Genomic DNA, 69690 nt, shown 5'->3' on the forward strand with positions numbered 1-69690 from the left:
GCGAGAACCCCACCGTGGACCTGTTCTGCTGCCCGGAGTGTGACCCACGCCTCAGCTCCCAGTGCTTGCACCAAAACGGTCTGCTCACCTACGCCAGCGGAGATAGCTGGACTGAAAACTGCCAACAGTGCCAGTGTCTGGTGAGAAGCGCATGCATGCATTCACACACACACACACACACACACACACACACACACACACACACACACACACACACACACACACACACACACACACACACACACACACACACACACACACACAGAGCACAGAATACTTCATGGTGTTATTTTATTAAATGAGAGGGAAAATCCGTGAAAAATGCATAACCAGCCATCTGTGAGAAGCGACACACACACATATAGAAATTTATTTGGGTCTAATGGTCTAAAGGTCAATTATCTGAACACAGATTTTAGTTAAGCGCTGGACTAAGTACACGGTAGTGGGCACTCTTCATTTCAAGTCAGATTTAGCTCAGGACCTAGATGCCTCAGTTCCATAAAGTCTTTCCTACTCTTCAATCTGCTAACACAGAGAGTGGCTGCTTTGTTTAACAATCGGTTGATCTCTGTTATCTTCACTGTGGCACTGATAACCACCACTTTGATCAATTACATAGGACACAGCACAAACTCATGGGACTGTAGTGATTCATTACACCATTTGTAAGCAGCAGTATTTAATGGCTTTGATACAGCTAAAATCATTTTGCTTAAAGCCAGTAGTTAGCATTTTGGCCACTATCCAACCGAAGATAGGAAAGTTATATTAAGTAATCAAACACTTTCTTGCCATTAGTGGTGTGTGATGTTAATCTCTGCAGAGCAGGGAAAGCGATCATCAGCGGTGCCTTCATTCATTTTTCATTGCATCACTCTCCCGCTTTCTCGCTCTGCTGGCTCCATGCCCCTCCTGCGGAGTAAGGAAACAGGAACACGTTCCTACACGTTCCTCTTTTTGTGATGAGACACCGCACTCCTGCCTCCCTCATATCACAGCTGTTCCCCCAACCCATCCATATGTTCATCAGATGCAAATGACTTACTTGTCATTCATGAGGGCGAGTTTCTGCTCTTCAAGAAAAAAAAAAAAGTCTGCTCCTATTGTGGCTCCCTCTTGGGTAGCGCCTTACAACAGATCACCAGTGCTGTTCTCTGGGGCTACCATAACCCTCTGGGTGGAGGTGTGTCTGATGGTTTGTGCTTCCAAACAGATCAAACACAGCTGAAAACCCTCAGACCCCTCTGCTCCCACCCTCTTCTCCCAATCACACACACACACACACACACACACACGCACACACACACACACACACACACACACATTAGGATTTGAACACAGAGGTGCAGTGGGAGTGGTGCTTCACATAGAGGAAGTTTTTATTCATCTAGTGCTGTTCCTGCTGGACAGAGGCATGAGTTTTCACAGGCAGTAAAGGCAGTGTGTGTGTGTGCGTGTGTGTGTGTGTGTGTGCGTGCGTGCGTGCGTGCGTGCGTGCGTGCGTGCGTGCGAGTGTGTGTGTGTGCGTGCGTGCGTGCGTGCGCGCGCGCGTGCGTGCGTGCGTGCGTGCGTGCGTGCGTGCGTGCGTGCGTGTGCGTGTGTGCGTGTGAGATAGAGAGAGAGAGAGAGAGAGAGAGAGAGAGATTTATTTTAATTGTCACCTCAGTGGCAGGACAGCAGAGTACAAGGAGTGGGATGAAATGAATGGAGGATGAAAGGCAAAAGAAGACAGCAGAGTGGAAGACAGAAAGGAAGCAGGAGCACGGCTGAGGCTGAATAAAAGAACCTGAAGTGTGCAAGGGAGAGAGCGCGAGAGGGTGAGACAGGAGAGTCTGCAGAAAAGAGAAAGAGGAGAAAATGAATCAGAAAGGAGGGGCAAGCAGGTGAGAATGAAAAGGGAATGAGACACAGAAGCCAAGAGCAGCTGGCTGTGGGCCATGCTGGCCAAGCGAGAGGAGAACGCCCAGCAGGAGAGCAGCTCCCAGCCGCTGCGCACTGCCTGCTCCAGGACGCTACACCATGCACGGGCCCCACAGCGGGTGGTGCTCCTCCTGTACATGGGTGCAGGTGTGTGAACGCCCGCGCCCTGCACACACCCCTTCTCCTGCTTTCCACTGGGGGAAGCAGTACCTCGGCCTTTGTCCTGCCACAATTCAAACGGCGCAAGTTCTGGAAAGATTTTACCAGTGAAAATGATTGAGTCCACGGGCAAATGAGCTTAACCAGTGGGGCACACGATTGTTTGAATGACTGGAAAATAATAAGCACAGTGCGTAAAAAAATATGTTGTATAATATCCACTGAGCTGGCAGTTTCTTAGGTACACTTTGTAGCTGTTCCTAGAAGCTACCAATCCTTTTTCAGCCAGTTTTGTGTAGTCAAAAGTTAGTTGAGTGACAGAAACGTGTTCTCAGCACAGCTGTGCCATGTTTAAGGTGCATTTTTTTTCCACGAATGACCTGTTTTTAAAAAGTGCAAGGCATATCTTCCTATTACGTGTATGTAAGTTATAAACCCGGTCACTCAAACAGAGGTCAATAACGGCGGACACAGTGAAGCTCCAATACGGTGTGGGTGGGGGCAGACCACAGCTGACACACACACACAGACATCCAGCACCTCCACAGGCTAACACGACCACACAAACGTATTTTCTCTCTTCTACTCTCTCTCTGTCTCTGTCTTCCTTTGTGCTGCAAAGGTAAAATGAAAGCCACCCAGAGCTAAATCATTGCTTATTCTGATCTATAAGGTTGGCTGAAAGGTAAGACCTGTATTTGAGGGACGTATTGAGACTAGCACTCAGTTCATATGAGTTGTGAGGAACGAGGACTGGTGTGTTTTGTTCCAGAGAGTCTGAGGTTCTTCATAAATCTCTGCACTCTAGATATATTTTTTATTTTGTTGCTCGAGACTTGTTGTGTGAAATATCATGTGGACTTTAATTAACAGACAGCAAGTGAGCTAATCTGCAGTGCTATTAGTGATAGAGCAGTGCTATTGTCTGTGGAAAAGTGTCAAACAGCTGGGGCAGGCAAAGGGTCATTTTCATTACAGAGGCAGTAACTATTAAACTGCATGTTATTCATTGCAGTGCACTCAAAGACTTCGGAGGAATGAACCCCCTCACTCTTAACAAGTGTTGGAAGAAGTGTAACATTCTCTTCTCCTCTCCTGAAAGACTATATAGGTGATTGTGGAAGCTATTGAGACTGCAGAAAAGGATGATCTAGTTTAGTTTAGCTCTGCAGAGTATGTAAGAGGGCACACAGGGTGGGAAAGGGATGTTAATCAGCAACGCACAGACACCGTCGTTTCCTTCGTAAAGCTGCGGGCTCTTGCTCGCGCGTTTGTGTTGTGCGGCCTCTAGCAGGGCGAGGTGGACTGCTGGCCCGTGTCGTGCCCACCGGCAGATTGCGACTTCATGCTGGTGCCCGAAGGCGAGTGCTGCACCCGCTGCGTCTCGGACCCATGCCAGGCACAGAGGGTCCGCAACGACATCACCAAGACGTGTGAGGATGAGCATGGCATCACGCGCTTCAGCGGATCTTCCTGGGTCAAACACGGCACAGAGTGCACCCTCTGCCAGTGCAAGGTGTTGCCACGGCACCCGCCAACCACAACAACACACTCATATTCGGCTAGGCCTCGTGGTAGATAATAATCAACATTCTCTGCGTAAATGTCAGTGAAGTCCTATTATCAGCAAAGAAACAACATGAGCATTGGAGGGTTTTGGCTAGCAAGGTCATATCTATAACTGCTTGAGTGTCTTCTCTACCATGTTGCTGACAGTCTTCTTCTCTCTCTCTCTTCTGCAGAATGGACATATCTGTTGCTCAGTGGACCCCATGTGCCTTTAGCTATAACCCTGAATGCTAAAGGCATTTGTACAGTGTTTCTCCATTTAAAAGAAACTCACCCTTTTCACTTTGCCCCAAATCTACTTTATACCAAATGCAAAATGTGTATTATACCAAACTGATGACAGAGAACCTCACTGTTCATATCAGGAGGAAACCATTTCTTCACGTTGATGTGAAAAAGCTCATCTGAAGTACTGCTCTGTATACAATGCTATATACACTGGCATGGCCACACTGGATGTTAAAAAGCATATTCTTTCATTTCTAACACTTTGCCAAAACAGAAGTAGGGACCCTAGATATTAAGTAAACGTTAGTGCACTTCTGTCCGCCACATGGAAGTTGGCTATATTTTGTGATTCCATAGCACTTTTTTTTACACTTTACTGTCTTTTTCTTTTGTTTTATTTCACAGATTTAAATGATTCTTCCGCTTGCTCTTGTCTAATAGTGAAATAAAGTATTTCCATTTCCATTTACAAATGCGTTGCCCTTTTTGTTTGCTGTCTTCACAATTGGTAATGGATGGTATTGGGTAACATGGGACAATCACACACTGATTATGGCAGGATCAATGATAACATTCTTGAAGTCCAGCCTATGTCATATTGTGAAGCTTTATAAAGCATCTTGGCATAAATATTTGTGGCTGTGATGAACTTTAAATTTGGGTGTCATCATCCTAGCTTGGTTTAATTAATTTATCCAGTTTTACACACCCCCTTCCCCCTTATATGTTTCAAGGTGCAGATATTTGATCAGAGACAGGAAAGGTATTAGCAGTTGCAGTAAAAGCAGCATATTCAGAAGTACACTTTACACAGTACACACCATCCAAGGTCATTCAGGAGGCATGAGGTTGCTTTTCTCAGTCTTGCTCTCCTCAGAGTACATACTGACCTCCAGGAGTCCAAATGGTGATCCACTTGGTCAATTTTAGAAAGTACCATTGTCAGCAGCGCCTTTTCAGCCACAGAGAACTCAGGCAACAGTAACGTTGCGCCCATAAAACAATAAGTAATTAACTATCCAAATGACTGTATCAGTCCTTATTTCAACTATTAAAATGAGATCCTTGGACCTCTACTCATTTTTTTTCTTGTGTAAAGATCCAACACTAGTGCAGCATTTCCTACCCACAGGGAAATCTGCTGATCAAGCTCTGCCTGTACATGTTGCTCTCAGCATGCAGGATACAGGCCATACAGGCCACAAAAAACACACACACATCATCCCTGCTGCACCTGCATTTGATCAAGAATTCATTTATGGACTTCTCAACTCAACTTGCAGATACAGCCCTTTTTACCTCACCAATCTGGACATGTTCCAGGGCTGAATCTAACTGCACTTACATTACGTAATATTCTAGCTGAGGTAAAATTCAGTTACAGCAATTATAAAATGAAGGCTCTTAAAGGTTAATGTGGGGTGGTAGATGCAATTATTTTAGACGAAAGCTTCCTGAGGTTGTGGTGGGAGCTATGGGAGTAGCACAGTGGCAAAGCCATTCACATCCATAACCAAAAACCATCATGTTCAAGTCCTTGTATCAAAAACACATCAGAGAGCAACTGGAGGTTATAATATCCCAGGCTTTCCACCGTATTCTAGATATCTATAACCACTGAATTAGGGATTTCCTGAGGTGATAAAAAGATAATGTGACAAAAGTTTTTGGTTTAGGGTTTATAACTTCAATAAAATGTTCAATCTAGCCTACACAAAAGAAAACACCCCCAACCCACCCTCCAAAGCACTATCCCTATTCTCCCAAAGGGAAAAGATTTCTGAAGTGGTTAATAGTTTAGAATATTTTTGCAAAATTTTCTAAAAATGTTGAAGCTTTTCACCTTAATTGAAAAGGATGAACATTTTGGGCTAATGATCACAGGAAATATATATTCCCGAATAAGTGTTCTGGAAACCCAAGGATGGGATTATGCCGACACACATGAATGTGGCTCATTTGTCTTCCTCCTTTTTATTTTGCTTTTTTTTTGGAATAATAAGTCTTGTTGATTAAATAAGCTCTGTGGGAAAATGTAGTCATCTGTGAAGAGCACGCCTGAAAGGAGAATCAGCACTGAACAAAGAAGGGCAATGTGGACCTAAAATGTCACCATGGAAGATCATGAACTAATCTTACAGGAATACAATTAATCATTGTATCCGTATTATGAAAAGTGAAATACCACTGGGAGAATACCAAGCCAGAGCGCTCGGGGTGGATTCAGCAACAGTATCTCCTGGCATAGCTGGGTTCAGCAGTTCCTAGTGATTGGTGGCCTTCTGCCAGAGGCAGGAAAGTAGAGTCACAGCAGGCATGGGGCTTGTCCAACTGGCTCCTAAATGCCCAATTTTCTGTTGGAGAGATGAGACCACTGCAACAGATGCCTCGGCTCACAGGGAGCTAATACTACTGTCTGTGCCTCAGCAATCAACCAGTGATTAACTTTGGGAGCATTTTGCAATCGACCTGTAAGGAGGATCTCAAGCGTGGTTATGATGTGCCTTTACAGCATAACAGATGTACAAGAGAGTTGCGCAAGGACCAACATTTCATACGTCACTGTACAGTAAGTTTAGAACTACGATCACCTTCACTTATTTCATTCACTCATATTTGCAGATGTACCTATTACATGTTGCACTGCTGAATTGAATAACGATGGTTTAAATTAGTCAAAGCAATTAGTCAGCTAAGATAGGTTACAGCAGTCACATATTGCAAAGCATTTCAGAATATGTAAGAATGGGACTTTACATTATTTATATTGCTTAATGTGAAGATGACTTATTCATAACTGTTTGCAGACTGAACTTTCATTTGCAACTGAATTCTGAATTAACAGTGACAAATTGTAGAAAATAGTTGGTCCCATTTTAAACAAAACTGATTCCCTGAATTATCAGTCATCACAGTAAATTATTTTTTGTTGCAGAAGTAATTACAAGCAATTAGAACACATGCAACCATGATCATTTTTAAAAAATGGTCTGACTAGCTATTAAACTATGAGGGCTAAAATATGTAATTTCTTTCCTTTTTTTGTGGCAACATGACACCATGATATTGTCTTACCTTGCCCTGCTGCAAGGTTGATAAAAATGCAGTTTCATATCTGTGCAGAAAGCAATTGAAAGCAAAGAGAGAGCATGAGCACGAGAGAGAGAGAGAAAGAAAAAGAGCAAGGCTCTGTGCTTCTAGGCTTTCTCTTCAGAGCAAGTGACTGGCTTTGGCCTGGGATCTGGTCCATCGTGTGTCTACTGTGTGAGTGTCGAGGGCAATCTAGAACTCCCAAGTGTGTAGGCACACTAGCAGCTGACAAAGAACATCCTCATTGCAATCTCTCAGGAACAATCACAATGGAAGTCATACTCAAAGGACTCTCGCAGTTCATGCTGTGTGAGGGGGATGATGGGAGAAATGTCATCTGATACCGTGATCTAGGAGATGGGGGGAGAAAGAGGTGGCATGACAACTGATCTGAAATTTCGTGGATGTCCACACAGAAAAATTCAATTGGAACCCAGTTGCATTCTCAGAATACACAATGTCATGAATTTCTGCTTTCATAAAGAATTAACTATACCATTAAAATGTATTTTCAAAGGATCTGACATTCAACACATTTACCGTACAACAGCAACATAGCATGGTAAATGCTAACTGTGAGAAATCTATGAAAAAACCATAGTTGATGCTCAGGTTTTGATCTCATGCGCAGTACTATCCCCTCAACCTGTCTTCTGTTGCTCTGGGTTTCTGTGGTTCACACATTGGTCATTCCGAAGTTGAAATGAGCTGCTGTTCTTTTTCTCTTTGCCTCAAACACTACCTCATACAGAGTGTTGCTTTGATAGTTTTCCTTCACCAACTATATGCTCAGAAGAAATCAATACCTCATTTTTAAGCCTCCAGTAACACTTACTAAGAATCTTCTGCCAAGACATTCAGCAGTAGCTATATGAAAACCCAGCCAAAGACCAACAGCATATATAAATATCTACTGATGCCAACGAGATCCGATTTTAGCCATAAACACAATTCCAAATAAAATGATATACAATGCAAAGACACACAATTCCTTATACATACATTCCTTTTTAGGCAGTGCTGGTCATTAAGTGACTAAGGCTCACATCTTGGAAGGTTCTTCCAGTACAAGAAGTCCTGTGACAAATGGGTTTGTAAGCCTTATTTGCTAGCTGTAATCAGACCTGATAGTCATTTACCAAATTTTCATCTAAACGAGTCAGATTGCCTTGACTGCACAAAGTTATTTTCTCTTCCTAATGAACTAATTGGGTCAGCAGCTGGAAGAGGTTGGCCCTGAAGAGTTGCTTGGCAACAGGGTCACTGTGGACCAAGCCTGTTTGAAATGGAAACCTGCAGTTGCTGTTCTGAAAGCATTCTGAGATGAGCGACATCATTTCCCCCGATACATAAAAAACACAAACTCCATCAACTGAGCTTCGCTGATCTTTGTTATGAAATGTTATTTATTGATATCACTGCTCGACACAAATACATGTATTAATAATTTAACAAATATGTTATTTTTTTGGGTGAAACAAATTAATATATTTCATGATAAATGGCAATGTTAATTTGAAAAGAGGAAAAAATAAATTTTAAGGGCTACAAAATACATAACAAAAAAAATAACTTTGGCCATGTCCAATTTATTTAGTGCAATGGATTTCAGAGGGGTGCAAGCACTTTGCATTAAACTTCAAAATGAGGTGATGAGTGTCACAGGCTTGTGTAATGCAACTAAAGTTAAAATATTAATGGTGACCTTTATAAATATGAGAGAAAAATTACATAAACTTTCAGCAGGAACTACAATAAATTAGCCTTAATGTGCCTTAATATGCTAGCTGTGCCAAAAGGCATCCAGCTGAAGGTGATGCATGCATGAACTAAATTATATCTATTTAAATTATAAACAGTCAAGATAAAAGCATGTTTTTTTAATGATTTTTTTTTTTTATCATAAAGTGATAATTTGTTTTGATATTTTTTGGTGTTGAGCTTGAGGCAAAAATATTCTGATAAGAGGTTTCAAATCATTCACAAAAAACAACAAAATGTTAACACAAAAAACAATGTATAACGTCACAAAGACCTCTAAATTTCATTGTCCATTAATGGACATAACTACTGAAGGCACAGCTTTCTCAGGAGAATATTCATCATAACCACATTGAAATACATTTAGTATATAAATAGTCTTTAGATCTATGCACCAAAATAGCTCAATAAAAAATTTGTAGAAAAAAATAAAGTGATAAGCACCATTGGCTGATAAATAGTACTCATCTCTGGTAAAATTAATATAGAACATTTTGAAGTTCCAAAATTGTGATGCCACATATGGTGCTTTGAAAACATATTATTAAAATTTATTAAAAACATCACCATATTGTGTTATGTAACATCTTATGATCGCTACTATTATTAAAGTTTTAAAGAAAGCTCTCTGAACCACAGAGCCAGCTTACAAAGCCTCTCTGGAGGCCCAAACTTCCTGACATGTATTTTATTGTTTTGGTCCAACGAACCCATCAAGGCGAAGGCAGAGCTGAAGATCAGCAGAAAAATCCATCTGCTTTCTAGAGTCCATATTAACTTGGCTTAAGCTTACACTTTTATGGTGTCAATTTGTCGACATCTGCAGCTTGTCCACCCTCTGCTTTATCCACAGAAACACTTGGTTGTGTCTCCTGGGTCTCCACAGAACAGGGCGATATAGAATTAGTGGAAGACCCAATCTGGTGGGTGTCTACCAGCAACAACATGGGAGTACCGCTCCTTTTCAGACCCGCGCTCATGGAGACGTGCACCTCTTCTGGTGTGACGCCCAAATCCGATGGCGACTTGCGTTTGATGCGCTCGTATGTCTTGTCCTGGCTCTCTGGGAAAGTCTCGCTGTCCTGGAACCGTCCAAACAGCCAGATAAAGAAGCCAAAGAGAGCAAAAGCAGCCAGGCTTGGAATGAATGCCAAGCACTTCACGTCCAGGCTGGCACCGACGTAGCGGCTGTGGAGGAACATGTCTCTCTGGACGTAAGTCAGGTTTGTGTAGGGGTCTATGTTACTGGAGCGCCAATCCCAGGTTAGTGTACTACGGTTAAACTGACCAAGAGTGTCCGGCTCCTCCACTGTGAAGATCTTTTCTCCTGGGCCAACATATTGACCATACTCATAAGGCTTATAGAAGATCTGATTTTTCCACATGTTGAGGTCAAGAATGAGAACCAAGAAGATGATGCCATAGTTGAACCATTTACCTGCAATATATATGAAAGGAGTCATCATAAAGAAATGAAAAAGTGCAAACCACTAAAAGGAAATTCATCCCTTATTAGTGACATTACAGTCTGCTGAATTGACTCACTTTTATTTGGGGCAATCAATCATTACACAAATTACAAGACAACACCTACACATACATACATACACAATATGAAAAAGAAATAAATGATCAATTCTAGCAAATAAGTTAAATGCCCATTGCATAATTCATGTGAAATGGTCATTAAACAGTCTAATGGCCTCAGGCACACAACCTGCCTCGGACAGTCCAACTTTGGGAGCAGCGGTAATGGTGACCCAAGGGCAATAGCTCAAAAGCAGAACGGAGGCTGCGGGAGGGGTCATTAACAATGGAATGAAACTGACGTGTGTGTTTTAATAGGTTGCAACTTAGAAAAATCTACTGTCATCTCTCTAGCTTTTGAGAATCAAAAAGAGAAAAAAGAGTAGTTACCATGTTTGACAGACCAAAGTGGCAAAGAACTTAACCAAAGAACTTTATCTGCATAATCTTTATTAAAATATTCTAGTGGTCTGAAATAGAAAAAGAAACCCTGAAGCTTCTAATTATGAAACAGATGGGTTCTGTGGGATTTGAAATAAACATATTCTTCTCCAGGAGTCTCCTTTTTAATAGTCTTTTTTTTTTTTTAATTTAGTCACACAAGATTCATAAACGAGTCACACGAGGCTCATATTCTCATAAAGCTAAATTGCAGTGCAACACATTAGGATTAACAGTCAGATGTGAATTGCTGAGCATGCAACCCAAGAGGGAACTCTTGACTACAACAGCTGGCAGTGCAAAAACCAGAGTGAGCCTAAGATGGAGTAGTACATTTAAGAGTGGCGGATTAGAATCAGTTGGCTCTTGGGTAACAGTCTTTAAAACAAATGCCATGTTTAACTGAAACTAATAATGCGAATTGAATATGCAAGTACATAACATGCATTTCAAATGACATCTTCAAATGTAATTATAAAGTGAAATATCAAGTTTCTTAATATTCTTAATTGTTTACTGAGAACATCCATGATTCTTCACATAACGTTTAAATACACAGACTCCTGGGTAACAGACACACCTGTGATGTGTATATGATACTCCTCTTTGAAGATCCGTTTGCAGACTGGCAGTTTAATCTTCAGCTGGGTTGTGGACAGGCCAGGTAAGTTCATATCCAAATCACCCATGAAATGGGGAAACTCCCAGTCCTATAGCATGAAGAGCATTCATATGAACAGAGGTTGCTGCAGAGAGGTTTTATACTCTACACATAATTGAGAGTACATGTGATAGCTAAAGCATGAAACTAGTGTAAGAGCAATAAGCCCAGAGGACCTTGTAAAATAAAAGGAAATGATTAATAAAAGGAAACGATAAAAGGAAACGATTATTTCACTGATTAGAAAGTGAAGTTCTCGGAAGTCTTTTCTTTTATGTGAAGTAATAGTACTTAGAAAACCAACTTCTCATGAAAGGGTTGTGGTCTGTTCCTTGTTCATCGTTATTACATGAGATGATGTCAAATTTGCACATTCTCCTTCCCCTGTCAGCAAAAACCCAATCAAACCACACATGATCTGAAGATCCCATTAGTTGCTTATGAGCTCTGACGATGACTTTGATACATTACTGTGGATAATTTGTATTTGATTGTGGGGGAATTTGTGGGGGAATTTGGGAAAGAATAATGAAACAAAAATGATTACATATATATTTTGACTGTAGACACCTTAGAAACATTGGGATAGACCTAGAGTAATTAGAAACCTTGGGATAAACTCCCCATCCAGCTAACCCAATATAACTGCCTTGACTTCATTCTTTACATCCTACAAATTAAACATGTATTTTCAAAATTCTTTGTTTTGATATTTAAAATGATATGATGGCAGTCTCTCCCTCCTCCCTCCCTCCTCCCTCCCTCTCTCTCTCTCCCTCCTTCTCTCCCTCTCTCTCTCCCTCCTCTCTCCCTCTCTCTCTCCCTCCTCTCTCCCTCCTCTCTCCCTCTTTCTCTCCCTCTCTCTCTCCCTCTCTCTCTCCCTCCTCTCTCCCTCTTTCTCTCCCTCTCTCCCTCTCTCTCTCCCTCCTCTCTCCCTCTTCCCTCCCTCTCTCTCTCCTCCTCTCTCCCTCCTCTCTCCCTCTTTCTCTCCCTCTCTCTCTCCCTCTCTCTCTCCCTCCTCTCTCCCTCTTTCTCTCCCTCTCTCCCTCTCTCTCTCCCTCCTCTCTCCCTCTTCCCTCCCTCTCTCTCTCCCTCCTCTCTCCCTCCTCTCTCCCTCTCTCTCCCTCTCTCTCCCTCCCTCCCTCTCTCTCCCTCCTCTCTCCCTCCTCTCTCCCCCTCTCTCTCCCTCCTCTCCCTCTCCCTCTCTCCCCTCTCTCTCTCCCCCTCTCTCTCCCTCCTCTCTCTCTCCCTCTCTCCCCTCTCTCTCTCCCTCCTCTCTCTCTCCCTCTCTCTCTCTCCCTCTCTCTCCCTCACACTCTCTCTCTCTCTCTCTCTCTCTCTCTGTGTGTCTCTCTCTCACTCTCTCTCTCTCTCTCTCTCTCTCTCTCTCTCTCTCTCTCTCTCTCTCCCTCCTCTCTCCCTCCTCTCTCCCTGCCAGCTTCATCTCATTTAAGTTAATGATAACTATCATACTTAAAAAGACCACTAAAGCTAAGAAATAAAGAACACAGAACAGAATCAAATGAAAAGTCCTGTAAATTCAGCTTTGGCCAAAGGCTGCAGAGTTTCTGCAATGACCAGGGTCAACAGTGGGAATCTCTGAATAAAGTATCAGCTGCGTCACACAGCGAACACAGACAAAGGTGACGCGAGACATTTCGGTCTCTGAGGCCTTGCGTTTTATTGAATGGGCTTGCGTTAGAAGGAGCAGATCAGGGAGAGCTACGTTCCAGTGGTAAAGGGCTAATTGAAATCGTAAATAAGGCTAATAAACATGCTAGCGAATACACAAGGCAGCAATCCTGGATGGGTCTGTCCGAATAAGTGCAGCGTGCAGAAGAGAAATCAAGGACCTGTACACTCTAATGCAAAAGAAGGTGACATGGTGTAGATAGTACAGATACTCAAGGTCGATATATAGATGTATGAGAGTAATGAGACAGCGACAGAATGATAATCAGAATCTGTCAGATTTAAAACGTTAGATGAGTCAGAATAAATTCTTTGGTACATTGTTAGGCATGCAAGAATGCACTACTGGGCTTAAGTATATAGGAGTCAAAGACCAAATAATTATTTCAGTCACGGAAAAAACAAATCAAGTTCTCTATGGAGGATGTGTCAAAAAACTACCAAAAAGACTAAGGATTGGACAAAGGCTAACGTGTAGCATAGAAACAGATTAGAGAAAGTGTAGAGAAAAAAGAGAAAGGAGCTGCTCTAGGCCAGCCAGTCAGTCACCTGACCTGAACCCCACTGTGCATGAATGTCGTGAAGGTAAAGATCCCCTGAAAGGTGCCAAAAATGGTGGCTTTAGGCCTGGCAGAGTGCCAGTGACCAGTGATGGCCGTGGGTGACAGACTTCAGGCAGTCATTAACTGCAAAGGATTTACAGCCAAGTACTGATCCTGACAGTTTTATTTAAGGCCAGTGTTGTCTGTTTATCTATGACCCACACAAATGTGGAGACTATGTAAAAAACATGATATAGATTAAAATTCCCTCAAACTAAAGCTGACATTCTGCACTTTACCCAAGTTACTGTTTTAAAAATCAGGTTGCCACAGACATTTCCCTCTTGAAAAGAAACCACTGACTATACTTAAAATAGTCAAGAATAACAGCATATGCATGAAACTTCTGATACATGTGCAGATGCATAATGACTAACATGGAAAGAAACAGTTCATTTATAATACCTTGGTAAGACATGAAAACAGTTTCAATTACATCTCCAAGTATTCTTGTGTGTGTGTGTGTGTGTGTGTGTGTGTGTATGCGTGTGAGAGGGAGACACAGAGTGAGGAGAAGAGAAAAAGGGAGCAAGCAGACAAAGAGAGAAAAAAGTCATATTTTTAATAAGTCATCTGGGAGGGCAATGCTGCACCTGCATGACGATGAGGAGGTCAAACACGAGGATGAAGGAGGCGAGGAAGGCCCTAGAGACTTCGTCACTAGGTAGGAAACCACGGTTAAGATTATCCCAGCTAATCCAATCCGTACTAATGACCAGTACCACTACAGATGTCAGGGAGATCAACACTGTCCTAAGACAGATTGAGAGAGATAAGGGGAGAAACAGAGAGAGACACAAAGAGAGACAGAGACACAGAGAGAAAGTGAGTCAGAGAGACACAGAGAGAGACACAGAGAGAGAAAGTGAGTCAGAGAGACACAGAGAGAGACAGAGAAACAGAGAGAAAGTGAGTCAGAGAGACACAGAGAGAGACACAGCGAGAGAAAGTGAGTCAGAGAGACACAGAGAGAGACAGACAGAGAGAGAAAGGGAGTCAGAGAGACAGAGAGAGACAGAGACACAGAGAGAAAGTGAGTCAGAGAGACACAGAGAGAGATAGAGAGAGAGAGAGTGAGTCAGAGAGAGACACAGAGAGAGAGAGGGATTAAAATGTTTTTGTTTTCTATTTCTATACATTAAAAAATATAATGTGGTAAACATTTGGATTTGTTTCAACTTGTCTTTTATTGCAGTAGTTGAGGGAGCCACGGAGTGAGAGAAAGGCTTATATGTTCTGTGCACTCTCATTACATGCTGTTCATTAAGAATAAGAGACTTGAATTAACTTTGCATGGAGGAGTCAGTGGAAAATAAAAGAAACAACAAATAAAACTTAATCTCAAAATAAAATAAACAAATAAACAAACATAGTAGCCTACTTAATCTAGAATACTATGTACAAGTTTTAATATTGAATATGCTATCAAGCAGTCCTCATTTTATAATTTGTCTGGTTTTGCATTAGCATGCAATCTTAATGATTAAATCACAAAATATACATGAAGGTTTTGGTTAAGAGGAAAGCAATCTGTGCTGTCAGTCCTGGTAAACACATCTGTACAAAGTAAATACAAACTGAATAATAAAATTATGATTGTATGATCATTTATTCATCATCGCTATACAATTGAGAGCACTGAAGGCACTACTTGTAAAGCAACCCAGACTCCAGTTCCCACACTGTTGTCTACAGTCCTCCATGCCTAGCAGTGGGGAAATGGCAAAATCAGGTTTCACACACAAGCTCCCTTCTGAGGCAGGGCAACCAGAGCAGGACGACACCGGGCGATGCCTGGGAGACAAGCTAAAGCTTTGTTCAGGAGAAACCTGGCTGTGGTGAAGTCTCTGCCTACTTCAGTCAATCACAGCTTTAATGTTCCACTTGACCAGCGTTTCCTAGCCCACAGCCCTTTAGTGCTTTCTCTGCTACAACACATGTTAACTAATGAGCTAATTACCGAGAGCTGAGTCAGAGAAAAACAGCAGGACTGGAGCGCGCTGCAAGTCGGAACAGGAGGCACCGCACCAGACTACAGCTCGACGGCAACACAAAGCCGAAGTTCTGGACTCCAGCTGAGGACCATTTAAAGCTGGGTTAAAGCAGGACAGACCTGGACCTGCATGCCATGACCCTGCATCACTGATTTGCTTCATTAATTAAAGGTCTTCACGGACAGGCATGGACGGTGCAGACCAGCACAGACCCAAAACGGTTTGTGCGGTCCTTTTCAGTTAGATGTACCCCAGCTGACATGGAAGAACACCTGCAATATCTCAAGCGCTTTTCCCATGACATGGCTGTCAGGTTTCTTCACTTCCCTCCAAATCCCCCATCTGAGGGAGAGTGACACTGTGCAGCTCACCAGAACAGCATGATCCTGTTGGTGCCCTGCTTCCAGAAGTGTCGAGCAGCTCGTCCCCAGTCAGGGTACAGAGAGTCCTGGAGCATCATGTCCGTCACCTGACAGGGAAGACAGGCATGCATCAGGAAATCTCTACAACTGTTCACAGTAAAGACAACAGCAGTTTACTCGCCTATTTCATTGCAGGATACAGGATACTGCAGATACTGGATGTTACCTGCTTCATTATTAATAACTGTACTATAATGGCAACACCAGATAATGGCATTAAACTCCCATATTAGTAATATGGCATGGCATGTCATATTTTGGTACTGTACACAAGTACAAAAATAAGAAAAATATAAATAAGAATATCTGTTGAACAGTGTTTTTTTTTTATTTTTTACATTTTTTATATTAATCCTTAAATGTAACAAACCTCAAGCACTGGAATGAGACAGAAATACTGACATCGGATCAAGCGGTGTCATATTGGTGCATCCTTCACTGAAATGCTTGCAGTATATTATATGCATTTATTAAAATCCATTTTCACTTCTTTTGCCTTTTCTACAAAGATGATGTGCAGACAACGCAGGCAGATTTCACAGTCAGAGCACGCTTCTGCTGTCAAAGTTTACTGCTGTTTAGGAGAAAAATATCACCCTGGAGCAATCAGTAAAAGTAATTAAACCCAGGCGCATTCCCATCCCTTCTTGTCCCCTTCGCTCTGTCTCTATGCAAATCTGGCCTTTTCAGGATGACACGTTTAGTCCAAGGTTACTGTGGCGATAGATGAGAGTGGCCTGTGGTACCAGCTCACCCCCTCAGCTGGGCCACAATGGGTCAGCCCATCGCTCATGCTCCGGCCAGCAGTGCAGGGGCAGCCCTGGGGCCCCGGCTTGGACCATGACATGTCCCCGCCCTCCACAAGAAGAAGAACAAACAGCCTCGTGAAGATGGGCAGGTCGTTGGGAAAGAGCCTTGTTGAATTAATGGAATGTAAAAAAGCCTAAAGTAATGTCTCGATTCAGCACTTTCAGAGTGTGTATGCCCCCTCCCCAACATTCTCTTTCCTCTCTACATCAGGCATACTAATATAATGCAGGCAGCAGAGGGTTGTCAGAGCTGGACACACACACACACACACACACACACACACACACACACACACACACACACACACACAGTTCAAAGTAGCAGGGCTGCTCATGCTCTGTCCTCAGCACCCTCCCCTAGGATCGTTTGCCGACAGCAGGTGGGTGGAGGCACTGCAGCTGCGATGAGGATGGAGGAGCTGGGGGCAGCACGGCTGACAGTGCTCGGGAACTGGGGTCCACTGGTCAAATCACCCCCACTTGAGATCATGTATGAACTTTAAAAAGCATGCTAAGTTCATCCTGAGTTATTGTCTCCATCTCCCCAGCCATACTCAGCTCATCCCATAAACCCATTTTTCCCTAAATTAAGTAATATTTATAAAATCAAAATGTCTTAAAGCTTTTTTAAAACTAATGCGTCCTTTCATCTGAAAATAACCTTTCACTTCATCTTATTCTTTTTATACTATTGTATCAACTACACAGAATAGAGCGCATGTTAGAAGCATCAATGGTCCATATAAGTTCCCACAAGCAGACTCAAGAGAAGGCCCATCCAACTGTTCTTATAGTGTAAAGAACAGCTGGGCCCAGTTAAATGCTAATTCCTGATCATTCCCAACTGCTTTACTGCTGGGCTCCCAGTGGTGGGGTTCATTTTAGCTGATTAAGGGGGATGTTACATGACAGGTTCATGTGAGTAACATCAGCAGTGTACTACATTGCTCTTCCATTCTCTCTGTTGCTCTGCAGAACTCTTGCAAAAGCTTGCACTGGCTTGTGAGAGTGAATTCTAAGAGAGCAACTGTACTGTTTCATGTGCTCAAATGTGGAGAGTGCTCCAAATATGTTGGAATGTAAGAGTTTGTGTCAAGTGGTGCGGGAATGATAACAAAGACTACCAGATGCAAACTAGCAGATGCAAGTTTAATGCCACCTTACCATCCACGCTGTCACAAAGTCTCCCAACCATGTCCCGACGGCTGCCATTTTCATAAAGCTTTCATTCCGTATTCCCATGTACTCTGTGACCATGTGATGGCTGCAGAGAGAGAGAGAGAGGAAGAGAAAAGAAAGGAAGAGTGGCCACTGTGCTGTCATGATGTCACACTTGATCAATTTTTATCTACCTCTACAAGCACTGAGGCACAAACGCTTTACCTGCTGGTTCAGGCCGAGTCCCAGTCGGCCTTGCCTTGACTTCACAATCCCTCAGCAGGAAATCACTTCCCATTGCACAGTGCAGGTGTCACACTATCTCTTTGCGATGAGCACTGCGCAAGGTAACAAGTTGCTAATAGCCAGGAGACCAAGCTGTAGACTTTCCTGGACACATCCAGGAGGCTCGTCAAGCAATTTTAGGACCAGTGCAGATGCTTTTAGAAACTTTAGCCCAAAGTGAATGCAAACATTTAAAGCAACCCTGAAGTTTGAAAACTTGCCATACTCCACTGCAAATTAATCTTGTTTATGAGAAATCAAGGGCTAATGAGGCTAAACTAAAGAGAAGCGGAGCTGGAGGTTTTGGCTGGATGGCTTTCGGATTTGCAGAGGTCCAAATGTGTGCGGGTCACTCTGGAGCAGCGAAATTCTGCCACCTGCACCCTCCTCACTGCCATTGTAATCTCATTATCCTATTAATGAGCACAGCCAGATTTAACGGGCTCTCATCTTAATGAATGCCACGAATCCCTCCCTTCCTTCTGCCATTAGCTGAGAGGTCCTCCTGATAGCAGAGCATTACATGCACTCAGCCATCACTCCAAGATGTGTGAATTATTAGAGCCGAGAAAGGAAACTGGGATTATTTTTTCAAATAAGAAAATAATTGTACCCATTCTCCTTCTCTTCACTCATCCGTGTGTCGAGCTGTGCAAACATCATAATGCATCAAACTATTTGGAGCAAAGGAGTGATCTAACTGGCCCTACATTAGATTCCATTTCTTGAGTGCTTATTAGTGTGAACAGGAGGGGGCATGGTTCCAGGCACTGCCCATCACCATGATAAAGGCCGGTGAGATTAGAAGGTAGATTTGTCACAACGTTAATGTCACTCCAGAACACCTTTCCGGTTTTGGAGCAATGCCAGTCACCATAACGATCTCACAGGGAGTCCTTCAGCGAGAGCGGAATTCTGGTCGATAAATCTGGGGTGCTGTCAAGCCTGCATGTCATGCTTAAACAGCACAGGAGCCAGAAGCAAGAACAGGACCTCCCTTTTTATGCTGGGCATGTCATTTCTTCATTGTCGTGTTACAAGAAAAAACCAAAGCAGACAGTCAGGATCTGGGACGCTGGTCTTCACTGTCTCCCATGAACTGTCCTTTCCTATTTTCCTTTATCCTCATGGTCCCCTTCACCTTCTCTTTTTCTCTCCACTCCTTAGAATCCCCCCTCCCCCTGCCCCCACCCATGACTAAAGTCTGGGGCTTTGACTTATTCATGATGGCTGAAATTTTAATGCTGTACAAGGCGAGTGACCTAATGAGGGGGAATATGGGGTGCTGAAACATCAACACAAGGTTTCCATCACCTCCCCCAAATCCCATACACCCACACAAGCATGAAATGGTCTTATTTTGCACCTATACTTCCCAAAGACAAACACGGCATCCAAAAGTCAGTAGCACGTATCTCCTCCTATGGTGATGCTCCTCTATGTTCCCGTGAATAGACCAAAGTCCTGGCTGGCTGGGAAAAGCCCATTGTTGAACTGTACAGAAGCTTTCTGGGGGTGGGCCAGTCGCATATACAAAACTGCACTTTGCGTGAAGCTTCTGTTTGCCACTGAATTTCTGCAGTGGCCTTTCTGTTAATTATAATCTTCAGTGGACACGCTGGTGAAGACCAGCCCCTTATACTAGAGCCCTGCAGAAAAGAAGTCACAGACGTTCTGCTTGTTGCTCCGAATCAACAACATGAGAAAGAGAAAAATTGTGTCATCTTTCGAACCTGCACATTCTTTTTGGGGGAAGGAGGTTGGCAGCTTTGAGGAGCCACCTTTTCTCTGGGGTTGACCGCGGCAGTGACAAGATTATTAATGAATGTGAATGTGTGCATGTAAGGTGTGACCAGCTGTGCTGCAGCATGGCCTGAGCCCATGGGCCTGCAGCTCTCCAGCCATGCACATTAATATGCATGCACCACTAATTCAGTCTGCACTGTATAGGGACACGGGCTCTCACTCTCAAAGCCTGACCACTGACTCCATCCACCAGCCCAGTCATGGTGACCAATGGCACCCAGGTCTCCCAGGCTGCCCGAGACTCTGTCCCACCTCTCCCCTTGATCCTACTCCATGTTCAGTAGAGATGGCCTTCGCTGGATCTCCGGGGGAGCCAGACAGCTCATGGTGAGGGCAGCACATTGTAACAGACACAGCTATGCTGTGCCTTTAAGAGATAACTTGTTTATCTTTATGGTCACGTACATCTCTCGCGAGAGAGAGAGAGAAGGTCCATTTGAGAAGAGCAACGGATATCTGTGGGAAACTCTGTGGGGTCTCCCTTCTACTAGCCCTCTCAATATTCTTTTTTGGTAATGCTTTATACTGTTTCTTTTATGAACAAATGGAATGGTAGTCGCTGTGTGACCTGGCTTGGTATGGTTGGGATAGAGAGTAAATAAGCCCCTCAGAGTGCCCATACCAGCGTTTGTGTCACTCAATGCTTACGCCACGTGCCACGCTTACCCTGAAGCACCTGCTCCTCACTCCGGGTAAGAGGCGTCACAACATCCGGCACCATGGAGGTTGCTACGGTGACGCACCACTCAGCTTCCTCCCCTGCTTCACCAGGGCAACTGCTGCAACCACTGCACTCTCAACTGCATCTTCAATCAAAGTGACACTACCGTGGTCTCCAAACCTGATGAATCCTGCTAATCTCCTTCACAGTCTCTAGAGGAGCAGAGTCATAAACTGTGTAAACTGAATAATGTATACAGCAAAAACATAGAAGTCGTGAGTTCCACAAACCCAAATAAAGCTTGTGTGAATATCAATATCTCATTAACACAGGCATCCCTTAGATTTACACTTCCAATCAACTGCTGCACAGAGATGTGTTTAACACTGTTGATGATAAACAATTAGGCAGTAAATAATAACACTCTAGCAAAATATAAATTAACAGAGATTTTTTTTACTTTGCCTCAGTGGGAATTGGAAAAAGTGCAATATTTAGAAATGTCAAGTTGGGTTTATGGAAAATACTGAATGTAAAACTGACAGTTAACAAAGCAGAAAAGGTTTAATTTATGGTATCTCCAGCTTGTGAAAACATACTCAATATGATAGGAATATTGAGCTGTAATTCAGAATCATAGCCTGAGGTAAGCACTATTTCTCTCTCTCTCTCTCTCTCTCTCTCTCTCTCTCTCTCTCTCTCTCTCACACACACACACTGTTTCTCACTCGCTCACCCACACACAATATGTCATTCCTGATGTATAGCACCAGCTATATGTGCATCTGCTACTCCCAGGGGACTGCCCTAGTTGTCACGGTAACAATGGAACCAGCACTCCTTTCTTTGAGTTGACCTGTGATGGAGCCACACCTCTCTTAGAACAGGTGCCGCCCACTGGCCTAGTTAGCCCCAGTAGTAGTGTTTTTAAAAAAAATCTGGGTCCCAGTAAAATCAGTCTTCGAAAACACAAAAAAAACTATGAAAACGCACTGGAAGCATGCTGCCATACCACAAAGTAGCATAATTTCAATGATTGTTCAGAAGTATAAAAAATATACATTTGCATTATTTATTAAAATTGTTATTTAAAAGCACATAAGCACAACTGGTTCTGGAACACAACCAAGTTAAACATGAAGTTTCATCCACTGGGACTGTAATAGGTACAACACATCCATCATTAAAAGGGTCCTCAGTTTTGTAGGTTAAGGTCGACATGCTTCTAGATCAGAACCTGAAGGCGCAGCTGACCCTGCTGTGTCCGACCCGCTCCGACACCCCCAGCATGTGCATGGGTGAAGATAAACTGCAGACAAAACATGGTTTATTCACCCTCTCTCTCACTGTGTATTGATCCAGCGATGAGGTCTTGACACTGCAGCTTACAGATGCCACCTTCTGCAACCTTGCTGCAATCAGTTTGACATTTATCTAGAGTTCCAGATACTAAGTGTGTGTGTATTTGTACATGCAGTCTGTCTGGAAGATAGAAAGGCAAGGTATTACTTTAACCAGGTTTATAAGCAGAAATAAAACCAGAAAAGTGCTGCTGTGGTGGGGTTGTGCAGGTAGTCAAACTAGTGGCCACCCCATTCTCCCCCTACTCAGAGTGCTGCCACCTCTAGTACCTGCAATCGCACCTCCTGCTTAATAAAAACCCACAGGGCTGAAACCACACTGAGATCTCTGATAATGCAGCAGTGGGTTTTATAATGGATCACCTTGCTTCCCCCTCTTTTATCTGGCCTTGAAGAGGGGAAAAAATATGCCATTGCCCCTGTCTCCGTCCGCTCTGCCCCTCTGCCTCCACCCCTCTGCCTCTCTCCTCTCGCTATGCCTCTCTGCCTCCACCCTCTCTCTCCGCCCCTCTGCCTCCACCCCTCGGCCTCACTCCTCCTCCATGCCCCTCTGCCTCCACCCCTCTGCCTCACTCCTCTCTCTATGCCCCTCTGCCTCCACCCCTCTGCCTCCACCCCTCTCTCTATCCTGGTGGTTCCTTTGTTTCTCTTTGTTAATCACTCTCTCCCTCACCTGCTCTTCTCCTGCATTTTTAAAAATCCTCCTCCTCTTTATCGCCTCCTTATGCCCATCCCTCACACCCCTCTCAATCAACCTTTCTCTCCCACCTCCCTCCCCGTCTTCCCCGTTTTTATCCTCTCCAGTCAGTCTTCCTCTCTCTCTCTCTCTCTCTCTCTCTCTCTCTCCCTCTCTGCAGATGTGTCGCAGGCTCCCTACAGATCCCTCTCTCCACCAGGCGTAGATGCTCTGGGGCTCTAAATCGGGCGTGATTAATGAGATCGCCATGCACCGGGCGTTCTTAATTAAATAACACCGCTTAATTAGCAAATGATTTATGCCCATAATGGTCGCTTTAAGATGTCATGATAAGGAAAAGGAGATGGTCTGCACAGTGTTTTCTCCCTCCCTCTTTGTCTCACTAAAAAGTAGCCTGCGAGACGTGCCTCCTATTCTGAACCTCCTCTCTCCACCCACCTTCCCCCAATCTGACAGTCACAGAACAAACAAATGGGATGGAGACAGAACCAGCCAACAAGTGCGGGTTACTGTCCCGAGAGAATGCCCATGCAGGGCCTGACTCCAGACAGAATTACTGCTGTGTGACAGACCCAGCGGGCCTGGACACATTCTTATCAGTTATTCAGTTGTTAGTCAGGCTGGGCACTAAAGACCCTGGCATTATCTCTCATGTGCAGGGTGTCAGGCTTCACTCTTCAGTCAAATGGACATTATTTCTATCACAGTCATTCAACTTCCTGAATATCATTGCTGCCAGTCCAGTAGAATTACTGCATCTTCAGCATCTGTCAGGATTTGCCAGGATTATTTATCTCCACCTAAACCCTGAGGTTAGACTGAGCTTGGCCTGAACTGGGCTTTCTTTAGAGGCTTTTCTTTAGTGACTGAACGTGACTAGCTGCCGTTTAAGGAGAGCAACCAATTTATTATGTCTTTTTGTCAATAAAACATAAAAATTAACTTCATGCAAAGTCTGACACTAAAAAAGGGACGCATTCACACTTCTGTGGGTTAAATCAGATTTCCATGCTAGTGGCTGAGGGGTGTTTGGTGAATAGTCCCCCCCCCCCCACAAACTGGAAGGTCATGGAGAATAAAAGAATATCAATGAGATGAGATGAGAGGCAACAGATGCTGTTTGAGCAGAAAGACAGCAGGTGAGACAGACAGCCCTACACCTCATCCATGAGAGAATTCAGCAAGCATAGACATAGACAGACAGACACAGAGAGAGCTTAAAGGAGGGGCATCCAATCCCTCAGACAAACAAATGTATAGAGTGAAAATTAAACAATGACACACACGTGTGCAAACACAAATACAACACAGCACTGTGGTGAAAGACACTCAGGGAGAAAAAGAAGTTAACTTTAAAGAAACAGACATGATATAGGAATGATAAACAATATATAAAAGAACACGAATGCGCGGTGTGAAAATACGTGTCCTGCGACCCTCAGAGGGGTCATCAAGAGGTACTGCTATGTCATGGAAGAAATGGCAACTACACCGTAAATGTTCGGTTGGATTTTACTCAGTCACATCTACAGCAGCACATACTGCAGAGGGAAAAAACGCAAACATCTAAAACATTTTGCTACATCATTATAACTGGAACTGTTCCTCCTCTTTGCTCCTTATTACTCCCCATCTCCCTGTCTTCTTGTGTGTGCTGTTTTTTTGTTTTTTTTTACCACTAGCCCAGAACTGCCCGTTTTTTTTTTTTTTTCTCATCCTTTTCTTTCTAGCCAGCGCTTTCTCTCTCTATCGCTTTTTACTCTCTCTCACCATCTCTCACTCTCAAGGGGTTTGGGACTGTGTTGATAGACAGCCTTTTTGTCTTTGTGCCAAAATCAGATTTATTTTTTTTTTTTTGGTAGGACAAGCAACTTGCTAACTTTCTATTTGACTCATGAGAAGAAACAGATAGCAAGAGAGAGGGATCCTAAACAACCGTGGAAAGGGATAGTGGCAAATGGGCTCAGAACTGACCCGTTCTTAGACACTCCACAAAGAACAACATGTACGTACAAGAGGACATGTTAAGGACTCTTCATCATGAGAAGGTTACATTTATAGTGGGATTTAGTAGTAAAAGAGATGGAATTATGGTTATTAATGTTTTAAAGTGACCTTTTATTATAAATATGTATTTTTAAAATAAATCTTATTTAGAAGGCATGATGCCAATATTTTTTTTTTTTTAGCTGCCATCACTTTTTCTCTGCTTCTCTGTTCATTCATCTCCTGTGCTCTGTCTGGTCCCCTGCTGTAAGCACGCTGAGTTTCCCATGTGCCTGCTGTCCACACAGGTGTAAACACTAATTTCTCATGACAGAGCAAAAGTCCTCCCTGGGACCGTGACACAATAGGTAGAAACAGGGCTGGAAAGAGAAAGGGAGAAGGAACAAGACAACGAAGGAGCAGCCCAGAATAGAAACCAGTCTAAATAGGATATTCTCACTGTGAGGTGATCCAATCACCTGTTGGGCCACAGTGACACCTACTGGCAGAAAAGAGTGCCAAACAATTTCATTGTTTTGGGGCATCAGAGGGGACCTATAACACAAATGGTTTAAATGGCAGTTGGGCAAAATCTATTCACACATTTATTAAACCACAATAAAACAACTTCAGCAGCAATTAGATATCAGTACAGCTGGTGTTTGTAAAGCAAATAAAAATTTTGCAAGCTGTCTGACAAATAACACTGTGTACTCATCCATTTAATTCTGCATTCATAGGTAATTCTTCATTGACTAATGATAAGCTATGATGCATTTCCTGTCTCTCACCCAATCAAAGCCAAAGGCTATGATTGATATCACTGTCATGCTTCAGAGTGTGAGAAATGAGCTAGCCATACTTGCATGTCCCCAACAATTCCCGCTAAATGATCCAATTACTTTTCCACAATACTGGCTTTTGCTGTTCAGACTAAAAGAGTGGACAAAGATGCTACAAAATCAAAAATCCATCTGTTTGTTCCCAGTTATAAGGGAAACAGAACTCCATGGTTCTGATCACACAGAGGAAATCTCAACATCCATCCTCTTCATTCTAGATGAACACGTCTATTCAATTGTGCAAAACACATTTTAAGTGCTGATTTTACAGTGTTTTTCTTTAATTAAGTTTTATTCTTTTTTGCTTCTTGTGTTGTAGGCTTAGTTAAGTGGAACATTATAAAACAGACAAAGAACGAGCAGCCAGTGACAGCTCCTAACTAAAGACCTTTTCAAATCTGTCATCAAAGTTCTGAAAGTGTTTTTTCTGTGAGGAACAACAATGGGCAGCTATCAGGCCTTGTGCTCATAAATGACTGGTGTGTTTTCTGTCAATGCAGAGTAACCTTGGGGAGATGTATTGTGGTCATAACAGTCACACAAACACACTCAATCTTGGAGAGAAATGATACGTCCCTCTACAGTTTCAGAAACTGGAAACAACAGTGTGAAACCATAGCTGTGGTAAAGAGACAGGCCCTAAGTGGGGCATCCATCTTGTTTCCTGATACGGAGCCAAAATGGCTGCTGCAGTCTTTAACTGCTTTGATGAGTGTCCACAGTTAAGAAATCACTTGGAGGGAAAAAAAAAACACCACTTCCTTAGTGTAAATGACTGTGGACATTAGTAACTAGTTTTGCTGCAGACGTTACTAACCTGAGGGAATTGAGACAGAGCTCCATTTTGAGTAATCACTCCAAGCTCACAGAAAAGTAAGCATATTAACTCTTAGGACATTAAGTACTATTAACTGCTAACCTCTATGTTAAAACAGAAGTAGAATATCTGCCTCAAGCCACGACAGAGAATACATTTGGGCAATATTTATCTTACTGGAATTTAATTGCAGCTGTTTTATGGTTCAGACATGTTAATGTATTGCAGAACTGATCACATATAAATTGGAGAATAATATGGGAACACAGAAACACAGAAACTAAATAAACAAAACACAGAAACATGTTCACCTTACCCCATGCCCCCAGTCATGAGAAGGAAGAGGTTGTAAATGTGAGAGAAGATGAAGAGGAAGAGGATGGTACTGAAGAACATTGTCATCCAGGAGCCATGGTCCTCACGGAACATCTTCAATCGCAAGCAGCGGCCTAGAACAGAGAGGGGTTTACAGTAAACACTCAGAGAGGGGTCTACAGTAAACACTCAGAGAGGGGTCTACAGTAAACACACAGAGAGGGGTCTACAGTAAACACACAGAGAGGGGTTTACAGTAAACACACTGAGAGGGGTTTACAGTAAACACTCAGAGAGGGGTTTACAGTAAACACACTGAGAGGGGTTTACAGTAAACACTCAGAGAGGGGTTTACAGTAAACACTCAGAGAGGGGTCTACAGTAAACACACTGAGAGGGGTTTACAGTAAACACACTGAGAGGGGTTTACAGTAAACACTCAGAGAGGGGTTTACAGTAAACACACAGAGAGGGGTCTACAGTAAACACACAGAGAGGGGTCTACAGTAAACACTCAGAGAGGGGTCTACAGTAAACACACTGAGAGGGGTCTACAGTAAACACACAGAGAGGGGTCTACAGTAAACACACAGAGAGGGGTTTACAGTAAACACTCAGAGAGGGGTTTACAGTAAACACACAGAGAGGGGTCTACAGTAAACACACAGAGAGGGGTCTACAGTAAACACACAGAGAGGGGTCTACAGTAAACACAGAGAGGGGTCTACAGTAAACACTCAGAGAGGGGTCTACAGTAAACACACAGAGAGGGGTCTACAGTAAACCCTCAGAGAGGGGTCTACAGTAAACACACAGAGAGGGGTCTACAGTAAACACACAGAGAGGGGTCTACAGTAAACACAGAGAGGGGTCTACAGTAAACACACAGAGAGGGGTTTACAGTAAACACTCAGAGAGGGGTTTACAGTAAACACACAGAGAGGGGTCTACAGTAAACACACAGAGAGGGGTCTACAGTAAACACTCAGAGAGGGGTCTACAGTAAACACACTGAGAGGGGTCTACAGTAAACACACAGAGAGGGGTCTACAGTAAACACAGAGAGGGGTCTACAGTAAACACACAGAGAGGGGTCTACAGTAAACCCTCAGAGAGGGGTCTACAGTAAACACACAGAGAGGGGTCTACAGTAAACACACAGAGAGGGGTTTACAGTAAACACTCAGAGAGGGGTCTACAGTAAACCCTCAGAGAGGGGTCTACAGTAAACACACAGAGAGGGGTCTACAGTAAACACAGAGAGGGGTCTACAGTAAACACTCAGAGAGGGGTCTACAGTAAACACACAGAGAGGGGTCTACAGTAAACCCTCAGAGAGGGGTCTACAGTAAACACACAGAGAGGGGTCTACAGTAAACACACAGAGAGGGGTCTACAGTAAACACACAGAGAGGGGTTTACAGTAAACACTCAGAGAGGGGTCTACAGTAAACACACAGAGAGGGGTCTACAGTAAACCCTCAGAGAGGGGTCTACAGTAAACACACAGAGAGGGGTCTACAGTAAACCCTCAGAGAGGGGTCTACAGTAAACACACAGAGAGGGGTCTACAGTAAACACAGAGAGGGGTCTACAGTAAACACACAGAGAGGGGTTTACAGTAAACACTCAGAGAGGGGTCTACAGTAAACACACAGAGAGTGGTCCACTATACAACACAGAGAGGGGTCTACAGTAAACACACAGAGAGGGGTTTACAGTAAACACTCAGAGAGGGGTCTACAGTAAACACACAGAGAGGGGTCTACAGTAAACACACAGAGAGGGGTCTACAGTAAACCCTCAGAGAGGGGTCTACAGTAAACACACAGAGAGGGGTCTACAGTAAACCCTCAGAGAGGGGTCTACAGTAAACACACAGAGAGTGGTCCACTATACAACACAGAGAGGGGTCTACAGTAAACACACAGAGAGGGGTTTACAGTAAACACTCAGAGAGGGGTCTACAGTAAACACACAGAGAGGGGTCTACAGTAAACACACAGAGAGGGGTCTACAGTAAACCCTCAGAGAGGGGTCTACAGTAAACACAGAGAGGGGTCTACAGTAAACCCTCAGAGAGGGGTCTACAGTAAACACACAGAGAGTGGTCCACTATACAACACAGAGAGGGGTCTACAGTAAACACACAGAGAGGGGTTTACAGTAAACACTCAGAGAGGGGTCTACAGTAAACACACAGAGAGTGGTCCACTATACAACACAGAGAGTGGAGTTCATTATACAACACACAGAGAAGAGTCCACCGTGAGTACATGGAGGAGGGTTCTCCGAAAGCACACACATAAGGGTTCATGGTGAGCAAATATTATTTTAGTCTTACTTGTCTTGACAGGGCTAAATATGCTATGCACCCATGCAAACGCACTAACTGCATGTGTCACTGAAGGCCTTCCTCGATATGCGTCACAAAACGTTACCTGCAGTCCAAAAACAAGGACAACAGTGAAACCAAGACCTGAGGCTGAAAGTTTCATTGTGCATTCAGTTCAAGCACATCACTATGATTTCCCTTTAATGATGATTCACCTTGCAGTAATGCGTTTTGGAGTGTATAAACCATTCATTGCTCGGCGGGGCGTTTTTCCGATCTAGACCACTGCCTCATAATGTGTTTGTCAATCTGTGGTTTGGGTTTCATGATGACTTTATATGATCACAGAGATTGCTCTGACACAAACAACCTATCAAGCTTTTTCTTGTCTCTTCCCTTGAGAATCAAATGATTGCAAAAAATCAAATCATCGCTGGGAAAACTCTCCCGTGCTTTCTCTCTAAGAGAGCGAGATTGATTCAGATTGCAATGCGTCTGCTTTGAATCCATAACCATGTCCTTCCATTTCTCCTCTGACTTAATGTTTCAGGAAAATTGAGCTTTCGTTTTAAGCCATACTATTATGTAATACCTTGCTCAAAGCTGAGGACAGGTGTTTAAATAGGCATGATTAATGAACTCATGACTAAAATTCTTTATATTATTATTAGATTTGTTTTACTATTGCAGTACGGTTCTGCAGTACATTACAGTGGAGATATAGATATCTCTGCCCTCTATGGATACTAACGCTGATGTTTTCCAATGTAGTTTTTTCCTGTCAAAACTATTTTCTATCTTGCAAAATGCCTTTCACGTCATTTCTTTTAACATCTATGAATTGTTTCTCCCTTTTTTGTCTTGGACCCACACAGTGTCTTATTTCATTTGAAACGGGAGGAATAATAAGGCAGAAAGAGATGCAATCAGAGGTGAAAAGTCCCATGACAGCAAATGTAAAAACACTTCAGACAGTTCAAGTGTTGTGATAGAATCAGTGAAGAAATGCAGTAGGAAGCTGAATCACAGAGGCATGAGTTCAGCACAACACAGTTCAGTTCTCTACTACAGCACTGATGATGTCTCACGGACAGGAAAACACAGTTGTTATGACAACATAAATATATTCAAGCTCTGTTTCAGGACACAATCTACACAGTAGCATTACACGGTAGAAAGCACATATGGCACAATACATTTATATGCATGCTTGCCATGCAATCCACATGCACATAAAACAGGGTTGACCATATGACACATGACAAGTATACATCTTCTAGCATCTACCTGCCATAGGTTTATATATAATGTAAAATATAAATGCAAAACTACTTGATATATCTAAAAAAAAAAAATATCATAATAAATCCTATTCCTAATCTGGAAGACTTTCAATATACTGACATTTTCCATACTTTTGCTCTTTTCTGACCTACAACAGTAGCATGTTTCTCCAAGCATGTTAACCTCATAAACTTGTGAGCCTGCACCGGCTGTGCGTTATGGCCTCTTAGCCACGCACACGTGGCTGTCAGGCTATCACTCCCACACAGTCAGACCATTTATTTGCCTAATACACCAAGGTCATGCAGCCTAGACCAGCCGGCTTGGCAACAGCCTACTTCAAATCTATCACAAAGCCCTAATGGATCCTTTAGAATGTAACATACAGGGCAATTGCTCAGTTGAAGGTGTGATCAGTGCCTGCCTGTACAACGTCTCCTGTTCCATGTCTGTACCTGGACTCCATTTGAACACATTCAACTGTAGCTACAGACTCCTCACCAATGTCTAATAACTGTCAGACCAGAGAGCCAGTGATTCCACAGTCATGGCCATAGGTAGTGATGCCATAGTCATAGCCTGTGCCCAACAACCTGCAGCTCAACATTCTCAAAATACAAGTGAACATCTATTAATAGTCATCTGCCTGCTTTCCTAGGATATGAATGCCCCAGTTGTGAATATGGTTAATCCATTCAAATTCTGGAAGGCCAGTACCTGCAACATTTACACCAAAAATCTCAGCAGAGACGAAGACAGTTCTTCTCACATTGGGTCCAAAATCTCTACCTGTCCAAGTCTAGCTCACCCCAGTTCTACTCTACCGGAGTACACGGACTACCCACTGTCCGGTTCCATTGGCTGCCACATCCCCTCCATCAGGATGTTGTGCTTCTCCAGAAACAGAAACAGGTGTGGGAAGATCTGCACAGACCCCACCCTTTCTAGCAATCACCTCTTTACAACACTGTCACCGCCAACTAATTCTTGTCTGAACCAATCTGGCTCTGGAATGAGCTCCTATACCTTGTGCATTCTCTACAGACCTTGCTCTACATTGGAGCTTGATCATTTGCATAACTGTTAGGCTGTTCACTCAGTTACACGCTGCTATTATTATATCTACTGTCTATTGTCTGTCTTATTAGCCCCAGGCTTCAAGTGCCAGCTCTCAGCTTGGCCCAGTTCTTGAACACTGCCACCGCTGAGTGGCTGCATTGTAAACTGAACGACCTGCATAACTTTTCCTATTTCCACTTGCATGCTGCTACCATCATTATTAATTATCTATATTTATTGACTCTGCTTGTGCTGTTTCAGTGCCAGTCTCTTTTAAATCCATTCTACAGCAGTTATGCTCTGCACTCTCTCATTTATCATATTTTTATTATTACATTCATGGGTGCAGTATTTGTGAGTATGTCTTAAATACAACATACTCGTTATTTCCAAGATATGAGATATCCCTTCCTGCTTTATTTTTAGTCATCAATGCATCATTTTAAAAATATGTAATATTTTACCAAATACAGCAATACACAGCACTGTATGCAATACATAGTATTTGTAACCAAAATTCCATAGTTTGAAACATTTTGTAATCTCTGAAAATTTGTTCATAGAAATGTACACCGTCTTAAATGCTTATAGCAGAACTCTTCCTGGATTTCCATTTAGTCTGTGCTGAGCACAGTTTGGGTAAGTTGATGGTCTTGGTTTCATAATTGGATTTAGTTGCATGAATGAACTTTAATTGCTTTGGTTGTTTGAAGTCTTGGCTCTGGTGGAGGTGAACGGTATGTTTCCGTACTATAGATCTGACTGATTGTTTGTGTAATTGTGTGTGCACATGTGAAAGAGAATAGTGCAAAAGGGAAGAAGCTAGAAAGTTGAATAGAGTGTGTGCTGTGGACACGTGTGTGAATGAGTGAGTGAACGTGTGTATTTATGACCATCCAGCTGATCTACAACCAGCTACATGCTACTAACGAAGAAAATCTTTAAGTATAAACTAACCAGGACATACTTTAATCTCAAGATTTTAGAGCTGTAAGTCGTTGCTTTTACAGCGGTATAAACATGCATTTATGAAAACATACTCTCCTTAAAAAGATATGTGACAAGTAGAACTGTCCAAAATTCCTTGATAAAAGCACAGCAGACAGCTCCCTCTAGTGGATATAACCTCCAAGCTTGGAAATTTCCATAATAACTGCTAATCAACATCACTCACCAAGTCTGCAAATTGAGCTTAAACATTTGCGTGCTGAACAAGATCAGCACTTGTAAATAACATCCATTCATCTTTTACTCCTACAGCTTCAGATGAACCCAGTGTGGAGTAAAATACACAGAACTGAGTACCAGAAAAAACAGGAATATATGATCACAGGTGAACACCAAGACAGATTATAGTGATGGGCGTTTAGCACAGATGGCGGTGAGTGAGAAGCACAAGAGCACACACACACATACACACCTTTGCTCTTCGTACCTGCGCTCACATATACCAGGGAAGCTTCCACAAACACACACGCGCATGCACACACGCACACACAGTGCTGACTGATGAGACGGATGGAGTTGGTAGACAGAGACGGAGTAGAGAGCAACAGTCTGTCAGCATGAGCCTTCTTCTCATCAATAACTCCTACAAGTATGGTAAGCTTTCCCCCACACATGCACTACTACACACACGACGTTTGCTCACAGTCTGACGCATATAAAGAAAGACTTAGAGTGAAATGGATACAGTACAAACATTACCTTGAACTATATTAGAACCTTAAATCTCATTTACTCGCTCCTTTGCTCTACCATCTAATGTTGATCTAACATCGACATTTGTTTTAGGTGTGGACGTGTGCGAAGGTAGTAAATCTTATAATTTTGACTGCATTTTATTCTTGGCTGCAGCATAGAAATGCAGTATACAGAAAATTGTTCTAATGCAGTAAGGCTTCAGTGAGGCTGAAACAGCCTTTTGTTTTTGTCATTAAAGCATACTTCGACAAAAGAGAACAACCATTCCACCACCGCAGTGAGCTGAACCTGAGTTCAATTCCTCAGAAATAAAGGTTCTTAAAAACAAAAGCCAACAAAAAAGTGCAAATCTGTTTTTAAGTAAACAAATCCTGAACAACTATGCCAACTACAGGAAGTAAATATATGAACAAGTGGGACATTTTTATTGAAGATTAAAACAGAAGTGGATATCTGAAAAATGTTGGACATCTATAGTGAACTGTCATTATATTTCAGATATTTTTAATTAGTACTGCATAGACTCCAAGCAACATTAAAAACATGTTTTTCTCTCCACAGAGCACTATGAGGAGTTGTTTTTGGATCACATGAACCACACCACCTTCTGCAGTCGGTTCAGGGAAGATGAGTGGTACTGTTCCATCTTGATGGTCTTCTTTGGATTTGGCCTACCAGTGGGGCTACTGGGTAACGTGGCAGCCATTCTTAACTACACTTGTTGTCGCCGTCCATGGACCACTGGGACGGTGTTCCTGCTAAACTTGGCACTGTGTGACCTTGCCTGGCTCCTTCTGCTACCTTTTACGCTTTACTTCAGCATACATCTCCCCCACTCGGCCGGCTTCCAGGTCTTCTGCCAGCTTAAGAAGGTCATCTTTAATATCAATGTCTATGGTAGCATCTTCTTCCTGGCTCTGGTAAGTTTTGATCGCTATACTGGCACTGTCCATCCAATCAGCTCACTGCGGTGGTGGAATGGGAGGAGGGCCCTGCACTGCTCTGTCTTCACCTGGCTCCTCCTTGTGTTGGGATCCATCCCTGATTTGTTTATGACCTTTGATCACCGTCGGCCTGACAACACCACTGTCTGCATGGACCAAATCCATGGCTCATTCATGTACGTGATGGGTGTCTCTATAATCCGGGCGCTTGTGGGATTCCTCCTGCCGTTTGGGGTGATGATCACCCTGTATGCCCGCATGGTGAGGGTGTTGTGGAGAATGCCATCAAGGCTGGGGACTAATAGGGGCAGGGGGCAGGGACGTGTCCCCCGGAGAGCTGGAAAAACTCTACTTCTCATCACGGCCGCTCTGCTCGTCTTCCTGGCATCGTATGCTCCCTACCATGTTATGATCATCACACTTGTCTTCATGCGATTGGTTGGACAGATAACAGCCCAGAACGTGAACATGCTCTACACGGCCCACGAGTTCTTTGAGGCCATCTGCAGTGTGGGCAGTTGCCTGGACCCTTTGCTCTATATTCTGGCCAGCAAACGCTTCCACAGGAGCTGGAGGAGGCTAAGGGGAGGTGCAGCACGGCTCTGCAGCAGGAGGGTGGGGTCTCACGAGCCAACATGATGGCTTTAGAAGACTAGCAACTGCCTTTAATTCCACCGAGCCTCACTGAATTAGGGCAATTTTACTGCCTTATGACATGAGACTTGCTAGCTTGCACTCAGACAACACTGTTAAAGGATAATTGTACAGATTTTGCTGTGCAAGAGATGTAGCTCAGAGTTTAAAAACTACAGAGTTGGATCTCAACAACTGCTCTTTTGAGCAAGCAAAGCACTAATGGAAAGCTCAGTCGATAGAGGAAGTTTTTAATATCTACTGGTCTGAGAAGGCAGCCCCAGTGAGACCATGTCTGTGCATGCCATGAGATTAAAAATGCAGGCCATCCGCTTCCTCCTGAGGTTTTCTAGCTCTGCAGGGTAAATCTAGGTGGACTGGAGCCTGGTCCTAACTACTTTTGCCATGTTGTCTGTGGACAAAGACAATCTATTCATCATGTTCTAGAAGGGCAGAGACTCAGGGCTAGCAGCAGAGATCTAGCACACTCCAGCTAACCCTTGAGATATGGTTGTCATGGAAACCCATCACATCAATTAATCATAGTACTGCATGATATTTGTATTTAACTCATAGCCAGCACATGTGCTATGTTGTGCATATTGCTTTACAGCAACCATAGAAAATCTTTTCTGAGCTATTTATGATGTATACATCAATGGGACCATGAGCTGAAAAATCATTCATCTTAAAACCAATACGCAATTTCCTGAATGATTACATTTGTTAGCTTTTTGTTTGTTTGTTTTTTTTTTACAATGGAAACAGCTATCCACTCCAATAAAGCAGGATAAAAATTAATGTTTACTCTGAGTAAATAGCCTTTCCCCACACCTCAGAATATTTCATTATCTGTGAACAGTGGTGAACTGAACCTGGAATAAATGACTGTGTCACTGCAGGTGTTGTTCAGCACTTGCGCCTGATGGGGACAAACAGTATGTTCTATGAGTTCATAGCACATGAATGATCATAAATTTTCTAAGCAGTTACAGAATCTTGGGAAAGAAAATTAGCAGTCCTCCAACAGCACAGTGTGACGTGGTGAGAACCCAGCAGGTCTTCACAAACACAGCTCCTAGTAGCTGGGCCGTGCTGGCTAGAGCGTGGTCTGTCCGGCTCCTAGAGCCAACCCACAACACTGAAGGTGACTAGTGCTTTATATCCCTTTATATTCCAAGATTCCTAGTCATATGACAAGAAACTTAATTTGAGAACGAAACTTTATGTATGCTTGAAAACTCAAAGGTTAAACGCCATATTCACAGATTTTATACTTGCGGATATATATTTTTGCTGTTTTGTCATTTCCCCCCATATAGTCCTTATCCAGGTGCAACCTCCTCAAACAACACAAAACCTACAAAACAAAATTCACTTTAGATCAGCAGCCAGCTCAGTCAGCATTACATGAAAAGTAACAATGAACTGCTTCAAGGATACACATATTGCCACCTAGTGACCAACGGATGGCAGAAAGCAAAATAAGAGCATAATTCAGCATATTATATTTATATAACCTGTTCATTATTTACATAGTTGCAAATAAGTATAAGGTTTTAGACATGAGAACATTGAAGGGCTTTCCTGAACACTTTCCAAAGTTTTTCTGGTGACAAGAGAGAGCAGCCTCTGTTATGTAAGCAGAAGTCTTTTTTTAGTTTTGCAGTCAGTAGATGCTCATAAAAGCAGACCTGTGCCTTTCCTGGTAGCCTAATGCCACATATACTTAAGGTGAAGGGAAAAGGACATTTATGGTTAAGTAGCATTAATAGATGAAAACAAGCTGATTCTATATACAGATATCCTTGCACTGCAGCCATTAATTGTAAATCCTCTAATTTCTAAAGCATCTGTTAATAAGTCTTGTCCCTGACAGGCTCTTGTACAGGAGAACGTTCAAGATCACTACACTCAGCATGCATTAGCATCTAGATATAAATATATGTGTTGGAAATGATATAAATAAATCTAGATATAAATATGTGTTGCAAATTTCAGCAGCTCTGAGTAAGCCATTTACCCAACACCAAATTTGAAACCTAAAGATACGTTTGTAATTTCTGTGATGACAGCTGGGTGAGATATTTAGATGGTGTAATGGTGTGAAATTTATCAGCTGCTTAGATAGCTACCATGTAACTGAAGGGAGACTCCCTTAAGATGTGCTGGTGTCTCTGTACCACAGCTCAGCTGCTGGTGGAACAGAACATGCATGACAAAAGTAGGGCCCGACTGATTCTGCTTTACTGGTTTTACATTTATTTAACTAGAACAAGCTGCAGACACTTACAAAAATATTAGAAATCACAGCCTTTAATTATAAATATGTAACAATCATCTAATATATTACCTTATAAACTATAATAAGTACATTAGAACTTTTATTAGGGTTGTAATTTTTAAGGATTTCTTATTTAAATGCTGACAATAATAAACAATTATCACTTCAACCATTAATAATGGATGAACCCGCAAAGCAAACAAGACAGAATATACAAAATTCAATTTTCCCCTCAAACATATTTATTTAGAATGATACTGACTGAAGGTAGTCAAGTGGTTGTTCACACACTCTGAATAAAAATAACTGTTGGTATCCAGTACTCTTCACTTCTTAACCCTTACACACATTTCAATCAGCTAAATCTACTTTCCATCAATAGTGATTCATTCAGTCATAAACATCCATAACTTATTGCTGAAGTCACAAAGAAAAGTAAGTAAAAAAGAGGCACTCCACAAATTAGTTGTATTCACTTAACACACATTGTGCATCTGAGAATAAAGAACAGTTTGGCTGACTAATGGTCCCAGTCTAAAAGTGGTCAGTTGTAATGTAAGAAGCATAGCTCCTCTACATTTTGTTCTATGAGAGCCTCATCTTCATAAATGTTCCCAGCAGTGCTAAAAATATGCTCACTGGGAACGGATGATATATATACTATATACAGGTATATTGTTCCCAAATACCTTCTGGCCTGGACAGACATGGTGTTAAAGTGGCTACAGTTTAGTTGGTATCACTCAAAAGGGTTACCCGTGTTCCTGTCCATTACAGGCTCAAGACAGTGCAACATAGTGCCAGAGATCTTCAGTGATTCCTTCAGGTTTATGCACGCCACACTGAACTTCTGAGGAGAGCAGGCTTTCATACAGAGTGTTCAAAACACAGTCTGACTCTCATGTTTTCTCTTCAGCATGTGGTGATGAAGGTCTCTCAGCTGGTTTGACCTTCAGTCTTTCTTCATCCAACCAGACTCTTTCTTTGAGTTTGTCTTTCAGTGGTCTGTTTGTGTAATGAGGATCAAGAAGGCATCCAAGGACAAGCTCCCTTTTCCTCTGTCATTGTGGAAAATCTCCTCAAGGCTGTCAAGCATTGTTTTCTTTATCGGATTTGAAGTCGGGTTCTGTCAGCACTCCAACTGTAGGGAAGCTGCATGACAGAGATGCACCTGCCTTGCTGATATCAAGATTGAGCTGCTCAAATGGGCTTAGTGTATCAACTACATTTGAAATTAAGTCCCACTCAACATGGTTTGTTCAGGTGTAAAGTCCATAATCACTAGCAGATAGTGTTGAAGTTCTCTTCTGCCTGAATCATGTGAGTTCTGGGGTAAGCTAACACTGTTGGACTTCGACTGAATGGTGGAGATCTATAAACCATTTTTTGAGTCTGCCAGTATGTCCATAACTACTCCTGTGATTCAATTCCATCCTGAAGCACCAGCTGAAGAAGGTGTGCAAAGCATCTCAGATCTGGCATATCAACCGGCCACATTCCTCTTCACATATCAGAAATACTGTCTCAAAGCAGCAGCAGCACATACACGTCAGTGCGCCACTCACCGAACATGGAGATAAACATCTTCACAATATTCTCTCCTGTATGGGCCTTGGTCTTAGCTTTCACATTTAGCCCCATTTAGTTGATAAAAAAAATAATGTTAAGCTCTTGAGTGCTTCTGTGGATCCTGATCAGTAGTCTGTAGTGAAGGAAATACTGCCAGTGTTTTCTGAGGAGAGTAGATCATGAACTCTTCTCTTCTCTAATATCTTTGTCCTGCAGTTGCTGGAATCCAATATTCCTAAATATGATGTCTGCACCATCATTTCCATGACTGTTCTGTCAAAACAAAAGCAGTCACCAAAGTATCCAACATTTGCTGCAGAGTAGGTTGATGCACTGGTTTTCTACTCTTTATCCGAGTATTTGACATAGCCTCTTCATACTTTGTCTTTATATTTAAGTGGACCCATAAGTTGCTTATGTTTCTGTGTTTTGGTATACATTGAGCCTTTTCTCCTGACAGACATTACATTTTGATGAACCAATGTAATCTTTTGAAAAATAACCAGATCTTGCTTTTCCCAGGCATTTATAAATCTAGAAGAAATTAAATAGAAACAATAATATGGGTTATGTAGAATACAGTGAACAATGTTTACATCTTACTGAGAAATAAACAGAATTTACACAAATGAGAAAAGTCAACATTATCACTCCACTTAAAAGGCTTAACAGGTTTAAGAATTATTCTAGACCTCAGTCAATCAGAAGAGGTTATTTAGACTCATACAATAACACTTCTATGGTGTAATACTGGGAATACAGTGAAATAGGGAATTACTTTGAGATTATTTGTAAATTATGTCTACGTTATTGAGTTTTTGCAAGTGTAATGGTTTTACCTGGGATGAATGACCTGTAATGGTTTTACTGGGATGAATGATGAATTTTGGAGAAATATGACAAAAAAATATTGTATCAAATATGTAAATGAATGAGGCTATTGGGCCTTACAGATGTACTTGCAAAGCTAGCACAAAATGCTAGCTATAGTCTGGAAGATACTTTTGCGCGAAATATCGCTATGTGTAAATTAGTTATTTTAAAGGAGCAAACATATAGCTAGAATTAGTAAATATCACTTTTGAAATAAAAATCTCTATTTTTTTTCTTTAACCTGATTCTTGCACACTCATAAGACAGTACTGGAAGGCAGGCTTACTCACCTCCAGACAGGTCACTGAAGAGTGGATCTTCTAGCACTCGAAAACAAGACTCCAAGTAAATTAGTACTTAGCGCTGTATTAGTTCATGATGTCCCCTGGTGTCAGAAAGTATATATATTGTTTGGTTTAAAAGAGTATCACATTCTGAATGTTTTTATCAGTGCTTTACTGAGGGGATTTCTGTCGATACCAATAAAATTAAGGAAGCTTAAAGGAGTAATAAGTCATTTTTCCTGTCCTTATCGTTATACTGACATCTTGAGGCCTGTATGTACTTGTGTTTCTGTACTAAATCCATTTAATCATGGCTGCCTCCATGTGGAAGACCCACCCTATGGCGCATAAACTGGTTCATTCAGAGACTTCATCGCAATCTTTTTCCTTCATCTCATGTGAGCTGCACTTTATAGAAAAAAATTGTTTAAAAAAATGTTTCAAAAAATCCAGAAATATTGTTTACAACTTTATGCTGGTAAAAATGACCATGATTGCTCCTTTAATATCAGCAAGGTGTATCCTTTAATAAATAGACTATAAAGCTGTTTATTTTCAAATCAACTAGTTTTTCCTATACTAGTTCCTTTACTGTAGCTAGGATCAAGAGTACATAGCCTGATGCATTAGATGATTATCTTGGTTGTTCTGGAACTGAATCAGATACATACAGTATGCAGGACATCTACTAGTGCATGCCACACACCTTTTTCAGCTCTGCTGTGCTTCTCATGGCTTCTCATTCAGCTGTGGGTCCTCTCTGGAACTCAAGAGGCTGTGATCAGACTGGTGTTAAGATACTTGACAATAATAAAACTGGCTGAATGACAGCATTAAACTCCAGCCCCCCCCGAATGTACAGCTACATTTTATTCATATTTTTATTTGTTTATTGAAAAACAGGTTTCTAATTTAGATTCTTAGTGCATCTGATCATAATTCAGATGAGTGATTGTTCTACATCATTGTGAGATGGCTGAAACATACAAATGTCAAGAAGTTAAATATGTGATTTCTCTTTTTGTTTTGGTTTGACTAGGTTTTCTCCCAGCAAAGAACTTGCTGTAGACTGAATCTCAATTCACATTCCAGAAAATCAGCTATCAGCATCAAGCCACTAAAACTAACAGACTTATTGTTTCAGATCCAAGAGTGGGATACTCTGTGAACAAGAGAATGCTGGGATTGTTTCACATCCTATATCAGTATTCAGGAAAGCACACACTGTTCTGATCAGAAAGGGCACTGTACCCTCCCACTGAATTTGAACAAGACGGTGAGGTTCACTTTGACGTGACCTCTTCCAACATGGATTCGGCCTAAAAGGCCTGGTGTAGTTTCTTCCTTCCTTGCTTACTGATATTAGTCACTATGTGATCACCGGCTCTAGAGGCTTTGTGCAAATAGACCTCGGAAGGTAGTGAGCTTGCACCCAAGGACCCGAGAACGTGACATGCCACACTGGTTGGACAGCTCGTGGGAGCAGAGAGAGAGAAAGATGTCGAGGAAGAACGCGGGAAAGAGAAAGAGGGAAGTGAGATGGGGAACAGTGGCAGTAGGAGACAGACAAAAATGAGCAAAAAGAAGGTAAGATGAGACAAAAAAAGAGAGAGAGAGATGGTGGGGAAGAGGAAGGAGAGAAGGAGAAGGTTCGATAACTCGGGCCTAGAGAGCAGTTTAAAGTCCACATCCAATTCCACATCTTTCATAGTTGCACCCAGTGCAGACACAACAGCACATAAATATAAATGGCAATCTACAGTTGTGCTGCTCTCAGCAGAATAATAAGCTTGATCAAATGAACACTTGGTTTGTTCTTACACTAAAAAGAGCTGCGCTGTAATCACCATTAGCGCACACGTACAAGCACATGCACGCAAGCACACAAAAACGACAGACACAGACAAGTGTACACAAGAGAGGCTGCTGCAACCATGATTTTATCTCTTGGCCTGCATCGTTTCACTAAAAGCACATAGACTGTATGCTGTTACGCTGTTTAGTAGATCAAATTTGTGGCTCTTCCTGCCATGTACCAGATAAAAATTATATGCATGTTAGTTGAGCTGCCACAAACAAGCAAAACCTTGAAATAGGTGGGGGAGATAATACATTGTGAATACAGTATCGAGTACCTTTAAAAACAAAACAAAAGAGTTCAACCTTCTGAGACATCGGTAAAACATCACTAATGTCACAAGCAACAGCTCTTCCTCCATTTCCCTCTGCTGACCAACAAGACACAGTGACCTCCTTCACAGGTAACAAACTAAGCTTTCAGCATTCCAGAGAATGTACTCCATCAGCCATTATTCTATTTATTTTAGGTAAATATGGGAGAGAGAGAGAGAGAGCGAGAGCGAGAGCGAGAGAGCGCGAGAGAGAGAGAGCGTGAGAGAGAGAGAGAAAATGCCTGTAGGGGTTCAACATTGTGATTGGTAATGATGCATTATAGATGACACTGCTCTGATATTGCAGTCAGTAGAGCCAGCCCAGCACCCTCTCGACACTTCAGGATTATGAAACTTTGCCAGCAAAATGTTTAATGAATGGCTAATGTCCCACTGTGTCTCTTTACCTTACTGTGATTTGTCTGTTCTATCCACCCATCATTTATCGCACGCGTGCACGCACACACACACACACACACACACACACACACACACACACACACACACACACACACACACACACACACACACACACACACACACACACACACACAATCTGGCACAGCAGATATCTGTATTAAAGATGCTTGGCCAAACATGGCTCTTCCTCTTCCTTTCTCCTGATAAATGATGATGGGATGGAAGTGTGCAATTTTTTTTTCAAAACTCAGTAGTAGTCTGAGTGTTAACATATGGCTCCCAGTGCCAGCCCAGCCTCACCGATGTACCTGACTCAGTACACTGGCAGCTTGGCAGTTAGCTAATCATCATTAGTGGTGCAGTGGGTTCTGAAGCCTGTGACTGTACACAACTGCTCTAACAAGTACAGTAAGAGTTTCTCCTTTATGCTCTGACACTGTACCAAAGAGAATCAAAAGGTTTCCGTGTCTTACATATTAATCATGAAGTAAACCAACTTGGACATGCTAGGCTTTCTCTCCTTCTCTCTCACTATGGTGACATGGCTATAATTATTTCAGGCGTAAAGAGCAGGTCAAGCTGTCAGAGTCTCATCTTTAAATTGTTATGAGGCAGTGAAAAGACATCTCACGGTCCTCGACTCACAATGCACTGCAAATGATTGGACTAGTCATTACATTTATATGGGTGGGAAGAGGTCTGACTCAGAATATTAGTGAGCTGTGTTCACTGAAAAATCAAAAACAACTCCAACTAAGGACTGAGAAATCAGGATGGCAATAGCAGATTTAAGTGAGCAGACAGGGACTGTTGAAAGACAAAAGAATATACTAACATTCCAGGTAAAGGCCTTAGGTCAATATATCCACCTTTGCACTTCTGGCCAAAAAGGTGGGGGGTGTATGCCTGGAAGAACCAACAGAGGGAACCTGGACTGAGTCCAGCGTGTTCAGCTCACTCAGACCTAATTACATCATTTTTCACTGCATTGCACATAAATAATTCTGAAGCATAGGGCACTATAGTGCATAGGGTGCAAGTTGTTTGGGTGTTTGCATTTCTGCATTTGCACCATACAGACTATACAGTCAAACAAGAGAATGTTACAGCATAAAGTATGCTTCAGGTTACAGAGGTTACATTTTTAACTGCTATTCTCTCTCTCTCTCTCTCTCTCTCTCTCTCTCTCTCTCTCTCTCTCTCTCTCTCTCTCTCTCTCTCTCTCTCTCTCTCTCTCTCTCTCTCTCTCTCTCTCTCTCTCTCTCTCTCTCTCTCTCTCTCTCTCTCTCAACTAATTCACCAAACAGAAGTCCTAAATTCAACATTTAAGGCTAACACAAACACAACACCACCATAGCAGTGTTTGTACTGCATTTGTGTGCATGGGGATAATTGTTTTATCCCAGCACAGTATTTATTCACAGAACCCTAAAAGCCCAACCAACCAACCAGACACACACACACACACACACACACACACACACACACACACACACACACACACACACACACACACACACACACACACAAAATCACTACAACAGCACTGTTATACAGCAAATATCTAAATTAAAGTTCAGGCAGAATACCTACCAAACAGCCTTCGGTGAAAGAGAAACTTCCCAGCAATGAGGCCTGTGAAGATCGCTAGAATCCACATCAGTATCTTCACGGCACTCCATCCTCCGCCTGGGTACTTATTCACTATGAAGGAGAAACAGTTTCCCACCACGATGACATTGGCCTCCGTCTGGCTGTGAGACACAGGGTCCTCGGCAAAAATGAGGAAGTTGAAGAAGGTGACCAGGTAGGCCACAACCAGGCGGGACCATGGGTGCTGAAAGTAGTAGCGGAAGCGAGCATCAATCTCCATTCTGCCAAACCTGGCCATCCACTGGGGCCCTGATGGGAGGATGTGGGTGGGAGGGGGAGTGCGTTAGTGTAACAAGCATGCAACTTTTTCATATCTCTAAGATTCCCAATAATAAGAGACAGTATTAGATTACCCAGAAGGGATAATAATCATTTGGCATCGCAGGAAAACCCATGGCATATGAGTGCATCCGGACTGAGCCTTTATTATTAGGAATCAACCAACCTTTAGAGCTGAAGAAATACATTTGACTGGAGTGGTGTAAATACTTTCCCAATTAGTTCAAGAGAAAACAGAGGTATTAAAACAACTCAAATTATTGACAACGCAAATAATTACCTTGCAATATTTCTTAACTCTACATATTTTACAGAGCAGTATCAGCACGTTAATTTGCATTTTCAAAACAGAGATTTTCCCCGAGTCCACAAAAGTCAGAACATTCCACTCCAGAACAAGACACGGTTAACATATTTACTATAACATTCATTTACTAAGGTCTTTACATATACACATTTTTAGACATAGAGAAATATACGGTCACAAGGCAACTGTACAAAACCAAGCAGTCTATACATTTCAGTCGGAACTGCAAGCATGCTTAAATCCGCACTGCGAGCCCGATACCACCACCATGCAAAACAAACCCTCTACTCTTCAACTTCCCAAAATATCCGCGTATGAATGACGGTATGAAGCTCGGAATAGCACTACTGCTGGAAAATGCTGTATACTGTTGTGGCAATTTGTCTGCATGTACGTGATGGAGCCAAATATATTTACTAGAACAGCAGAAAATTTCACATTTTCCTAAGATCAAGACAAATCAACTAAAGCGACAAGCATAGATTTCACCCAGCGAAATACAAAGCAACATGCTTCGCAGTAGTCCGACTGGCTACTTGAACTTGGGGCTTACTAAATACATGCTCAAATTTCTTAGGATAACCTTATCATCTATTCCAGCTCTACGCGCAATTACAGCGCACACAGACAGACACGTTCTATGTGGGAAGCTTGGAAAAGCAAAACAGCTTGTTCGTTTCAGTGACTAATTTATGTTTAGTCATCCGAGCATTTTCTGCGAGAAAAGACAGCACATAGCAAACAAGAACGGGTTATTTTCTTACGAAGGCAGTCACAAAGCATCTTCGAGTTCATCACAACAGCGGTTACCACTGTCTAAAATGACGTTTCATTTATCCGCCTACAATTACACATCACCACTGCGAGTCGCAAATGAAGAGTCCAACTGAAACAATCAGAATTTGCCACACACAAGCCAATATTAGGTCGCTCAACGAGAAACCAGCAGAGCTAATAAAGTCTTATTAGAAAAAGACCCAGCCGTGCGTGCGGAGGCAGCCGCTAAACCCGCCCCACGCCTCTGGTCCCTACACCAGCGCCTCCCCCACACACGGTCTACCTGCTTCACGTTGCTTTGCTTTCGCTCCTTATACTGTGCACTGTGGACGCTCCCACACAAACTGTCTCGGCCTCACAGAGCACAAGCGACGCTAAACGATCGTGTTAGAGAGGGGAGGACGATGCAGTATGTTAGCACTGGAACCTGTTGGTGCCAGGACAGCCTCACATCCCTTGCCATCATTTCGGCGGACAAGTACAGCGAGGCTTTGCCTGGTCAGCACGTTGAAGAGTTGCGCGCCGTTAGTGGGCACCAGGACAGCACCGTAACGTATCCATCACACGTACACACGACGGTAGCTTCTATTGGAAAACACCTGGGCCCTACTTAATGCCAGACACACTGAACTAAATAAACCCGAGAGAACACTACAGATGTTTTCATTAGTAACAGTCAGCACTTGGGAAAACCAATTTGTGGCCAAGATCAGTAAATGATTAAATATGGTAGCCTTCCACATTCATGCAAAAAATAAAGTAAAAAATAAATAAATAAAAAATCTAAATTTACGTCGATCTTGATCATAGTGAAAAGCATCAGACGGTCGGCACAGCTACCATGTAGTGAACTCTCAGTAGAAATACGGCCACGCTTTAATCTGGCCTACAGTTTCGGTGGAAAAAAAAAAAAAAAAAGTTTTCCACAATTTCTCTTCGCTTTAGTGACAGGTGTACATTCAGTAAGCACGAAGCATTCGAATAAAAATCCGATTTCAATTCCTAAAAAAACAGAACAGACTAAACCAGTCTGGATCTTTGAAATAAACTGAAACACTGATATGGCTTTACAATAAAGTAGCGACAAGTAACTAACGTTGTAGTTACGACGTTATCGTAAACTAGAATCCCGTTTCCTAAAAGCAGTCCGACAGATTTTCGATAAAAACCCGTTCCACTGCACGCGCAGAAAGCCAGCAGGCCCTCAGACCGTGACGTCACAGAGCGGAGCCCGTCACCTGACCACAGCTCCGCTTCCGGCTTTCTGAGTCTTCTCGCCCTCTGAGATCTACCGCTTGACCAAAAGAGATAATGTCCCATCAAACGGGAATTCAAGGTAAACGTATATATATTTTTTACAATTTTAGTCTTAAAATGATAGTTCCCCTCATCAAACAGTGCTTTTAAAAAAAGATTATTATATAGAAAGTGCCACTGAAAAAACAGCATTGTTTTAGACTGTGCACAAACAGTAATCAAATCGTGGTAGCTAGTTAGCTAACGCTAGCTCACTGGGTTCTTTTGAACGATACTATACTGGTTTGCTTTGAGTATGCAGGCGTTGTACAACAGTTTTAAGATCAATAATTCGTACATGTTGGGTTTACGGTGTGCTGACAAATAGCTACCTCATCCCAGTCCGTGTGCCTCGCCTCGTTTCTCCACAAATTTCGTGTTCCTGTATTGCAGTTGCAGGATGTTAAAGCGCCAACGCCTTGGCTTACACCTGCATAGCTGGGCACCTGGTGAAAGGCCACAGTTAAAGAAGCTATTGGCCAGGTCTCTTATAAGACGGTGAATTAGTTATTCATAATGTGAATGACAACGGTCTGACTTTTATCCTAATAACAGCAACTTGTCTTTTCAAGGCAAGGCTTTTTTATTGTACTGCGACCTCTACGTTTTCCCGCGGTGAACTTGGGTTTAAAACCACATATTCATTTCGTCTTTTAGCTTTCGTTCCACTGACTCATTCAATTATTCTGTGCTGCTCGCGTTGTTTATGTGCAACGTTGTCAACCTCCGCACGTCTTTTCATGACTGACAAGTATATTGTATGGAATGACGCTTTCTTTTGGGTTTGGCTGTTTTGGAATATAACGCCCTGGGAGGGGCTAAAATGGATATTGTTCTGCACTTCATTTCACAGATGTGGAATTCACCATTCAGCTGCTGTAACAAAAGCTGTTGGTCATACACTGTGTTAGAAAAATGAAATGTATTGGCAGTATTTTCTTTGTTGTTCAGTCTTGTACCTTCTTGTCTTTAAGCTTCTAGGCAGGTAAAAGATGTCTTTGCCAATGCCAGGAATGGAGATTATAGAGTTCTGAAGATTGTGATTGAAGATGGTAAGGAAACCACAGGTTCCCTTTCTGTGTACAGTGAAAGACTAGTACTAGGATCATTTACCTGAAACTAACAGGGTAAAGCTCATATAGCAAAGAGTTATGGTACCAAAACATACTGCTCATTTAACTGCACTGTACATAATGCTCATGCAATAAACCTATATAAGTACTGCATAATTGGTACAGCTTTAATTTTAGTGAAATCCCCACAAGCACAATTTTACTATTCCTCATTTTTTGTACTTTATAGAAGAGCTAGTACTGGGTGACACCAAGCAGGCATCTCGGAGCTGGGAGGAAGATTATAATTCCCTTATCCTTCCTCTCCTGGAGAACAACTTGCCATGCTATGTTTTATATAGGCTGGATTCCACCAACAGTATGGGACATGAGTGGGTGTTCATCGCTTGGTCGCCAGACCACTCTCCTGTAAGCATGCTTTTTTGTGATGTGTTAAATTGATGTAAAAAGATAAAGGCTTTTTATCTTTGAGTTGTTTTATTTTGAGTTTTTATTCTGTGTTTTTTAAACCCTGTCTTCTGGCCAGTGTTTGAGAGTGTGAGTGTTAGAAAGCTGGTTCTCACATATTGGTTTCCTCTTACATTTCTTTTATGAAGGGAGGCTGTAAAGCACCTGACATCATCAGTGACTGGCTTAGCAAGAGAATCTGTTGCCTGAAGCACAGTGCTTTAGCCAGTCAGAATGCAGGGGAGTTGCAGCTTAGCATTTATACTCAGGAAATTGCTATAACAAGTTTAGACTTGCCACCACAATTCTGAGTGTGTATGAGGCAGTACAGATTTTATCAAGATTTTATCATAGCTGCATTCAGTTTGCTGTTCCTCTTGTGTTGCTGTATCCAGAATTTCCCATAAGCAGCATTACTTTCCAAACAAGCGAAGTCTGGGCTACTAGACATCTTTAATGCTGCACATAAAAACAAAGGATCCTAGATGTAGCATTTCTGCAGTGATTGTGTTCTAGGTCTTCTGCCCAGACATGTTTCAGTTCTTTTTCAGCTAAATAGCGTGCGTTAAAGCAGGAGCTGTTTTACTTGACTAAAGAGCATATTGCACGAGCATGTTGCATTTCTGTTTTCACTGAAGAGTCAAAAAGGTTTTTGCAGCTCTAACAGAATCTGTATTCAGTCTAGAGATGATATAAAACGAGTAGAAGAAAGATGTCATTAGTTGCTATTCTGATTTCACGCATGATGCTGTGGTAGAAGCCTTAGGGAATAACTAAACCCACAGAGCACTGTAAAGCACATTTGTCTATAAGATATTATTTGTGTTTGCTTTCTGTTTCATTTTGATTTCTTTGTGTGGCTCTCAATAGGTGCGCCACAAAATGCTTTATGCTGCTACCAGGGCAACTCTGAAGAAAGAGTTTGGGGGTGGCCATATTAAAGATGAAATTTTTGGCACTGTGAAGGTATGTAAATTAGATTATGAAATAAACTCCAGAAGTCTTATTTAGAAATCATAGAAATTAACTGATTTAGTTTTTTTTATTTTTTAATTTTTTTTTTTTACAGTGGACATTTTCATGTGCCAAAGCATGTTTATGTGCATCTGAACAATGAGAGAGGCAACATTTCTTCCCTCTTGTTCGTTTTAGGATGATGTTTCTCTCAGTGGTTACAAGAGATACATCACTTCCCAGTCTGCACCTCTCCCCCTTACTGCAGCTGAAGAGGAGCTCCGACAAATCAAGCTGAGCGAGGTACACATGCATGCACACCCCTCACTGAATATCTCCTAAAACTCAAATAATGAACATAAGTTAAAATGATTAATTATGATACCTGTGGTTTGGGCTAAACCCATATTGGTACGCATTTGAAACCAAAGCACTCTTTAGGCAGCAATATCCCAGGTGCTTTTAAAGGGAGCAAATAATTATTTGCTGTAAATGCAGTTCAATGTTTTGAATGGGAATTGTGTGTCTTTATCCATACCAAATAAGGAAATGCACTGAACATGCTGAGCTGTGTCTCTTCCTCAAAGTTACTCAGTCAGAGAAGTTGGCTTGCCTTGTCTGTCTAATAGCCATCTTTAGAGAATAACGCCCCATTAGTCTGAATGATGTTCAAAGATTTTAGTTTTTCATGTGGATCTGATGAAGCTTGGTGTTATTAGTTATTGATATAAAAATGTTTGTTGTTTGCTAAAATCTTTTTTGAATTATAAAATATCCACGACCAAAACTGGTCTGTGTATGCTGAAGAACAGTGTCTTCAAATTTATAGTCAGACTGAACTAGCAAATTGATCCCACAAATCACAAGTTCAAAAAAAAGTGCAAATTCAGAAGCTCTACTCAATAACCTGTAGCTACTTTTCAAGGAGATCATCAAGAATGGTTGTTTGTGTTTTTTCAGTGTTACTTATTAGTGAACATTTGAGGATTATTACTGTGTGTGCGTGCATATATATATATATATATATATATATATATATATATATATATATATATATATATATATATATATATATATATATATATATATATATATATATATATATATATATTGAGCTTTGCTGAAACTAGCTACCTGTGTGCGCAGGTTCAGACTGACATTGGCGTGGATACTAAGCAGCAGACCCTGCAGGGTGTAGCTTTCCCTTTGCATGGGGATGCCATGGAGGCACTGCAGAAGTTTAAGGACAGAAAACTCAGCTATGTGCAACTGGTAAGGTCACTACATACACTTCCTTTGGTTCATCACTAAATATGAGTGATGCATGGAAGTTCCCACAGCCTTGCTGTGCAAATTCTCTAAAAGGTCTGCAGAGCAGACAGGAAATGATGCATTCCTCTTTGGCGATAAATGTTGTGCTTTAAGCCTCTCAGCACGATTCCTTGTCCTGAATCATCATCCTTTTTTTCCACCTGACGATAATACATTTTTTAGTTTATGAAAGAGACACGTGTAGGGGATAATTCACTCTGAAATTCTAGTTGTTGGTTTTTTGTTTTTTTTTCCTACATTATCACACCTGAGTTAATTTGTCAAGTAATTTTCAGGTCCCTCATGAGCTTAGTGAGGGGTGAACAGGCACAAGCAGACACAGCATGATGCCCCTCCCTCTGGCACTGCAGATCCTTGCTGAATCAGACTCAGCAACAAAAAATTACTCTAATTACATATTGTATAGTCTTCCCCAGAGGAAGGCTAGGGAAAGGGCTATATTATCTATCCTGATGGATAGAGTGGCTGTCATATGTATTAGAAGACATTTCTAGAAAAAAAATCTTAATCACTCTTTAAAATCTAAAAAAAAGGTGCTCTGTCAGTGTTAACCATGCTTATGCATTTTTCATTTCAGAAAATTGATTTTGAAAAGGAACGCATCATGTTGTCAAACACTGACCCGGCAGAAATAAGAGATTTGCCCAAGAGGATTCCTAAAGATGCTGCCCGCTACCACTTTTTCCTCTATAAACATTCGCATGAGGGAGACCACCTGGAATCTATAGGTAAACATTTTTGGCCTTGTTTTTGTTCATGTAAGTTAAAAATGTTTCTCCAAACATGGAGAAAACCCTTTTTTATTTTCCTTATTGCTTTCTTCTTTATCATAACATTTTTGCCTGCTGCAGTGTTTATATACTCGATGCCGGGCTACAGCTGCAGTATTAAAGAGAGGATGCTTTACTCCAGCTGTAAGAATCCTCTCCTCGACATGCTGGAAAGCAAACTGCAGATGGATATTGAGAAAAAGGTATGAACTTGGAGAATAATTGTATTTTACTGGTGAAAGTAAGTGATCACTTGGAGATAATGGATTCTTCATCTTTTTTATTTATAGATGCCACACTGAACATTTTACAGGAATCTTGTTTATATTAATAAAAGTAATGTCTAGCAGTTCCTGCTCTGGGTTTAATCTTAAATTGAATACCATTTTTCCATTTTATATGGGACTCGTTGGATAGATTATCCGCCTCTGTCTCTTGCTATCTCCACCCCCCCCCAACACAGATTGAAATTGATAATGGCGATGAGTTGACCGCTGACTACCTGTATAATGAGGTCCACCCCAAACAGCATGCACACCGGCAGGCCTTCGCAAAGCCCAAAGGTCCCGCTGGAAGGAGAGGGGACCGCAGGATCACTCGCCAGCCCGGTGACGGCGACGAAGCGGACGATTAAAGCCCACATGAACAAAGCCCTTCTGTGCTCCTCTGGAACATTCCAAACGATGTTCACATAAAGCTATCCCCCTTTATAAAATATATCCCCCTGTCCCCAAAAATAGGCACAGCTACAAGACAACAGCCTCATGAGCTATGCATACATTGGAACACTCTCACATGATGGTTTGAATGCTGTAGCCTGAGTTGTTGTAGAGAAGTAGTAGGAGAAGAGTTTCATGCATGGCTATGGTTAGGCCAGTAATCAAATCTCAATCCAAGTGAAGATTTTTAAAACATATGTGGTGTAGATGTACAAAAAATATTCAAATCAAGCATAAAAAAATGTAAGCACCAGCATGAACACTTGGTAGTTTGTAATCAAATTTGCCATTTGCACAGTGGGATTATGCTTTGATGGTAGCTCATGAAAAATATGAATATGCATTGTGGAAAGGTCAGCAAGTGCTGTATGAAGTGTAATGTCATGGTTACTGTTTAGCTTAAACATGTGAGCTCTTAAATGTGAACAAGAACAAAAAGACCTCCATAAAATCCCATTCCTTCCATTCCAACTTTAGGGTCTGTAATATTTCTGTATTTTCATGAGACCTGTATGTCTTATTCACCACAAACAGCTGTAAGTTCACACTTACAGCCTATGTTTGGTCAATATAAAATCCAACATTGTTTTTTTATAACAAAATAAAAGTCCCATTTTTGATACAACTGACTGTCACATTCTCATGTGCCCGTTTGCCAAGAAAAATATTTTCCTATGCAAGTGATAGATGTTCTCTGTTCAAAGATTTTCATCTTGTCATGATTGTACATGCTGTCTGTAGCCTTGACTTGGGTTGGGGTTAATTTCAATGACAAGTGTCCAGTTAGTAACATACAGTGCACCAGCTGGGGAAAAAGAAAATCATTACAATGACACATTTCACTTTGGGTGGCAATGAATAAAGGAGAATACCTGGCTTCAGAATCCTCTCAGCTGCTGGAACAATCCTCACTGTAATTTATATTTTAGCATTAGCTCATTTAAAATGAAGCTGGATTGAAATAACCCCAGCCCTGCTGTCCACTGGTCCCTAAGCTGCTAGTCACTGAAGAACTGCAACAGCTACTACTGCTTTTTAAAAAGCACTGGTGCAAATGCTGCACTGTAGCACAAGGTGTCTGGAAAACTAGTAATGTCACAAAATACAAGCCACTACGGACACTCACGTACTGAAAATTAATGAAACTTATTTAAACATCTGTTATCTGTACAAAGTGATGCCATTCCCATGTTTACTGAACTGGATAATGATTTATGTCTCATTGGTGGGCTTGAGAATGCTTTTCACTGTAAAGTGTTTTTTAAAAGAATAAAATATTTAAATCACAAATGATTTCTTCATTGCATACCATCAGTCTAATATATGATGATGTAAACATTCTTTAATAGGGAAGTATGGATTAACTAAACATTTTTTAAATGTGCAAAAATATTTACATACATTTTGATTCCTAATTATACACTTCACACAAGTACAAGTTGTGTCTCGTAGTTCCACTGGTTGGGTCTAAATAAAATCCTCTAGTTCAGTGAGTACCTACCAAATGAAAAGAAGAAAGTAAATACATGCATAATGAACATTCTAGTCAGTGCTTTATGATCCATACATGAATTATTCACTTCATATGCGTGATAACACTCCATTCAAAATGTTAAATTGATACATATAGTAACCACAGAATAGTTTTGTAGCACAGCTCTGCTTTGTCCTAAAGCAGTTTTTAGTTTCTTAGCTAAAATAATGCTGGTCACATATACCCCTTACATTAGATTCAGATTAACCTGTGACTGTGAAAAAGGAACATAAGATAATCTATTTTTAAAGTAAGCACCCATAATATAGCTACAGCATAGAAAATAAAAACAGAACAGACAAGACAGCTGTATAGGCCAAAGTAGCAGGACGGACGGACTGACGGATGGACACACACACACACACACACACACACACACACACACACACACACACACACACACACACACACACACACACACACACACACACACCTCCTTCAGCAGAGGCCTTCTGTTCTTCCTTTCACTCAGACACCTGCTGGCCACACTGTACATCTTCTCCACACAGTCCATATCCCAACCCTCCATTTTGTTATCTATAAACTCCTGCAGTGTAATCTCTTCATCGTCTATCTCATCCTTCATCTCCATCTGAAAAAAGACAACAATTGTGCTGCTACAGAGATGCACAGAACTTTATCTAGAGTAAGAGATAGTGTTGATTACAGAGCACTGACCAGCACTGACCAGCACTGACCAGAACTGACCAGAAGCTTTGGATCCCGGTTTTCATCAACTGGAGGAAGTCCAGACAATATTTCCAGCAGCACCTGAAAGAATCAGCACGTTGTGTTGAACTTATCCTAGATGAACTAAACACATGCTGCTTCTCGTTGGCTCTGTAAGCAGCCATTAAAGGCCAGCTCCACGGCCCCCTACAGGGGCAGGTTGGCTGCTCTACTGTTGACAGTGTAGCTCACTCTTGCCTTGACATCTCAGATGGTTTCACTTAAACTATCCATATGCTGCAGGGTGTATTCATTTTATAAGTGTACAATTAAAGAGTACATTGCATCTGTTTTCATGCATATTTATGAGCTACCCTCTATCCTATTCATTACCAGTCAGTCTCTGTCTGCAGTACCACGGCTGATATTATGTGGGTGTTGGAATGTTCCCAACACAGCAATGACACTATCTCATAGTGCTAGAGGTTCTTGCAAGTGTCAGCATCACTGCTAGTTTGATAAAAAAATTATGTTTGAAAAGTGACATAATAAAGGATGACAACACAAATTTTGGCCATGGCTAAAGTTTTTAATTGTACATATACAAGATGTTCCTAAATGTTTTTAATAAAGTGTAATAATAAATCATGATAATAATAAATAAATAGCACCCAGTAGAACATACCACTCCAAAGCTGAAGACATCTGATTTAGGTGTGATCTCTCCTCTTAGAGCCTCTGGTGCCATATAAGCTGTTGTACCCACAATTCTTTCAGTTATTACTGTCGTGCACGAGCGCTTAGATGAGGCACGTGTTAAACCAAAATCTGAAATCTTCGGAATGAAGTCTTCATCCAACAAGATATTCCCACTTTGCGGAAAACCACAAAATCACAAAACATTATTTTCTTAAAATTATATTACTGCTTATTATGCTAATAAGTCAGTAAAGGTATTTGAATGGAAGCTACTGAAACAGTGCTACTGAAATTGTGAATAATTTGTGAATAATAATTAGGACAGTAATAGAAAAAATAGAACAGTGATAATTATGCAATGCTAGTACTGGGAGCTCATCATTCAAAAGACTATATATGTAGCACTATGCAATGGGCACATACATATATAAGAACAAGCTTAAATAAGCAGAGCACCACAGTCCTCTAGGAGTAATACCAATGTAACTGAACTGTGATGGTGAATACCTTTTTACATCTCGATGTATGTGGTTCTGGTGGTGAAGATATTCCAGGCCCCTGGCTGTGCCCAGGGCTACGGCACACCTCACCTGCCATGGGAGAGCAGTACTGCCCTCCTGTAAAGAGATTTAGTCCGGGCATTTATTCTTGGCAGTGTCTCTTACCTGCTGATAACTATGTGCAGTCTAAATTCCATGGTGATACAACCATGACACAAAAAATATTAAGATATCAATGGCCATAGCAGAGTCTCTAGGAGGGAAAAGGTTTTTTTAAGAGTTTTGAGTTGGGCTGTGGTATTCTGGATGTATCAGTTTAGGAACTGTTGTAACTTAAATGGTATAAAAGTACTGTACAGTTGGAAGAACCATAGCAATGACAACAACGGCACCTGGAAACATTAAATTTGGTGTTACCTAGTAGTAAACTACTTTAAAGGCAGTAGTGTACAACTGAACTTTCAGATTTCTTCATTCTACCCCTCATAGATAAGGCCAAATGCCAGAGAGTTGTAGGTCATTCTGTTCCTGCCTTTCCAACGTACATTGACTGCCAAGTAGAACCTTTCCAGGATTAACCTTTACAAAACCCCTAGAAGGGTTTTATTTATATATATATATATATATAAAAATAAATAAATAAATAAATAAATAAAAAGCACACACACACACACACATACATACATATATATATATATATACATACATACATACATACATATATATATATATATATATATATATATATATATATATATATATATATATATATATATATATATATATATATATATATATATATATATACATATATATATATAAAATTAGATGCTGGTCAAAACATAAAGAAACTTTACTCACCAAACATGCTAGTCGATCCAGTAATGAGCCGTTAGACATGTAAGCATAAACTAAACACGAGTGCTGGCCATCACTGGAATAACCAACCATATTTACCAGATTTTTGTGTTGTAACCTGAAAACAATACACAAGAAAAACATAAAGACACTAGAAAAAGAGCCAATTGTAGGAAATCATACAGTAGAAAGAGTGCAATGCATACAAATAGAAAAAGAATCAGTACTTAGCAGAACTAATATTAGTTGTTGCTCAAATAAATGCATCATCCAGCACGTAAGTAATTGGCATATACTTCAGTTCTATAGACTGTGAAATTGCCTAAATGATCTAATAGCCCTTTAAAAAAGTGCCAATACCATTAAAGCTGGCACCCAAAATATTCCACCCAAGTGCTATAGTTTTATTTAAAATCAATTGAAATGAATGGTATCAATTTAAAGCTCATGGCAGATGGGCTATGGGCTCTTACCCATAGCGACTTACATATTCCAGTATGACAGTATGTGTGTGCTCCTTTGGTAATTGAACTCATAACCTTGGTATTGCTCTATCTGCTCTAACATGTAACCTATGCAAATATTGTCCACATTGTCCAATAACGTACTGACTATACAGTGTGCACTTACAATGATCCCCTCTCGTCAATGTCACATTACACATGGCGGTGTTCACCACATTTCTGTGTGTTTGTTGTCTGGTTTGTATTGTCGGTTCTAATATGTGTATCTTCCTTATTTGCCTTTGCCCATGTTTGCTCTGTTCACCATTATACATAAATTCTATGTTCTCAAAAATTATCAAGATGATTTAAATGTTAACCGTCAATGTGAGACAGAGATATAGAGAGACTAAAACAAAGTTAGACAAAGCGATGGATAAAGGAATGTTTGATACTATCATCTAACCTTTTCAACGTTTGAATCTCTTGAATGAACTGAGTCTTCAGGTCCTCAGGAGACATGTCATCTACCTGACATAGGAGAACAAAGAGAAAAACAGACACTTTAATAACACAAATAACTGACCTCATTGCACAGTGCTCACGTTCGCATGTCTCACTGCAATGGACCTAGTAGATTAGCAAAGAAATAAGAAGCAGCCTGCAATTTATTAAGCCTAACGTCTTAATTTTAGTTGCACTTTAGTTTTATTCAGTGTTAGAAGGGATGTTAATTTTGGGACCCATGTGTCAGACAAATACAGTTACTCAATAAACAGAAAATTGAAATACACAGATTTTATTTAACATGGGTTTTCCCCCTCATTAACGGTACCAAATACAATTTTTGTTTATATAAAATAAATATAAATACATATGTTTACAAATAAATATTCAACCTACTGTATAATCATTATTCACTTACTAAATTAAGTTTTTTCACTGCTACAGGTGTGCTGTTGAGGAGCCCCTTGAAGACAGTTCCGAACCCTCCCTCACCCAGTCTGCTGCCCCCTGCTGACACTGGACGGTCATCCCAGCTCTTTGTGATCTGTGTCAGTTCATGAAACGTGAAGGTGTAGAATCCTGGATTCAGGGTGAAACAGAGCAAAATTATTCCATGTGAAATATTACTTATAGTGTTGTGCGGATTATTTTCTCTCTTTTTTTGCTTAATGGTTTCATCATATGGAGTGTGCCTGGAATTTACGGAATAGAAACCATAATAGACTATATGGTACATGAGAGAAGAAAGTTTTAACTAAAACTATGCAGAATTGATGGCATGTGCATAGCTAACATGAAAGGCTTGCAATGCAGATTATTATGTATTTAAAGGATTAGCAGGAAGGTTTGGAGATGATCTGAAAATACCCCTCTTGAGGCCTGTTTCACAAAGCAGGATTTTTACTTAGCTAGTTTTAATCTTTTTAATATATAATTACGGATTTTCTGTCTCAAGATGGTGAAACATCACTTTTTTCTAAAGTACTTCGCCATGGAATCTTATGATACTCAACTAACCCCCTTAAGGACAGGCTAAATTCAGAATTATGGCTCATAAACAGATGATGGACTAATCAGCTGCCATATTCCTGGTGGACCAAATGTATCTTTCCCAGTATTCTGTGAAAATGACCTCACCATTCCTTGAAAATCCCATGAATATATGGGGGCACAAATTTTGAGATGGGCACTTTGCAAAGATACTTAAGATAAGGTCTTCTTTCACCCAGATTTGTCAAGTCTGAATTTGTTTTTACAAGTGACATTTTATTTAGTTCTTACACATTAGCATTGCAGCTGAAAAATATAGTGTAGCCTACAAACCATCAATTAAAGACAGTACATATAAATGTTACAGAGTTATTATAAATGACCTATTTAGCGTTTATATAACTTAATTAAGAAAGCAGATATCCAAACTAGCCTACACATCATTAATGTTGATTATTCTCCTCCAGCATTCAGTAAGCGATTGCTTTTTGCAGTTGTACACTAATGTCATGTTTCTCTGTTGAAACCTAACAAGTCCTGTTTATACCATTGGCCTTCCTTAACATGAATCCACCACAGACTTTACCCCACCTAATTCTGTCATTGCCGGAGCACAGTTGTGATGAATTACTGGAGAACAAAGTGTATCCAGTCATACCTTCATCTGTAGGTTCCCGATTCTCCTCTGGTCCTGTACTACTATCAGGTGCTGTAGAAGGTGCTTCTCGCTCTACAGCTACTGTGGTCAGTGGCTGAGTCTCATTCTTACAGTATGCAGTGGGAAGATCAGTTTCTGCTCTCCAGTTTGTGCAGTTTGTAACTATATCTAATTTCAGACACACACATAATAACCAGTATGCCACATCATAACATTAATTACAATGATTCTTCTTTCCAGTAACTCAAAAACATATTTATGGCCCTAAACGGTCTGGAGTATTTAGAAATCAGTCTTGCCATTGTTAAACTGTTGTTTTAATTGTTAAGAATTTTCTTGCCTGGTAAAAGTATTCTTGCAGGTGCAAACAACTTGTGTCTGTTAAGGATCTCAAATAGTTCACCTACAGTGCTGTCTGTGGTTCCCCAGTCAAACAGCAGCTCCACTGTAGGACTTTTACCTTGGGCCACCAACCTTTGAAATCTCCTTTGAAAACAAAAGTCAGCTCTGTAAAATCCATTCATCTCACATGTGAAGTGTACATAGTAACAAAGCTGAAATTTGCGATTACAGTCAAGACAATGAATCTGAGAGAACAGGCGAGGTGTCGTTCCCACTGAAAGCGTAATCTTTCTGGATACTCTATCACAGTACACCTTCCGAGTTGAGAGGTTGTGTTTGTGTAATTACGGAGCACTTTATGAACAAATCCCTGCTCAACCTCAAAGACATAATTTAAATGCTTCAGTGTTTTCTTCTGTTTGATAATGGACCCTAACAGGGAGACAACAGCGCTACTAAATCATAAATAAGCGTATTTTTCTCACAACCTTTACTACTGCTTTAGCCTTTCTATCGCAATGATATAACGGCAAAAATAAAATTTGTTTAGGGATAGGCTTAACTATTATTATCATACCTGACGTGCAACTGAGTGTACCTTGGCTCCCCCGTCGGTTTCTGTATATCCATCAGGACAGTCTTCCACTCATCGTGTGGGTCCAGGAAATCAGATAGATTTTTAAGAACAGAGTGTTTCAGCTTCCGAATTAATGTTTCAGATGTTACAGGGTTGCTCATGTTGAACCATAACAGTCAGGCCGGTTCTCAAACTTTACACCACTTTTATCGCTTTGAAGACCAACGTTAATAAAGATCCCGCTTACAAACCCAAATACTAAGACATTATTACGATGCTACTGTTGTTGCAAAATACTATTTGTGTGTGGGATTTCCCGAAATTAAGAAACTTCCTCATTTTAAGTCATTTCCCTTTTAGGCAGATATGTGTAGCAGTTATTAGATAACGCCCCCTAATACGGAAGCAAACTCGTTCAGAGTTTCTTCGCGTCGCATATGCGGCTCGAATGACCCCTTTCCAGACTTGAAAAGTGAAATATGTCAGCTAAACATAAATATACCGAAGGGCCTTAATCACCACTTTCAGATATCGCCTAAATGTAACGTCGATGGTTTTATTCAATGCTCCATTTTGCCCTCTAATGGTCATATTTTGTACTTCGCCTCACGTCGCCCCACTGCCAGCCAGGAAATTCTTTTGAATATCAAAATATTCAAGAATATGAAGTCTTGGTATTTCAAAGTGCAGTTAAGTGTAATAAGTGCTACCTGTTTAGTAAGTAAATATGAACCTATATATAGAGTGACCAGTAGTGTAAAATGTATACGTCTTTAAATGAGATTTTCTTCATCTTATGGTTTTTGTGCTTTTCTTATCCCACAACACTCTCTCTCTCTCTCTCTCTCTCTCTCTCTCTCTCTCTCTCTCTCTCTCTCTCTCTCTCTCTCTCTATTCTACAGTAAATCTATCAAAGGCATAACTAAGCAGCTACTACTACTACTACTACTACTACTACTACTACTACTACTACTACTATATCCAGTGCCTTTCCATAAGATTTGTGTATTGTTCCTAAAGCACCCATTTGATCACCTGTATAGATGTATTTATTTAAAGTTTCTTCAGTTATGAGAGAGAGAGAGAGAGTGAGAGCGAGAGAGAGAGAGAGAGAGAGAGAGAGAGAGAGAGAGAGAGAGAGAGAGAGAGAGAGAGAGAGAGAGATTTGTTTATCTGATAGCAGGTTGAAATACTAAAGTAGTTTATTGGAATTAATACAGTTGGGGGATTTAATCATTTTTCTTTTTTAAAAGGTGCTACCGATATATGATAAAGCACAATATTAGCTTTGCAATAAATAGTGATTTAAGGCTTCGTGGACATGATGTTTAGGTACTGATTACGCATCATTAATTCATAAGCAATATCTCTCCTTGACAACGGAGGGCAGTGTATGACTGTGAGTCCTTGTTATACTCACAGTGTTCCATAATTTAATCAACACGTTTCAACATGTTAGTTTTCAATTAGAGAAATGCTCTGAAAATGATTAATGGTGTTATGATGCGAAAGTCTGTATCGTATTGCAGCACTATACTATTCGAATTCTTAGTGGAATAAGGTATTTCTGTCCTCCCATATCTCACCACATGCCCCTGGGATGCAAATGCCATAGTGAGCCTTAGTAGAATTAAAGCTCTTTGTTACCATTTCACTTTGAAATATAATTAACCGTAGAGACTGTGAGAAACTGATCACAGACCAGAACTCTTATTTAGTTACCCAATATAACATTTAATTTGGAAGCATTAAAAGACATTATACAGCCAAGAAATAAAAGGCTGCGAGATGAGTGATTTGTAGTTTGTATGTCCCACATGTGAGGCATCTGTGTATTCACTACTGAATGTAATAAAAAGACCAACTTAATATGTTTTATGCATGAAAAAGGAGATGGAATAAGATATAGAGAGTGTTACAGACATAATTGTTTCATTATAAGTTATCCTCTGATTGCTTTGGCAATGCTACTACAAAACTATCATGCCAGTAAAGCCCTTTGAACTGAAGAGAAATATAGAGACCTTTAGTGCTTATATAGAACAAGAGGTCTAATGCAGAGATGCCAGAGCACCAGAACTGGTCAAAGCAGGACATATGATTGCCAGGACCCTACTGACAACAAAAGGGAAGTGTGTCGCACCAGCCTGTGAAGCAGTAACCAAAGCAACAGCACGGTGAGCCCTGTGATACATACTCAGACTGTGTGATGTGCAGCTGTCCTGTGATATTTTTCCTGGACCAACAGCAGTATTTCTGTATTGCACTTTTACTTCTTTTGCTCATTCTAAGAATAGTTAGTATAACTGAGACCGACAGTGAAGGCTTTACTAAGAGGAGTGTCGGAAACCTTGGCGTTTTTGTAGGACACCCTGAAAAAAGATAACTTTCAATATCATTTGATTTATGCTGTTGGGTTTCATCTTATAGCTAATATAAATGGGATCAAGGAGAGAATGTGCCATGAGAGAAACAGACTGACAGCCAAGAGAAGGGGCTGGAGTCTATAGCCATTATTTGTCTTTTTGTAAGACTCTTGCCAGCTTCCTCCCCCTCTCATTTTGACAGACAGGGTTAGCCGGGGGGGGGGGGGGGGGGGGGGTATTCTTTCTATCACTCTATTCTCCCTATCTCTTGATACTCTCCAAGCCATGTGTCAAAGGAACTGAAGACACACTATGCTGTTGCATTAAGCATTGTTATGAACACAGGTGCAAGACTGTGGCACAGTTATTGATTGGTTTGGACTAGGCCTGGAGTTTCATGTGAGAATTTATATATATATATATATATATATATATATATATATATATATATATATATATATATATATATATATTTATGTGTTTGTTTAATTAAAGAGACACACAATAGTATGCCATACTAACTCACAAAAGGCTTAATCATTCATATAAGGAATATATACGCTCCCAGTTAGACCTGCTTAAGAGACTAACAGACGTTATATTAAATTATATATTATATTATATTTAGTGCATTTTAATCTGAAAAAAAAATCATGATGATTATTTTGTGTGTGTTTTTCACATGTTTAACCCAAATTAACACAATTAATTACAGTTAATTTACAAGCTATATAATGAATTGTAGTGTGCAGCTACCTGTAATTTATTAAATAATAGGATTCACTTCTCATGTTTCAGTTTTACTGCACAGAAAGCAGTGGTGGCTTGTAGAAAGACTGCATATCACAGAAAAGCTTCTTGATGGAAGTAATTATTGTGCTATATGGTAAAAACATCAAGTGTGAATTTGTTCACACATGGTCAGCTATATGAAACTAAACTGAACTTGACTCAGGCTGTTTAAACATTCAGTAACCCACTCAAAGCCTTGTAGCTAGGTTTTAGGGCTACCACAAGCTCTAGCAGTCAACGTTTGGGGACTGAATGTGTTGTCTTTTAGCTAAATCTTAACTAGAACACCCTCCTACTCAGTTCAGCCCTTTCCATTAGCTTTAAACTTTGACCAGTACCTTTCAAATGATTAATTTGGGTAGGAAGACTAAAACCCTTCTACAAATTGAAGTTTTACTTTTAATTTGATTTTCTATCTTATTTCTACTATTCACTAGGCTTAGAAACCTTCATATCACCATAAAGGGATAATCCACCAGATTTTAGAAAGCCTGCTCTTAATTTCTTCTGTCCTTTTGTTCAGGTACTGACAGGACACAGCCTTGAGTTAAGGCCTTGGGAATCTGAGTTCAGTTGGAGTTCAGGTGCAACATTTGATTGGTGGATAATCTTTCTCATTAGGTATAGTGAATCATTAATGAGAACTACCCACCACTAGTGGTGCTCTTTGGCTTAGAAGGCAGTGTATAAATATCTACTTTTCATTGAAGTTGCCCTTCACCTTGATCTGAAATCAGCTTTGCTGTTTCATAAGGTGAAGATTAAGACAGGGCACGTAGATTTTACACCAAAGGGTAATGTCTACTTCAAACTGGAAGCGGAGGGGGCCTGCCAGCTTGTTTTATATACCAGAATGGCCTGTATAATCCAAGGTTCCTCAGTACTAATCCATGCATGATTAAGCTCTAATGGCTTTTATTTTTTAATAAAACTAATAAACATCCTGTTGTTTCGTCACATGTTACATAAATTTAAAGAAAAGAATTAGATTTTTGTTATGGCTGAATATGCTATCTATGGAGTTTGATCAAGCCCAATATTGTCTGAAACGTCACAACACTCAGAACAGCTCCAAAAGACATTCTTACCTAACTTCACTCAAAGTTTCATGGCCAGATTCACTGAGACTTAAATGAGTAAAGTGAGAAATGAAAGATTAATTCATGATGCTTGTTAGCTTCTATTGTCTACATGTATGACCTAAGCCTTAACAGTGGGATAAGCAAATGTGATTCCACAGAGCAATTATAATAAAACCTTTGAGGATCTTCTTACCTGCTGTAATGACTGTGTAGCAGCCCAGGACTGTTTCTGTATCTTGGGAACTGTTTAATACACAGAGAGGCAAAAGGACATATCATCAGAGCGTGTAGCGTAGCGCATGTGCTGAAGAGCATGTGCTTTTTACAAGAGTGAAAAAGAAATGTATCTGGTCCATCAAATATTATACTCTCAAGAACATACACATACAGTGTGTACGTACTCAAGTGAAATATCCTTTGTTGTTTCACTAGAAAATCCATCTCACTTTCTTGACTGTATTATTTCTTTTTCTCTTTTGTTAGCTGTTTCCTCATTGTGGAGTTTGGTCTGACAGTGTCACAAAAAGAGTAGCAGCTGAAAGGGAGCAGATACTCTTGCAGCTATTTTCCAGCTAAATAAATAACCCAACAGGCATAGCATTAGTTACATTTAGGTTAGCTGCAAGCTTCCTGAATGACTTCAAAGCACAGTATAAAACTCAGGTTAAATGACAAACGTAAAGAGACAGCTATTTCATTTTCAAAGTCCTGGCCATCTGGTCCCACACATTCTCTAGTAAACCAGTACGGACATGTATTGTAAAAGGATAGAGCTACTCAGGTGTTATACACTGTGTATATGTCTTTACATTCATATATCACTAACTTCAAACCATTGCTTTAAACCATCACACGGCTTCCAGATTAAGTTTAAAAACAAACACAAAGTACATGTACTATTGGACTGTATGTATTTCATTAGCTTGAATATAGTTTGAATATAGAAATGAAACTTCAGCTATGTTAGATGTAATGTCTTCAACAGTAGCCTTGTTTTTGACTTTTTACTCTTTTATTCTCCTGTGGCAATAGAAGAGTAAAAAAAAGTCAAATTGTGACAATATCCATTAATCTGGACTCTCTATTTACATGTCCACGTTGTCCACTGATTGTCTATAGAGCGACCAACGTATTTTAAATTAAAATGTATTTACGCCATTTCATATTTCATGATGTTGATACTGACATTAACTGTCCAGGGAAACATCCTCCACTGTTATGCCTGAAAGCATAACATTACTTCAAACCTACTCTCTCATCCATCTTCCCCTTCACAGCCGGTGGATAGTTTAGACCCTTAGCGTCTGTGGTCAGTCAGACTAAAAAACGGAAACATTCCTCAGTCGTTTACTTCGAGTCTCCGGGATAGCAATGTCATGCCTCAGCTCCCGTGCAACATAACTTCAGTCAAAATGTTCTTGGACAAACAGCTGTCTCATTTTGCAAATGTTATAGTGGCTTAAATTTTATATGGAGAATGCCCAATAAGATATAAATATATGCAGTACTATTGTATTCTCGACCAAGCAGTTTCATGTGCATGTGTTTGTCTAAGAATATGCTAATTCACAGTTCACATAAATGCATGCTTATGTTTGAACATAGCTGTTTACCTGTTGCATTTGGTGAATTTTCTAGTGTTTGCTGAATCCAAAAATAATTTAGGATAAGAAAACAAACAAACGAAAAAATATTACTTGAGGCCCATTGTGCAAAATGGAAGCCCAATTTCAATTCAAAAGTCAATTCTACGAGTCACTTTATTACATGTATTACTTAAAAATTACTCTATGTACACTTAGAGTAATAATGGGCATTATATAGATTTACTGATCTCCCTACCTACCTATCCAAAATGTCTTCTTCTGATCCCCCAGATAATTGTATAAGATCAATAACGCTTTATGCCCCTTACAAATTTAAACTGAATTAGACATAAGTTGCTCACATGATGTTCAAGTCATTTGGTTTGGAACACCAATCCTTCATGTTTTTATGGTTGCACACAGATATTTTGAGAACTGACTTACTCTGATATGACATTCTGTTTCAATTTAAAATCCCAAATTCTACTGTAACTTCTTGCAGTGGTATGGAAAATGGAGGGAAATCCAAAAACATGAAGGCAGTGAAGTGAGGAGACCATGCCTCATGTGGGGATAACTCCGAAACCTCCTGAGATGCACTTCATTCCATTCATCACCTGCCACTGTCATCTGAGTTGGGTTGGGCATGGGAGATTATCTCAACCCCCCACCTGAAATGGAATACCATGACTTAAAGCTCATTCCTCTTTCCTGCTTCTTTAAATGGTTAAAGCATCTTTCAATGCTGCCTGATTAGCTTAAACATATTACAGTGGACACTGTGTGCAAGGCTCTGTCAAGTATTCCAGTGATGATTTTCCCTAGACAAGACTTCCTTTAGTGGGAGTGTGAACTGTGGACTGTAGCAGCACTGGTTCTGGGTCCAAGGCTGAGCCTCTTTTTGACCTGCTCTTCAATTACTGACCGTGGCAGTCTCCTCTCTGCTCTAACGATGGTGCTGCTGAAGTTAGAAGCATATATATATATATATATATATATATATATATATATATATATATATATATATATATATATATATATATATATATATATATATTATCATACATAACTCGTGAAAATGTTAAGATAAAAAACTCAAAGAAAGAGCCCCAAAAGAAAAAAATATTTTATGCAATTAAATAGTATACATCTGTCTTAAAACAGAGGCTATACGTCATTTAAGATACATTTAATCAGACATATTGTTTAATGTGTTTTATTTCGCAAGGAAGGAATAGTTTTGTGCAATTTAACAATCTTGCCACCATGAGTCAAATTAGTACAACCAAACAGTTGTCTAAACCCCCATTTCATGAATTTGTTAGAGGTTGTGAGAAACATCACAAACGTTTTCCAAACGTCACATTTGACAAGTGAATTTGGTAGATAGTAAAGATTGTTACACAACTTAGCCCAGAAAGCACCAGTGCTTTCCAGGGGAAATATGTGGACACACTTCATCCATCAAAAAATCTCCCACAGCCCACACAGACATGAAGAGGAAGACCAGCCATTTTTATCAATGGACAGATAAAGCTAGTCTCCTGACTTATCTCCTACAGATGCCTTCCCAGACCCTGTGGTATTAGGGATATGTTCCAGTTTCTCATTGGTCCAGTGGGAGTGTGGAGATGGTATCGGTGTAGTGTGGTGGCGGCCGGCCCAGAAGGCTTTATTTGCCATCTGTGGTGTAACCATCTCCCCTGCCCATAAGACAAATGAGCAGTCTGGATCACCACTACAGATCTTAAAGGCAAACAATTAGGATAGGCCACCTGGGCCCCTATTCTTGACCTGAGTGATACCTGAAAGTGCTTAAATTTGGAAAAGGAAGCGAGTAAAACACCTCATAAACTTTTATTAAGCCTTGTCAGTTGACTGTGAATGAACAAAAGCACTTACCTCTAGTCATACTATTTTAAGTCTTCATAGAATAGTGCATAATAATAAAACAATAAAACCTGGCAATTTAGGAAGTCACAATGTAAAAGGGTTTAAGCAGTTCTTTTCTTGTGTGTGTGTGTATGTGTGTGTGTGTGTTTAATTTTTCAGTAAAAGGGTCATTTGTCTTGCTTTGCTGAAAGGTGTCATTATTCAGCGATGTCTTAATCTGTCAAGGGAAGGCTAGAGATCAAACTACAATTTGTTCTCTATGTACTGATCAGCCAACAACAGAGACACAATCAAGTCTATGCACATTATTCAGGCAAACCTACATGTGTATTTAGTCATTTAAAAAATCATTGTTCTGGCTCCTCCTGGTTCACTGGTTCACAATAAGAGCACACATGGAATGTAACTGGTTTGAGCAGGGCACTCATTCTTAACCAGACACTCACTCCGCTCATCACTGAGTCCTAACCATACACTCACTCCACTCACCACTGAGCCTTAACCAGACACACCTTAACCAGACAGTCACTCCACTCACCACTGAGCCTTAACCAGACACACCTTAACCAGACAGTCACTCCACTCACCACTGAGCCTTAACCAGACACACCTTAACCAGACAGTCACTCTACTCACCACTGAGCCTTAACCAGACACACCTTAACCAGACAGTCACTCCACTCACCACTGAGCCTTAACCAGACACACCTTAACCAGACAGTCACTCCACTCACCACTGAGCCTTAACCAGACACACCTTAACCAGACAGTCACTTCACTCACCACTGAGCCTTAACCAGACACACCTTAACCAGACAGTCACTCCACTCACCACTGAGCCTTAACCAGACACACCTTAACCAGACAATCACTCCACTCACCACTGAGCCTTAACCAGACACACCTTAACCAGACAGTCACTCCACTCACCACTGAGTCTTAACTAGACACTCACTCCACTCAACACTGAGTATTAACCAAACACTGACCCCACTCACCACTAAGTCTTAACCAGACACTCACTCTAATCACCACTGAGTCTTAACTAGACACTCACTGCATTTACTGGACCTAGACATTCCTGGGATGCAGCTTTGGAGGTCTGACTGACATATCCCTTAGTCACAGGCCTTCTTCCATATTGACACCAGAATCTCATATGTATGCTTTTGAAATAGATCCAGATTTTTTTTAAAGATCAGGTCTTCTAAACTCTCCTGATACACTCTAGACTGGAAGTGAATGCTCATGTATATCTGCCTTTTTGTTTTCTCTTTCTATTTTTTAGATTTTAACATTGCATGGAATTCCCCCGTATCTAAATCCAGTAATTATATTGTGTAATATGTCAAAACAGCTTCCACTTCTTTCTTGTTTTTGTAATCCCTCCCCTTTGAATGATAATACTGTTAACATATGCTTCGGATTTGCTGCGGTATATCTGTCATGTCAAAACTAATAATCATACAGCTTTGCCAAGAATAATATAACATTCAAATTTTTTGTAAGCATGAGAGATATTCAGTACTCATGTGTTTTCAGATATTCAGATATTCATGTGTTTTCCTCAACATGGACACATTTTTTTTGTTGCCAATTTTTTATAGGTCAACTGTCAATTCCATGAGCTGCACAAAGAAACTGTCCAATCTGGGACAATTTATTTACAGTTGGGGTTAACAAAGCAACACCATTCACTGTTGTTTTTGAACAGCTTTTCAGATTATCTTAAATGAAAGCAACCTTCTGATTCTGAAGTACATTTTTGATTCTGAAGTACACCCCCGCATTACACTGCTGAGACCAGAGCACGAACACAAATCCTTGCCAAGTTAATTTTGACCCTGCCTCCACTGTGCTTAGCCCAGAGTTAATGAAGCACTGAGGCACATAAGTGGCCTAGCAGCCCTTAAATGTAGTACTTACACATTCTGGGAAGAGCAAATTCAGTTTGCAGAGTTTAACAAAGGCCCCAAGGCTCTCTATGAATAGACTCCCACCAAATTTGATGTCCAATTAGGACCTTGCCATAATCCCCCAGTCCTTTCAGTGCAATAAAAGTGAAGAATGGATGGGAAGGGGGCAGAGGAGGGCAGCACTGCTCTCTACTCTCTGTGGCCTGGTGAGAAGAGTACATTCTCTGGAGAATGACTGTGAGCTCCTGTACCTACAGCCTCAATTCCTGTGAGTATTCAGTTCTCAGTTATCCCTCTTTTTTCTT

General features: G+C 41.0%; 4 protein-coding genes across 17 annotated transcripts in view; 2 read left to right on the plus strand and 2 right to left on the minus strand.

Annotated features, from left to right (window-relative positions):
* The window catches only part of nell2a (neural EGFL like 2a), a 47363-nt gene extending 43015 nt beyond the window's left edge, over nt 1-4348 (plus strand). For 2 of the 3 annotated variants that reach the window (XM_027001046.2, XM_027001043.2), the window contains 3 exons: nt 1-140; nt 3374-3598; nt 3825-4348. The exon at nt 1-140 is cut by the window's left edge and continues 37 nt beyond it. In XM_027001046.2, the coding sequence (XP_026856847.2) occupies nt 1-140; nt 3374-3598; nt 3825-3866 (407 nt within the window). In that variant the 3' untranslated portion in view covers nt 3867-4348. The remainder of the gene's footprint in view (nt 141-3373; nt 3599-3824) is intronic. The other variant, XM_027001044.2, reaches the window with a different exon arrangement.
* A 4141-nt stretch (nt 4349-8489) lies between these two features.
* On the minus strand, nt 8490-46586 carry tmem117 (transmembrane protein 117). 10 transcript variants are annotated; one of them, XM_035520671.1, is made up of 9 exons: nt 43960-44045; nt 40482-40550; nt 29151-29247; nt 26808-26940; nt 18043-18142; nt 16019-16116; nt 14247-14406; nt 11279-11408; nt 8490-10168 (listed from the first exon to the last, which is right to left on the minus strand). In XM_035520671.1, exons 2-9 carry the CDS (start codon nt 40506-40508, stop codon nt 9528-9530), a joined length of 1386 nt encoding a protein of 461 aa, XP_035376564.1. In that variant the 5' UTR covers nt 40509-40550; nt 43960-44045; the 3' UTR covers nt 8490-9527. The 10 variants fall into 10 exon arrangements, with proteins under 10 accessions (XP_035376564.1, XP_035376562.1, XP_026856870.2 ...); XM_035520669.1 differs by having other exon boundaries at nt 40482-40535; nt 43960-44040; XM_027001069.2 differs by lacking the exons at nt 29151-29247; nt 40482-40550 and adding an exon at nt 46479-46586 and having other exon boundaries at nt 43960-44268.
* Nucleotides 46587-46630: 44 nt separating this feature from the next.
* On the plus strand, nt 46631-52598 carry twf1a (twinfilin actin-binding protein 1a). Its single transcript, XM_027001073.2, has 9 exons — nt 46631-46718; nt 47653-47730; nt 47981-48159; nt 49069-49164; nt 49351-49455; nt 50299-50424; nt 51062-51212; nt 51336-51457; nt 51718-52598. Exons 1-9 carry the CDS (start codon nt 46694-46696, stop codon nt 51886-51888), a joined length of 1053 nt encoding a protein of 350 aa, XP_026856874.1. The 5' UTR covers nt 46631-46693; the 3' UTR covers nt 51889-52598.
* Nucleotides 52599-53295: 697 nt separating this feature from the next.
* irak4 (interleukin-1 receptor-associated kinase 4) lies at nt 53296-60251 on the minus strand. Of its 3 annotated transcripts, none has more exons than XM_027001071.2 (11): nt 59751-60251; nt 59172-59314; nt 58832-58999; nt 57602-57762; nt 57143-57207; nt 56237-56351; nt 55383-55492; nt 54862-55048; nt 54216-54278; nt 53941-54099; nt 53296-53470 (listed from the first exon to the last, which is right to left on the minus strand). In XM_027001071.2, the coding sequence occupies exons 1-11, from the start codon at nt 59909-59911 to the stop codon at nt 53441-53443; spliced, it is 1362 nt and encodes a 453-aa protein (XP_026856872.2). In that variant the 5' UTR covers nt 59912-60251; the 3' UTR covers nt 53296-53440. The 3 variants fall into 3 exon arrangements, with proteins under 3 accessions (XP_026856872.2, XP_026856873.2, XP_026856871.2); XM_027001072.2 differs by having other exon boundaries at nt 59235-59317; XM_027001070.2 differs by having other exon boundaries at nt 59172-59317; nt 59751-60250.
* Nucleotides 60252-69690: the final 9439 nt, after the last annotated feature.

Source organism: Electrophorus electricus, chromosome 2 (genome assembly GCF_013358815.1).
Source record: "Electrophorus electricus isolate fEleEle1 chromosome 2, fEleEle1.pri, whole genome shotgun sequence".
Lineage (NCBI taxonomy): Eukaryota > Metazoa > Chordata > Actinopteri > Gymnotiformes > Gymnotidae > Electrophorus > Electrophorus electricus.

What these genes read in the sequence shown, in the direction of transcription:
- tmem117 (XM_027001061.2), bottom strand. Translation starts at nt 45,400, where the DNA reads ATGAACTCGAAGATGCTTTGTGACTGCCTTC. An exon ending in AACAGGATCATGCTGTTCTG is followed by an intron (nt 14,407 to 16,018) that starts GTGAGCTGCACA and finishes AATCTGTCTTAG; the next exon opens with GACAGTGTTGATCTCCCTGA. An exon ending in GTATCATATACACATCACAG is followed by an intron (nt 10,169 to 11,278) that starts GTGTGTCTGTTA and finishes TATATATTGCAG; the next exon opens with GTAAATGGTTCAACTATGGC.
- twf1a (XM_027001073.2), top strand. Translation starts at nt 46,694, where the DNA reads ATGTCCCATCAAACGGGAATTCAAG. An exon ending in GAAGATTGTGATTGAAGATG is followed by an intron (nt 47,731 to 47,980) that starts GTAAGGAAACCA and finishes TGTACTTTATAG; the next exon opens with AAGAGCTAGTACTGGGTGAC. An exon ending in AGATGGATATTGAGAAAAAG is followed by an intron (nt 51,458 to 51,717) that starts GTATGAACTTGG and finishes CCCCCAACACAG; the next exon opens with ATTGAAATTGATAATGGCGA.
- irak4 (XM_027001070.2), bottom strand. Translation starts at nt 59,911, where the DNA reads ATGAGCAACCCTGTAACATCTGAAACATTAATTCGGAAGCTGAAACAC. An exon ending in TGCAAGAATACTTTTACCAG is followed by an intron (nt 59,000 to 59,171) that starts GCAAGAAAATTC and finishes GTCTGAAATTAG; the next exon opens with ATATAGTTACAAACTGCACA. An exon ending in TGGATCGACTAGCATGTTTG is followed by an intron (nt 55,493 to 56,236) that starts GTGAGTAAAGTT and finishes ATCTCTTTACAG; the next exon opens with GAGGGCAGTACTGCTCTCCC.